Source organism: Sminthopsis crassicaudata, chromosome 3 (genome assembly GCF_048593235.1).
Source record: "Sminthopsis crassicaudata isolate SCR6 chromosome 3, ASM4859323v1, whole genome shotgun sequence".
Classification (NCBI taxonomy): domain Eukaryota; kingdom Metazoa; phylum Chordata; class Mammalia; order Dasyuromorphia; family Dasyuridae; genus Sminthopsis; species Sminthopsis crassicaudata.
This window is the reverse complement of record NC_133619.1, coordinates 47,772,826-47,844,914: the sequence shown is the minus strand read 5'-3', so window position 1 is coordinate 47,844,914 and position 72,089 is coordinate 47,772,826. Positions and strand designations below refer to the sequence as shown.

The 72,089-nt window shown below is 37.6% G+C and overlaps 1 protein-coding gene across 2 annotated transcripts; it reads left to right on the top strand.

Annotated features, from left to right (window-relative positions):
* Nucleotides 1–16,933: 16,933 nt before the first annotated feature.
* Nucleotides 16,934–28,551, top strand: LOC141560377 (uncharacterized). 2 transcript variants are annotated; one of them, XM_074298405.1, is made up of 2 exons: nucleotides 16,934–17,230; nucleotides 26,785–27,805. In XM_074298405.1, the coding sequence occupies exon 2, from the start codon at nucleotides 26,814–26,816 to the stop codon at nucleotides 27,639–27,641; it is 828 nt and encodes a 275-aa protein (XP_074154506.1). In that variant the 5' UTR covers nucleotides 16,934–17,230; nucleotides 26,785–26,813; the 3' UTR covers nucleotides 27,642–27,805. The 2 variants fall into 2 exon arrangements, with proteins under 2 accessions (XP_074154506.1, XP_074154507.1); XM_074298406.1 differs by lacking the exon at nucleotides 16,934–17,230 and adding an exon at nucleotides 19,762–19,928 and having other exon boundaries at nucleotides 26,785–28,551.
* Nucleotides 28,552–72,089: the final 43,538 nt, after the last annotated feature.

Genomic DNA, 72,089 nt, shown 5'->3' with positions numbered 1-72,089 from the left:
TTTTTTGGGGAAAAACTGCCTTTTAAATAGAGACAAAATTCAATTTACTCAATAATTTGCTTCATAAGTTGTTTCATGAGTTGTGTTTTTTGTTTCATGAGTTGTGTTTTCAGAAAGCTGAACATCTTTTTCTGTAAAAATAATATCAGTCAAGATAGTTGGGTTTCACATGATTCAACCCCTCCAAGTTATTTGGTCTATACTATAGTTGAAGAGTTCAAGAGTAAAAAAAATATTTGTAATATGAATCCCATGGGAAAACATGCTCTGAATACCACTTAAGGATTTCAGAAATACATATTTCCTTGCCAAATGACCAGAGGTAAGGACTTTCTTTTTCCTAAATTCAGCTACCTGGAATGGGAAAATATCAGTTGGAGTGGCAAAGGGAATTATGATATAGGAGTTTTGGTAGATAGAGCCATATCCGACCTAATAAAAGCTACAAAAGTCCATGACTCTTACCAAATAGCCTAGAGTCTTACTCCTACAAGCAGAATCATAAGGAATGGAACAAATGTGTGATTTGGAATTAGAAGACCTATCCTCATTTCAGAAGTCTACATTTTTATAACTTGCTGACCTTATTCAATCCAATTAACTAGTCAGGCTCCCAATTTCTGCATCTATAAAGGGATTGAAGTGAAGGTTGCTTAGAGAATCCCCTGGTAAACATCCAACTCTCAGTCTTTTCATTCTATTATTCTCAGTGCCAGAAAGGTACATAGTACCTAAAATGAGGACAAGTGGGATATTGCCCAGGACATAGACATTTCAAGAAACTGGTATAATTTAGAGCCCTTCAGGAGTATGCAATAGAATCGAATTAGTTATAATAATTAATTTTAATATGTAGCTACTAGATGGTATACTTCTTGTATACTTCTTACTATGTCTAACACAGTGCTGATAAATTCTACCCACTCTGATCCTTCCTCCAATGACTTTAGTCACATTAATTGATTCATTTATTCAACAAACTTCTTTCTGAAGGGCTTCATATGGAGAGAGTATTATTTGATTTATTCTACTTTGCCCTGGAGTGTAGAATCAGAATAAATGGGGTAAATAAACTTATTTCATTGGGGTAAATGAAGAGGAGGAGGAATAAGTAAAATAATAACAACAATAATAGCAATAGCAACAATATTTATACATTAATAATAAAAGGAGTTGTCCATTGTTGAATGGGTTTCTTTAGAAAGTGACTTTTTTTGTTAAAAAAGGGTGTTACAAAGACCTTGTCCAAAAGACCTTATATTCTCTTGGGCTATGCGAGAGGTAGGGTAGGGCAGGGGAATACAGGCAGGAACATTTAATTACATAATTTGAAATTTGAAAAGTAGTTCCATCAGTCATTTAGATCCCAAGTCTTAAATTGTGAGTTGCAATCCTATATGGGATTGTAACCAATTATGGGGGTCATGAAATTATACTTCATTATCAGTAAATGTTTTATTTGTATATTTTTATATGCCTATCTATTTCAGGTCTCATAAAAAATGTCTTGGGTAAAAAGGGATCATGAGTGCAAAAAGTTTAAGAAGCCCTGATTTAGGAAAACCCATAATTGAAAAGACAGGACCACTATCATATTCCAACAAGTAATCATTCAGTCATTTCTTTAAGACATTCATTCAGTGAGAGATAATCCACTACTACCCAAAGAAGTCCATTACATATTTGGACAACTGTTATTGTTAAGCATATGTAATTGGTGTTATTGTTGGTATTGTTTCATTTGTTTCTCCTTCTCCCCCCCCCATCCCAATGAAGCAACTTTATTCAACCTATTTCTCCTGGTTGGTCCCTCTGGAGCAAAGCAGAATAATATTCATAAAGCATTCATTATATGGTAATCCTTTAGAAACTCAAAAGTAGCTATATTGTATCCCTGGTCTTCTCTTCTTGTAACTAACTTCTCTGTTCCTGCAACTGTTCCACATGTCATAGTAGACTCAAGGCTATGTATACATGTAAGTAAATGCAAAATATTTACATACATGAATGACAACTAAACATATATGTATAAATGTATGTTTATCAGATGTATATGTTAGACAGATATTTGAACCAAACTAATAAATTAAGAAATAGTGGGGTCGGGTAAGTAAAAAGGAAGTTACATTTAATAGACATCAGAGGTGTTTTTTGGGGAGATAAAAAAGAGGGAAATAAGATTAGGGCAATGGAAATTGGGAGATCAGAGAAAAGGTTCACATAGAGGGTGGTACATGAATAGATCTTAGGATTTTAAAAGGTAGAAGTGAAGAGGGATATTTTTAAGTCAACTTTGAGGAATTGTTTTACTTTTCATAGTTTATCAAGGATCTCAACAAAGCTTGAAGTAACCTTGACTGTGTCTATGTCTAAATTTGCCTTTGTGACTGTTGTTGCTCTGCTTTCTGTATGAATCCAATTATTGCACAGACTAAAACCGTATGTTTAAAGTCTTACTTTCTTTGAGGGGGAAGTAGAGGAGAAGACTAGAAAATAGTCAAGAATGCAGACTGGCTCTTAGGATGGCTGGTTTTCTGAAAGATTCAAGGAAAGCAAAGAAACAGAAGCAAGCCTAGCCAACATATTTTTAAAGGCAGTAATCACCTGTATGACACTCAAGTCAGTTGGTGAAGTGGATGAAGTGTTGAGCCTGCAATCAGGAAGACTTTTCTTCTTGAGTTGAAATATGGCTCCAGATATTAAGTTGCTGTGTGGCTCTGGACAAGTACTTAACTTCATTTGCCTTGGTTTGTTCTGTCAAATGCTCTAGAGAAGGAAACTCCAATATTTGCTAAGAAATCCCAAATGGAGTTGATGAAGTCTTTGGTGATAGGTGTGGTTAACAAGGAATTGACAAAAATTGATTCCTAAGGCAAGCAGAAGGCGGCTCTGATAATGGAAATCAGTTTAGTTCCATGGTCCCATCCTCTAAAGATAATCAGTCAGAAATTCAAGTTATGTCAAGACCATGAAGCTCAATTTTCCTTATAAAACAACTTATGGCCCATATCTTTGATGCTGCCTTCCTTTGGGTCTGTTCACTACTGTGGACACTCTGCCTCTTGGTGTCTTTCTACTTCCCCCTTCCCCCATGCCATGTGGAATCTCCTCTCACTCCACTATGCTTTCCAGCCAACTTCTCCTCCTTAAAGCTAACTAACCCTTTTGGGATGCTAAGTCTCATTCAAGATTTAGTTTCCCAGCTGAGGGCATGTCTCAACTTCATAGGGTGTTCCCTTTGTAATTGTGATTTCCACTGTGGAACTTGTCTTTCATATTCTCTCCTACTCTTTTTACCATTCCCAGTGTCTACTGGATCCTTCATTTAATGTGTAACCTATTTCCCTAAATAAATATACCTTTTGCCAAAGAGAATGGCCATTGTAAATTTTTCATGACAGAACCCCACTTTTGGTCTTTGCCATCATTTGGTTGAGATTGGGAAAGGGAAACCCAAAAGATTGGGGTCCCAGACCAATGTTGCAAAGTGTTTCAAAAAGAATTTGCAGGCTTGAACTCATCTCCTAATCAATGGGCAAAATTTATAGAAAGTGATGGTAATGACATTACAAAGCAGACTGAATTCTAAGGGAATCCAGTAGAAAACAAACAAACAAACAAACAAACAAAAAAAAACAAAGGAGATATTTTTTATTCAGCTTTTACTATAGATAGGCTAATTCTATGGTTCAAGGGAAGGCTAGGGAGTCTGTCCTTAGCATGCTATTTCTTTGGCCCAAGGGTAAGGATAGGGGCTGACCAGATTATTGATCAGCACTGAGTTGAGGGGTGGTCTCTGGAATCAGGCAGATTGGGTGAGGGAGTTTCCTGAGGCCAGAAGATTTAGGACTACTGATTAATTTTTAGAACAAAAGCCCCCCAGAGTCAGGGATCCTAAAACTACCACTGTATTTCCCTAGAAGTTATACCATATCAATTTGGTGCCAAACACACACCATAGATCACATCAGTCTCATGAACACTCAAATATAATGGAAAAATGGCTAAACAACAAAACCATTTACTGTTTGAGCTCTTAAATAGAATTGTCATGCAAAGTCATAAAAGAAATGAGTCTCATCTATTTATTTTAGTGGGAGAATCTCATTTAATATTAATTATTCACATTCATATAGCACTTTATAATGACCTTGTGATGAAAGTAGCACAAATATTATTATCTTCTTTTTAGAGATTAAAAAAAAAGACCCTCCTATTTGAAGCCTAGTGGGAAACTGAGTCACTAACAGAAAAAGTGATTTTCTTCATGGCCACATAGAGGATATTTGAAATATGATTAAAAGTAGAGACAGAGCATGGTATACTGAAAGATCTACTGAATTAGAAATCAAACCCAAGTTTAGCTAGTTGCTAGCTGCTCCACTTGTGATACAGAACATGGCATTTAATCTCCCTAGTCCTCAGTTTCCATGTGAAAAATAACAATTGATCTCAGATCCCCTGGCGTTCTAAATTCTTGATCTAGGTTTCCTAACTACAGTTCCAGTATGCTTTCCAACATAGCATATTTGCTCTAGCCTTGTAGTTGGACAGACCTAAGGGGTTAAAAAGTAGTGGGGTCAGGTAAGTTATATTTAATAAGCTTAAGAGTTGTTTCCCTCTGGCTCTCATAAAGTATTACTTAGAATTGAAATTGAGGCTTTCAAGTTCTTTTTAAAGAAACAATGATTTCTAATTCTCTTTCATCTCCATATTCTGTTGCCTCAAGGCTTCCAGCTGAAAAATCTGCATCACTATGGAATCCACAAGCCCAGGGCAGTAGATATCAAAATGTAGAAAGGCATATGTTATGAAAATGAAGCCCATGTGTGTCATTATATATTTTGGATTAAGACTTTAAATTGATGCGATCATGTTTAAAGCTTTTATCTAGACTAACAGACAGTGTGGTGTAGTGAATTGAATATTGGCATTTAGGGCAGGAAAACCTGGATTCAGGTCTTATCCCTTTGTTTATTGTTGTTTGTCCTTCATTCAAGAAGAGGACCAATGATGCTGGGAGGGTAGTGTTTTGATTTACAAGTTAATTGGATTTAAGTGAGTCAGAGCTTTGCAGAATCATCAGCCTTACTCTTTCCTCCCCAGCCATACGGATCTATTCCCAAGACATAAAACCAGTGATGATGGTCTAGGATGCAATAGGAGACTTTGACCTTTTTAAGTTAAGGTCTTTCCCAGGTCTCAGTTTGTCTGTGACAACACCCATTCAGGGATTAAAGGCTAGGTACAAATTGAGACAACAGGTGGCCTAGTTTATTAAAAAAAAAAAAAAAAAAAAAAAAAAAAAAAAAATCAATCAGAGAGAAAGACTCTCAGAGTTTCTGACCATAATAAAAGTAATTGCCTCACTATGGCCTTATTCTGTGATCATTTCTACCCCACCAGAAACAACTTGTGGTCTCCTGGCTCTGATATTTGAATTTTTAAAGTAATTATTATTATGTCACTTCCCAGATTATATTTTCACATGTTCATGCTGGTAATCTTCCCTTCTTACTCCTTTATTAATGTATCTTTTATTTGTTGTGTGGGATCTTTCCCTTTTAGAATATAAGATTCTACCTTGACTATTTTTATATTTATATGAATCACATAAGGTAATGACTAACACATTGGAAGTGCTTATGAAGAATTTCTCTCTCTCTCTCTCTCTCTCTCTCTCTCTCTCTCTCTCTCTCTCTCTCACTCTGTGTGTGTGTGTGTGTGTGTGTGTGTGTGTGTGTCTGTCTCTCTGTCTCTGTCTGTGCCTGTCTCTCTTTGTCTCTGTCTTTGTCTCTGTCTCTTTCACTCTTTGTCTCTGTCTCTCACTGTGTCTGTCTTTGCCCTCTGTCTCTCTGCCAGTCTCTAGCACTCTGTCTCTCTCTCTCTCTCTCTGTCTTTGTCTATGTGTGTGTGTGTGTGTGTGTGTGTGTGTGTGTGTGTGTGTGTGTGTGTTTCTCTCTCTTCCTCTTTCATTTCTACTTTCATTTCTATTTCTACAAGAGGAGCTCTGGCACAGAGAGATGCTAATAATTGAGCTATCTATGGCATCTATTAGCAAGAAAGATAGAAAATTATATAAACATGGAATGTTGGTGATAGGGTACAGCGTCTAGGAGAAATATAGCAATGATCTTGAGATGCCCTGACCTTAGAGTGCTATTGTTCTAACAAAATATCTTTCAATAATCCTAAAGTCTCCTGTCCTTAGGAATATAATAGTATAGTTATATGTTTCTTCCCCTAGACTTTAGGGACGATATAGCAATAATGAAGAGGTCCCTTGACTTTAGAATCCTATTGTTCTAACAATCTGTCAATGATTCCAAAGTCTCCTATAAATATTGTTGACTATGAGATAGACAATTTGTTGGTCAGTGATAACAAAGTTCCTGAGGCAATAGTGAATAGACCACTCAAATCTACCTGTGAATCACAAAATTAACAAATAAATAACATGAAGCTCTGTTTTCTCTAAGCTTATTCTATAAATTTATCTTACTCCTTGTTCTTTGCTAAATTATTTTGGAACTTAGTCCATTTCAATTGGTATTACAATTATAATAAACTTTGTCCATTGACTTGGAGATGGGTTCAAGCCTGCAAATTCTTTTGAAACACCTTGCAGTCTTTACTTTTGAACCTTAACACTGAGTTAATTGGATGATTTTTGTATTTCTGCTATAAATCAGACTCCTCAAACAACAAAAATTTACCTATATAAAAGAAAGAAAAGAAAGAGATGCAATGCTAGAGAAACTGAGGCAAGATAGAGATTACAGAGTATTTAATGTTTTATTTGAAAGGGAGAGATTTACTAGGACCAAATGGATCCATGGTTTGGTCCCAGGACTGAATGAGACTATGGCCTCCAAGAATACAGCAAATAATGTGAGTTCTCAGTGACATATATACATACACATACATGTGGATCAGACACAGGTGGTAGACCGAGGCAGGAGAGAAATCAGGGTGCTGAAAGCAGGGGAACAGGACTCTGGCAGGGTGCGGTGAGCCATTGGAGATGGGCATGACATAATAGGGGGAAGCACCCAAGAGATGGGGAGAAGCATCTTGATAAGACCTTATCTGATATTCTGATAGCTTGGGATGGGGAGAGGCTTTCTGATGTTCTAAAACATAAGATCTTTTATCTTTATCAAATATTCTGATAATTAAGAGGGAGGGGTGGTTTTGCAGGATTGAGCAGAACAATTAGAAACCTAGGCAGGACAATTGAGGGAGACTGAGTCAGGATAATTAGGGAAACTGAGTCAGGGTAATAAAAGAAAACTATGGCACAACAGGGAGAGAAAGAGAGAGGAGAGAGGAGAGAGAGAGGGGGGGAGGGAGAGGGACAGGGACAGGGACAGGGACAGGGACAGGGACAAGGACAGGGACAGGGAGAAAGGGGGAGGAAGGAATGGAGGGAGGGAGAAATAGAGAGACAGACAGAAAAGAAGAAAGGAAGGAAGTTTTTTTATAAAAGAAGTGTTATAATTCTAATTAAATGAGTTTCACTTTCATTGATGATCAAGAATGTATAGACTGGAATGGGTGAAAGTAGTGTGGAGATGGTAAAAATTCTGAGATGGGGGTAGAAGATAGTTATGTTATTACCAAAGTCTAGGCATTGAAGAAATAGCAGATAAAGGAAGTATCTTCAAAGGGTGCTGAAATTAGCATAAGTTCCTCTTTGCAATTTTGGAGAGCGTAAGCTTCCCAAGTTCAGGCTTGAAGCCTGACACTGACTATCTAGTTCCTGAAGTTGTGCTGTCCAAACTAAATGAAATAATCTCTGAGGAAGAGTCCTTTGAGGAGACCCAACCAATTAGGCCCATAGTAACCAATTAATTCCAATGGATCCTGCAGAATTTCTGGGTTTCCCAAGGGTTTACACTGCATAGAGAAGCATGTTTTATTAAATTGAGGTAATCTTATTCCCCTTCTGTCTGTGATAAAACTGGATTTAGACAATATATGAAGTATCAGATAAATGAAGTACCATTGTACCAGGTGGGAGAGTGGTTCAAGACATGAAAAACTCATGAGACATTTATCTTAGCCACAGAGGATGCCATTTAATATGTGAAACAGTTCACAGGCTAAATTGAGTATGACTATATGAGTATGAGACAGTTTGAGGAAAGAGTGGAAAGGAAAGTTAGGGAGTAATAAGGGAGGAGTTAGGGAGGAATTGGGGAGGAGCCAGAAAGAGACCAATATTCCTTTATTTTATCAGGCATATAATGAGACTAGAAGAAATAAGAGTATGTTTTTTAGATATACTAACAAAACAGTCTAAGGGATTAGCCTAACTTTGAGTGTGACAATGGGAACTGGATGGGGATTAAAACTCTTAACTATGACTGATTAAAGTTCCTGTTCCACATCATTTAGGAGTTGATATGTATCCCAGATTATGGTGACATCCCTGGGAATTAAACAAAAATGGATGGGGGACCTCAAAAGATAGGTCAAAAGGACATGGTGATGAAAGACACTGAAAAAGACTTTCCAGAAACTTCAGCTTTTCATGCTTATGATTCTGGGACAAGGGTATCAAAAAAGGAGAGGGTGGTAAACTAGATGGAAAAATATAATAAATTTAGTTCTGAATCTATCAAGGCTTAAGTTATAATTGAATACCTGTAGACTCTGTATAATGAAAGACCACAATCCATATAAAAAGTGGGAGGTAGAAACTAGATATCTTACCTGATGAAATAAAGGTATTTAAAGCTTCTTAAACAGGTCCTGTAACATATTTATGAAGAAGGAAAAAAAAAAAAACACACACACACACTAATAAACTATGCTTCTTTAGATTTTTCATTTGCAATTTCTTTTCTTTAAGAAGCAGCAGTTTCACATTTTAAGTATATCAACATTTTTTGGACTCTTGTGACCCCATTTAGGGTTTTCTTGCCAAAGATAGTAGAAGAGTTTTCCATTTCTACTTGCAGTTCATCTTAGAGTTGAAGAAACTGAGGCAAACAGGATTAAATGACTTGCCCAGGATCACACAACTAGCAAGAATCTGAGGCCAAACGTGAATTCAAGAAGATGAGTAAGGACTCCAGGTGTGATGCTCTATACATTGTGCTAAAAGAGTGTATTAAAAACTGAGACATTTCCTGTAATGCCTGAGAAATTGAGGCAAGATAGAGATTAGAGAGTTTTTAGTAAGTTATTTGAAATGGAGATGTGCTGGGGGCATGATGCCTTCAGGGCTGATGTTCAAAGCATCCAGCAACCAATGTGAGTTCTCAATGACATATATATATACACACATATGGCTCAGCTACAGGAATAGACCAAGGTCAGAACATTGAGAACATCCGTTTCTGACAGGGTTGGGGGAGGTACAGGACATTCTGAAAAGTTGGGATAAAGAAGAACAATGACAGGATAGGGGGTAGGACCATAAATTCTAACAAACTGGGAGTTAAGGAGGTATCCAGCTTAGAGTTAGGAAGTCTGGACTCCCTCTTATCTTGAGTTACACATTGACAATTTATATTAGTAGCTCTGAGTTGTATCACTCTTAATGAACCAGAGGGGGCGAGGTTTGCAACTAAGGGGATTGAGGCAGAACATTTAAGAAAACTGATGCAGGACAATAAAAGAGAACTGTGGCACACAGCATTACAACATTTTATCTTAGATCATTGCTATAACATTGGCTTTTGAAATGAAACAAATATCAAAACTTGTTTATTTTTACAGAGTTTGATATAATAATAATGTCAGCATATATATTTAAGATGGGAAAAGACATTTTAGGATTCTTAAAGGGCTTTTTAAAATTTGGTTTACTTTATTGTTGTTTTATTTGTTGTGTATGTATGTCCACTTTTATAATTTTATTGGTCTAGGGAATTCCCTTTGAGAAAACTCCCTCTATCAGTACACATTGGCACCTACTGTGAAATCTATAGTTTTAGGGTTGCCCAAGGCACTGAATGATTGTAAAGATTCAGGATCAATAACTGGTATGTTTCAACGTTGGCAATTGAATCTAAATAATCTTGACTTTTAAGTCTCCATTCATTATCAAATAATCTGTCTCTTGTTTAATATTTAGAATTGTAACAGGAAATTTTCTTAAAAAGGTTCATTTTCATTTGGGAATAAAATTTTTGAAAGACTTTATATTTTAATTTTAAAAATCTATGCTCTTAGGGGGGGAAGAGCCAAGATGGTGGAGAAGATACACGCGGATTTCTAAGCTCTCTCTTACCCTCAATACCAACTATTTAATTCAGCCTCAAAATAACTCTGGACTGGTAAAAATCATGAAGATTAGAAACACAACTTATCAGCTGAAGAGAATCTGGAATTTCATCAGAAAAGGTCAGTACTGATGGGTGGAGAAAAAGACCAGAGACAGACAGTGACAGACTAAAGTTTAGCATATTGTGCTGATCAGGCTGGGGAGGCCTCTAGGATTAGAAAAGCTACTGAGACAGAGAACTCTGGCATAGGCTGATAGCTCTACTCTGCTTGCAAAACAGCAGATCAGAAGAGAAATCAAGCCACTTAAAAAAAAAATACCATCAGAAACTGCCTATAGCTATCCCAAACCAGAAGGGACTCAGCACAGATGGCAGCACTGCAGTGCAGTGGTCTTCTGCTGTCAGGGCTTTTTCTTGGGGCAGTTAAGAATCTGTAAGGCAGTGGGGGGACACAGCCCGGGGCAGCCTCTAATTTCACAATGGGGGTTTTGGCCTGAGGCAGTGGAACTTCCACAGCAGGGAAAATTCCACAGCATCGACTGTGCTTCCTGGAGCAGAGACACTTCCAGTCTGTATGCCAGGGCTATTTGCTGGTCAGCTGCTAATATTCATGGCCCCATGGGAGGCTTTGGCTTGGGGTTCTGACACTTGCAGTGTTCAGCCTCTAGCCTCAGGGTAGACAGTAGGCCACACAGCAGGGGTTCTTCACTGGACATTCTCAAAATCCAGCCATGCTAACCAGCTCAGAATCATTTCCGGGGGGAGGGGGGAGACTCTCTCCCAGAGCAACCTCGTATCTTTGCAGCCCGTTCACAAGACAGATGCCTTCCATAATATAACAGAGAAAGCTGGTAACCCCTTACCCTGAAAACCCCATAGGTATTTAAAAATGAGTAAGAAATTGAAAACAATGATTAACAGCTTCTATACAGAAAAAGAGCAGGTCTCCAACTCCAAGGAGGCTAACAGCAGACAGTCTCCACATAATATCCTGAAGGGGAATGTTACCTGGGCCCCATCACATAATGCTCTCCTAGAAGAGACTATTAAAGACCTGAAAAGGGAGTTAGAAGAAAAATGGGCAAAGGAAAGAGAAGCTATGCTAGAGAGTAACAACGTCCTGAAATTTGAATTGGAAAAGATAAAGAATTCACAGGAAGTGCATGGAAACAAAATTTGTGAATTGGAAAAGGTTAAAAAATCACAGGAAAGTAGGATTTCTGAATTGGAAAAGATAAAGAATTCCCAAGAAAGTAGGATTTGTGAATTGGAAAAAGAAAATAACTCACTAAGAAAAAAAAAAAAATTAGTGAAATGGAAAAAAATTCCACAAAGCAAAATAATTCCTTTAAAAACTCAATTGGACATATACCAAAAAAAAAAAAAATGTGAATGAAGAAAATAACTCATTAAAATAGAACAAATAGAAATGAATGATTCATTGAGACACCAAGAATCAGTCAAGCAAATAAAAAAAAAAAAATGAAAAACTGGAGAATGACGTCAAAAATTTACTGAGAAAATTGACAGACCCGGAAAATAGATCTAGGAGAGATAATCTGAGGATCATTGGACATCCCAAAAATTATGATGAAAAAAAGAGCCTAGATTCTATTTTACAGGAAATCATCAAAGAGAACTGTCTAGAGGTAATAGAACCTAGAAGGTAAAATAGGCATTGAAAGAATTCATTGCACACCTTCTGAAAAAGACCCTCCCCCCCAAAAAAATTCAAAAATCAAAGTGCCACAATAAGGGTCACTCAAGATCTGGCTAAACCACGTTAAAGGATCAGAGGGCCTGGAATCTGATATTCTGAAAGGCAAAAGAACTTGGAATGTAGTCAAGATTAAACTACCTAGCTAAGTTTAGCATTTTCTTCCCTGGAAGCAGATGGATATTTAATGAAACAGATGAATTCCATGTGTTTCTAAGAAAAAAAACAGATCTAAACAAAAAATTTGATCTCCAAACACAAGATTCAAGAGAAGCAGAAAAAGGTAAAAGGAACTCTTGAAAACTGTATTTCTGTTGTGGATATACAGAAAGTCCATATGTATAATCTGATCTTACTGATATAAAATTTTTAAAAAAGGGAAGTAGAAATGAAAAGGGGAAAAGGGGAGATAAAAAGAGGGAAACTACAAAAAGGCAAAGAAAACATATCATAGCTGAGGGAAGTTAAAGAGAGGAAGGAACATTGTGTGACTCTTACTCTTATTAGAATTAGCTCAAAGAGAAAATACTTGACATATTTGTTTAACAGAATTCTCTCACCTCATTAACAAGGGGAAGACGAAAAGGGAAAAGGAAAAGAGTAATAAGGGAAGGGTGCAAGGAAGGGAAAGGGATTCAAAGAAAGGAGAGATACTAAACAGGGAGGGCTGCGTGACTCAAGTAGGGCACATAAGTTTAATATTGGAGAAGGGGTTCAGGGGGAAAAAGGGAAAAAGCATAATCTGGGGATAGCAGGAAATACAGAATTAGTAATTTTAACTGTAAATGTGAATGGGATTAACTCTCCCATTAAGTGGAGACAGATAGCAGACTGGATCAAAAGTCAGAATCTTACAATATGTTGATTAAAGAAAACATTTAAATCAGGGGGAATCAGGGGGATACATACAGAGTAAAGGTAAAAGGCTGGAGCAGAATGCATTATACTTCAAGTGAAGTAAAAAAAGGAGGGGTAGCAATCCTTATCTCAGATCAAGCAAAAGCAAAAACTGATCTAATCAAAAGAGATAAGGAAGGAAACTATATCTTGCTAAAGGGTAGCATAGACAATGAAGCAATATCAATACTAAATATATGTGTACCAAGTGGTATAGCATCTAAATTCCTAAAGTAGAAGTTAAGAGAGTTGTGAGAAAAAATAGACAACAAAACTATAATAGTGGGAGATTTCAACCTTGCACACTCAGAATTAGATAAATCAAACCACAAAACAAACAAGAAAGAAATTAAAGAGATAAATAGAATATTAGGACAATTAGGTATGATAGATCTTTGAAGAAAACTGAATGATGAAAGAAAGGAGTATACTTTCTTCTTAGCAGTTCATGGAACCTATAAAAAAAGTTGACCATATATTAGGACATAAGGATCTCAAAATTAAATGTAGGAAATCAGAAATAGTAAATGCTTTCTTTCCAGATCACGATGCAATAACAAAATGCATTCAACAAAAGGTTAGGGGTAAATAGACTAAAAAGGAATTGGTAACTAAATTATCTCATCTTAAAGAATGATTGTGTGAAACAACAAATTATAGACACAACTAATAATTTCACTCAAAATAATGAACAATGAGACATCATACCAAAATTTCAGGGATGCAGTTAATGTGGTAATGAGGGGAACTTTTCTATCTTTAGAGGCTTACTTGAAGAAAATAAAGAAAAGTCAGTGAATTGGGCTTGCAACTTAAAAACTAGAAGAGGACCAATTAAAAACCCCCAATCAAATATTAAACTTGAAATTCTAAAATTATAAAGAGAAATTAATATTGAAAGTAAAAACAAACAAAAAAAACCTACTGAATTAATGAGTAAATCTAAGAGTTGGTTTTATGAAAAAACCAATAAAATACATAAACTTTTGGTTAATCTGATTAGAAAAAGGAGAATGGAAAGTCAAATTGTTCTTAAAAATGAAAAGGGGAACTTTTCACCAATGAAGAGGAAATTAAGAGAAATGATAAGTAGTTACTTTGCTCAACATTATGCCTATAAATTTGATAATGTACATGAAATGGATGACTATGTCCAAAACTATAGACTTCCCAGATTAACAGAAGAGGAAGCAAATTGCTTAAATAGTCCCATTTCAGAAAAAGAAATAGAAAAAGCTATTAATCAACTGCCTAAAAAAAATCTTCAGGACCTGATGGATTTACCAATTCTGCCAAACATTCAAAGAACAATTAGCCCCAATGATATATAAATATTTGAAAAAAATAGGGACTGAAGGAGTCCTACCAAATTCCTTTTATGACATGGACATGGTACTGATACCCAAACCAGGTAGGTTGAAAACAGAGAAAGAATATTATACACAAATTTCCCTAATGAATATTGATGCCAAAAATCTTAAATAAGATATGAACAAAAAGAATCCTGAAAATCATACACATCATGATCAAGTAGGATTTATACCAGGAATGCTGGCCACATTAATAACCAAATTAACAAAACCATATGATCATCTCAACAGATGCAGAAAAAGCATTTGATAAAATCCAATATCCATTCCTATTAAAAACACTTGAGAGAAGAGGAATAAATAGACTTTTCCTTAAAATAATCGGTAGAATCTTTTTAAAATCATCAGTAAGCATCATATGTAATAGGGATAAACTGCAACTATTCCCAATTAAGATCAGGAGTGAAACAAGGTTGCCACTATCACCATTACTATTCAATGTTGTATTAGAAATGCTAGCTTTGGCAATAAGAGTGGAGAAAGATATTAAAAGAATTAAATTAGGTAATGAGGAAACCAAATTATAACTCTTTGCTAATGATATTATGGTATACTTAGAGAATACCAGAGATTCCACTAAAAATCAATTAAAAATAATCCACATCTTTAGCAAAGTTTCAGGATTCAAAAATCCCACATAAATCATCAGCATTCTTAGACTGCAACCTTTTTTCAAATCCTTAATTTTATCCACATCAAAAGGAGTGTATCTTTTTGTTTGAGCAGAAGAGTCATGCTCTTCAATCACAGGGAATGCATCTATAACATATCGTATATTCTGTCCTTCTCCCTTAGCCTTAACCATTGCTTTTTCTAATTTTGTCATAGGCTGCTTCACAGGCAATTCTGTTTGTGTCACTGCCTCTTCCCCTCCTCCTCTTTCCTCTACCCATGAAGGGTTAATTGAGGGAGGAGGAGATGGGAAATGCTCCTGTTGCTCAGCATTGTACTTAACTCCATTGTTACCTGACTCATCCTTTTCACCTAGTTTAGTTGGATGATCCTCCTCCTGTTCTTTCTTCCTTTTCTTTAGTCTAACACTTTGTAAAGCCACTTGAATTAAATTGTATGTATGAAGAATATCTTTCAAAATAGACTTTGGATTGGAATTGCAGTGTTCACCTACTTGCTCTCCTACTAATTCCCATTCATCTAGATCCAATTTTTTTCCATAGAAAAACAAGGGCATATGACCAGCACAGTTTCTAAAAGTTCTGTGATCTCCTCCAAAATTATAACCAATGCTTGGCTTTTCATAACTTGACAATGCTCTCTAAACATTTTCCTTGAACAGAAACAGAAGGCTATTTTCTAAACATCTGCCCCATTGAGTTGAAAATCTACATTAGCTCTTTAGCCAAGTTTCCTTGTTGTACTCACCCTAATTTCTGGGTCAGAGAGACTTTTTCATTGGATCCAGATCAGAAGTTTTTTCCACCGAACTCAGGATCCTGTCTGCCCCAAATTAGGCCCCAACATGTCATTTTCTGTTCTTTAAATGGTAATCGTTCTCTGGGCTCGGATTTGTTGGGGAGGTTCTGGAAGCAGCCTTGCTTTCAGTTAAGTGCCAATAATCACCTCTTGCAGCCAAGAGTTACAATCCGGATCCTTTATTGTACCCTTCCAAATCCTGAATCTTTTTCTCTGTCCACTTCACTTTCTTAGAACCCTATCTCTCTCCTTGATTCCCGAGAGCTCTTGTCCAAATATCTCCAGCCAGCACAAATGTCAAAATGGGAATGAATCAGACTCGGCCTCCAAGAGTATGGGATTGCGGGATTTCTACCTTCTGAATCTCTGGGAACTCAATCCTAGTTCTGAATGTCCTGGAAGTCCATGAGCATGCTGTTTCTTTAGACTTGTGAATCTTCTGGACTTGTGAATCTCCAGGACTTCTGAATCTCCCCACTGAATCCTGGCTCTGAATCTCCTCTCAGAGAGTGGGCCTGTCCTTTCCTATGGTCTCTAAAAGACATGAAGTCTAATTTGTGAACCAATGAGAGAACTCCTTTAAAGGTGTGAACTAAGTACATGAGTACATAAATACTTGGTCTCAAGTTCTGGCTCAAAACATCCCCTTGTAGGATCAGAGTAATCCTACTGAACCATTAGATGATATCCATTCCAATGACTTAGCACCTTGTAAGAATCCTAACCAAAAGGATGTTTGAGAAAAAGGTGTGGATGGAGGTAAGGAGTGTTAAAGCAGTTAAGAAGAAGAGGAGGAAGATGGGAAATTTCTTTGCTCTATCAATAAAAAAGCCATATTATCTCTCCTTGATTGGACATGAACCACAGAGGGGAAAAAAAAACTGAATTGAAAAATTTTACATTCAAACATATTAAATTCCCCTTATCTATCCACGCTGGACACAAATGTATTTTCTTCCTAATTGATACTCAGACTAGAATTTGAAAATTTCAGAGTCGGAGATGTTTTTCATGTTTGGTAAAGATGCATGCTAGGGGGGAAATGGCAAAACTGTTTATTGAGAATTAGTGGGAAATCGTTTGAAAACCAATGAAGGCTCAGGGGCTTGGGTTCAGGAAAGTAAGTCAGGAAGAAGCTTCCTTTCTCTGCATGAAGAATGTTATTTGCAATGAGAGAGCTTATTGGAGGCAAGGAAATGTTATCATAGGAAAATGGTATGTGATGCCATGATGACCTCACAAAGCATTATGGGGATAAAAGACCAGGAGTCCCAAGAGCCGTGCTCTGTGCGGGAGAGAGAGCAGGCGAGATAGAGAGTGTGAGAGTGCGATATTGAGCGGAGATAGAGAGCGCCAGAGCCCAAACAAGAGACAGCGATAGATAGAGAAAAGAGAGGCGGAGGAGAGGAGAGAGGCGGAGGAGAGGAGAGAGGCGGAGGAGAGGAGAGAGCGATAGAGAGGAGAGAGGCGAAGGAGAGGAGAGAGCGATAGATAGAGAGGAGAGAGGGACAGAGAGGTATCACCTCATACTTCACCACCTAAGGGACTGCCTTGGCATCTCAGAGAAGCTCTTTCAGGTAAGAGACTCCATCATACTCACTATTCTGGAGGGGGGACAGCCGAATATGTCTAGGAGAAGGAATGAGGGAGTTTGTATTTGGGGCGGGGGGAAATATGTATGTTTGTGGGAAGTCACTGGATCTATTCTCTCCATACTGACCTTCACTTGCTAGTTGGTCAAAAGTCAATTGTGTGTTAACTCCTGTTTCCCTATTGCACTGACTTGAATCCTACATAATTCATGATACTCCAAAAGCCACAACAAGTTTGTCTAAGTTCTAAACATGTCCTAGCTATGGATTTCCAATCATTAGGGGTTAGGATTTCATAAGAAAAATTATCTAGTAACATCTTAACATAAGATGATGTGGCCCCATAAAGAGTGCTACCTTTTTTCAAATCCTTAATTTTATCCACATCGGAAGGAGTGTATCTTTTTGTTTGAGCAGAAGAGTCATGCTCTTCAATCACAGGGAATGCATCTATAACATATTGTATATTCTGTCCTTCTCCCTTAGCCTTAACCATTGCTTTTTCTAATTTTGTCATAGGCTGCTTCACAGGCAATTCTGTTTGTGTCACTGCCTCTTCCCCTCCTCCTTCTTCCTCCACCCATGAAGGGTTAATTGAGGGAGGAGAAGATGGGAAATGCTCCTGTTGCTCATCATTGTACTTAACTCCATTGTTACCTGACTCATCCTTTTCACCTAGTTTAGTTGTATGATCCTCCTCCTGTTTTTCTTCCTTTTCTTTAGTCTAACACTTTGTAAAGCCACTTGAATTAAATTGTATGTATGAAGTGTATCTTTAGTTATTGACTTTGGATTGGAATAGCAGTGTTCAGCTAGTTGCTCTCCTAATTCCCACTTGTCTGGATCCAATTCTTTTTCCATAGAAAAACAAGGACATATGACCAGCACAGTTTTTAAAAGTTCTGTGATCTCCTCCAAAATTATAACCAATGCTTGGCTTTTCATAACTTGACAATGCTCTCTAAACATTTTCCTTGAACAGAAACAGAAGGCTATTTTCTAAACATCTGCCCCATTGAGTTGAAATTCTACATTAGCTCTTTAGCCAAGTTTCCTTGTTATACTCACCCTAATTTCTGTGTCAGAGAGACTTTTCCATTGGATCAAGATCAGAGGTTTTTCCACAGAAATCAGGATCCTGTCTGCCCCAAATTAGACCCCAACATGTCATTTTCTGTTCTTTAAATGGTAATCATTCTCTGGGCTCGGATTTGTTGGGGAGGTTCTGGAGGCATCCTTGCTTTCAGTTAAGTGCCAATAATCACCTCTTGCAGCCAAGAGTTACAGTCCTGATCCTTTATTGTACCCTTCAAAATCCTGAATCCTTTTCTGTGTCCACTTCACTTTCTCAGAGCCCTATCTCTCTCCTTGATTCCCGAGAGCTCTTGTCCATATTCTCCAGCCAGCACAAATGTCAAAATGGGAATGAATCAGACTCGGCTTCCAAGAGTATGGGATTGTGGGGCTTCTACCTTCTGAATCTCCAGAAACTCAATCCTAGTTCTGAATGTCCTGGAAGTCCATGAGCAGGCTGTTCCTTTAGACTTGTGCATCTCCTGGATTTGTGAATCTCCAGGACTTGTGAATCTCCCCACTGAATATTGGCTCTGAATCTTCTCTCAGAGAGTGGGCCTGTCCTTTTCTATGGTCTCTAAAGACATGAAGTCTAATGTGTGAACCAATGAGAGAACTCCTTTAAAGGTGTGAACTAAGGACATGAGTACATAAATACTTGGTCTCAAGTTCTGGCTCATAACATCTCCTTATAGGATCAGAGCAATCCTACTGAACCATTGGATGATATCCATTCCAATGACTTAGCACCTTGTAAGAATCCTAACAAAAGGATGTTTGAGAAAAAGGTGTGGATGGAGGTAAGGAGTGTTAAAGAAGTTAAGAAGAAGAGGAGGAAGATGGGAAATTTCTTTGCCCTATCAATAAAAAAGCCACATTATCTCTCCTTGATTGGACATGAACCATAGAGGGGGGAAAAAAAAAAAAAAAGCTGAATTGAAAAGTTTTACATTCAAACATATTAAATTCCCCTTATCTATCCACGCTGGACACAAATGTATTTTCTTCCTAATGGATACTCAAACTAAAATTTTAAAATTTCAGAGTCGGCAATGTTTTTCATGTTTGGTAAAGATGCATGCTAGGGGGAAAATGGCAAAACTGTTTATTGTGAATCAGTGGGAAATCATTTGAAACCCAATGAAGGCTCAGGGCCTTAGGTTCAGGAAAGTAAGTCAGGAATAAGCTTCCTGTCTCTGCATGAAGAATCCTATCTGCAATGAGAGAGCTGATTGGAGGGAAGGAAATGATATCATAGAAAAATGGAATGTGATGTCATGATGACCTCACAAAGCATTATGGGGATAAAAGACCAGGAGTCCCAAGAGCCGTGCTCTGTGCGGGAGAGAGAGCAGGCGAGATAGAGAGTGTGAGAGTGCGATATTGAGCGGAGATAGAGAGCGCCAGAGCCGAAACAAGAGACAGCGATAGATAGAGAAAAGAGAGGCGGAGGAGAGGAGAGAGGCGGAGGAGAGGAGAGAGCGATAGAGAGGAGAGAGGCGGAGGAGAGGAGAGAGCGATAGATAGAGAGGAGAGAGGGACAGAGAGGTATCACCTCATACTTCACCACCTAAGGGACTGCCTTGGCATCTCTGAGAAGCTCTTTCAGGTAAGAGACTCCGTCATACTCACTATTCTGGAGGGGGGACAGCCGAATATGTCTAGGAGAAGGAATGAGGGAGTTTGTATTGGGGGGGGAGATATGTATGTTTGTGGGAAGTCACTGGATCTATTCTCTCCATACTGACCTTCACTTGCTAGTTGGTCAAAAGTCAATTGTGTATTAACTCCTGTTTCCCTATTGCACTGACTTGAATCCTACATAATTCATGATACTCCAAAAGCCACAACAAGTTTGTCTAAGTTCTAAACATGTCCTAGCTATGGATTTCCAATCATTAGGGGTTAGGATTTCATAAGAAAAATTATCTAGTAACATCTTAACATATGATGTGGCCCCATAAAGAGTGCTAACTTTTTTTCAAATCCTTAATTTTATCCGCATCAGAAGGAGTGTATCTTTTTGTTTGAGCAGAAGAGTCATGCTCTTCAATCACAGGGAATGCATCTATAACATATCGTATATTCTGTCCTTCTCCCTTAGCCTTAACCATTGCTTTTTCTAATTTTGTCATAGGCTGCTTCACAGCTGTTTGTGTCACTGCCTCTTCCCCTCCTCCTCTTTCCTCTACCCATGAAGGGTTAATTGAGGGAGGAGGAGATGGGAAATGCTCCTGTTGCTCAGCATTGTACTTAACTCCATTGTTACCTGACTCATCCTTTTCACCTAGTTTAGTTGGATGATCCTCCTCCTGTTCTTTCTTCCTTTTCTTTAGTCTAACACTTTGTAAAGCCACTTGAATTAAATTGTATGTATGAAGTGTATCTTTAGTTATTGACTTTGGATTGGAATAGCAGTGTTCAGCTAGTTGCTCTCCTAATTCCCACTTGTCTGGATCCAATTCTTTTTCCATAGAAAAACAAGGACATATGACCAGCACAGTTTTTAAAAGTTCAGTGATCTCCTCCAAAATTATACCCAGTGCTTGGCTTTTCATAACTTGACAATGCTCTTTAAACATTTTCCTTGAACAGAAACAGAAGGCTATTTTCTAAACATCTGCCCCATTTAGCTGAAATTCTACATTAGCTCTTTAGCCAAGTTTCCTTGTTGTACTCACCCTAATTTCGGGGTCAGAGAGACTTTTCCATTGGATCCAGATCAGAGGTTTTTCCACAGAAATCAGGATCCTGTCTGCCCCAAATTAGACCCCAATATGTCATTTTCTGTTCTTTAAATGGTAATCGTTCTCTGGGCTCAGATTTGTTGGGGAGGTTCTGGAGGCAGCCTTGCTTTCAGTTAAGTGCCAATAATCACCTCTTGCAGCCAAGAGTTACAGTCCAGATCCTTTATTGTACCCTTCAAAATCCTGAATCTTTTTCTGTGTCCACTTCACTTTCTCAGAGCCCTATCTCTCTCCTTGATTCCCGAGAGCTCTTGTCCAAATATCTCCAGCCAGCACAAATGTCAAAATGGGAATGAATCAGACTCGGCCTCCAAGAGTATGGGATTGTGGGCTTCTACCTTCTGAATCTCTGGGAACTCAATCCTAGTTCTGAATGTCCTGGAAGTCCATGAGCAGGCTGTTTCTTTAGACTTGTGCATCTCCTGGACTTGTGAATCTCCAGGACTTGTGAATCTCCCCACTGAATCTTGGCTCTGAATCTTCTCTCACAGAGTGGGCCTGTCCTTTTCTATGGTCTCTAAAGACATGAAGTCTAATGTGTGAACCAATGAGAGAACTCCTTTAAAGGTGTGAACTAAGGACATGGGTACATAAATACTTGGTCTCAAGTTCTGGCTCATAACATCTCCTTGTAGGATCAGAGCAATCCTACTGAACCATTGGATGATATCCATTCCAATGACTTAGCACCTTGTAAGAATCCTAACAAAAGGATGTTTGAGAAAAAGGTGTGGATGGAGGTAAGGAGTGTTAAAGAAGTTAAGATGAAGAGGAGGAAGATGGGAAATTTCTTTGCCCTATCAATAAAAAAGCCATATTATCTCTCCTTGATTGGACATGAACCATAGAGGGGAAAAAAAAAAAAAAAGCTGAATTGAAAAGTTTTACATTCAAACATATTAAATTCCCCTTATTGATCAACGCTGGACACAAATGTATTTTCTTCCTAATGGATACTCAAACTAAAATTTTAAAATTTCAGAGTCAGTGATGTTTTTCATGTTTGGTAAAGATGCATGCTAGGGGGAAAATGGCAAAACTGTTTATTGAGAATCAGTGGGAAATCATTTGAAACCCAATGAAGGCTCAGGGGCTTGGGTTCAGGAAAGTAAGTCAGGAACAAGCTTCCTGTCTCTGCATGAAGAATCCTATCTGCAATGAGAGAGCTGATTGGAGGGAAGGAAATGATATCATAGAAAAATGGTATGTGATGTCATGATGACCTCACAAAGCATTATGGGGATAAAAGACCAGGAGTCCCAAGAGCCGTGCTCTGTGCGGGAGAGAGAGCAGGCGAGAAAGAGAGTGTGAGAGTGAGAGATTGAGCGGAGAGAGAGAGCACCAGAGCCCAGACAGGAGACAGGGATAGATGGAGAAGAGAGAGGCGGAGGAGAGGGAGAGAGTGATAGATAGAGAGGAGAGAGGCGGAGGAGAGGAGAGAGAGATAGATAGAGAGGAGAGAGTGTGGTGTAGAAAATAGAGGTAAGAGAGAGAGGAGAGAGATAGTAAAGGAAAGAGAGAGTGAGGGAGAGAGAAAGAATGAATAAAAAGTGTGAGAGAAAAAGTTAGGTTGCGAGAGAGTGTGGAAAAAGGGAGAGAGAGGGAGAGGGAAAGAGAGAGAGAGGGAGAGAAAGAGTGAGAGAGGAGAGAGGGAGGGAAAGAGGAGAGAGAGAAAGAGAGTGGGAAAGAGAGAGAAAGGGAGAGACAGACACAGACAGAGGGACAGAGAGGTATCACCTCAAACTTCACCACCTAAGGGGCTGCCTTGGGTTTTGCATCTCGGAGAAGCTCTTTCAGGTAAGAGACTCCATGATACTCACTATTCTGGAGTGGGGACAGCCGAATATGTCTAGGAAGAAGAGTGAGGGAGTTTGTATTGGGGGGAAGTATGTATGTTTGTGGGAAGCCACTGGGAGTAGAAATGAATGAGAGAGACATTGCTTGTGACAGCAATAGGAGCTGGACAAGATGCTTGTGGTCTGTCCTCATTGGGGGAGCAGCTGGGATACATGGGAGAACTTAAGGGAGACAACTCTTCTATAAACTCTGAGGAGATTACTCAAACCATCAGAGACTCACCACAAAGAAAATGGCTTTTTGTTTGTTGTTAATCTGAAGAAGCTCCTCGGTTCTTAAGAAAGATGTGGGCCTGGGAGTCTGGATGACTGCTTTTCAAACTCAGTGTCCCTGAGGCAAACCATTTCCCATTTGCCTCTGTTTCCTCACAGGGTTGATGTAAGGATCAAAGGAGATGTCTAGGGGGAAAGGCTATGGAGTGCAGTGCAGGTGGCAGAAGGGAGAGGTTTGCTCTCTCTCTCCCTGATGTGACCCTGAGACTGCCTCCAGGTCTTCATTTAGAGCAATAGCCCCCCATTGGGGGGATTCAAGCTTATCATACATTTGAGCAACCTGTGTTCATTAAAGCCTAAATGAGAAAGGAAGGAATCGAACCCCCAAAGAATTGATTTCAAGTCAACCCCATAACCTTTATGACTTTCTTTAAAAGATGTGAGTAACAATCATTACATAAATCACAGATTTAAGCCCCTTATATCTTATCATGCCATGAGAGATGTGGGGATCCCTTAGCTGGAGACGAGATGAGGCAGAGCAGTATCAAAGATTTTAACTTTTTTTCTGACAATTAACCTTCAGACAAGTACTGGAGCCTACCTATCCCACAAAACTCCAAACCATATTTTAAATTCATAGAAAAAGTTCTCTGCAAATCTCAAAAGGAATATATATTCCATTGCTTGTTTTAATTGGAAGGGGGGGTGGAAAAGATTGTTTATGCTACTTGTAGATATCCCAGGTAGGTATGGAAAATCCTTTTCTCCCTGTGCTTGGGTAGCCAATCTGTCATTTCTTCTTAGAGCTGGTATGTTTCAAGGCACTGAAAGGGTTCAGAAAGGCTATTCCAGGGTAGAAGCTTTCAAGGTTAGGGCTTTCAAGTTGCTCAATCTTGCCCTTCAGGCCCACATTGTAGTTACTACTTTGTCCCCTTAGATCTTGTGGATTTGAGTAAAAGACTATGAGTAAATGTTAAGGGGAAAGAAGAAGCAGGGATGGGAGCCGGTGGACTGTAGGCCTGACTAGTATGTAGGATATTGTCAATTCAAAGAATATTAGAATTTTCAGAAATTTTGTGCCCTTGTTTTTGAGCTTTAAAGCTTTCTTCTTTATTTTTCGAACTTTAAAAATTCTTCTTTATACTGACAATTTGCCTACAAAGTTTCAACTTCTATTTCTTCCATAGTTGTTAAAAGGAATTTCTCAGTTGCTGACTTTGGATTACTTTTAATGGGGAGGAGAGGGGAGAGATGGAATGGGAAAAGGAGGAAACAGGGAAAGGGACCTCTAGAAATGGATCATTTTTTATCAAAACGTATTGGACAATGAAAAGCAATAGCTGACTTGTGTCCAATGAGAGATTAAGTCTTTTTTGGGCTGCTTGATACTCCTTTAGCTGGGAAGATGGGATGTTGGAAGCAGAGTCCTCAGTACTTATTTGATGACAGTATTTTTCCTCAGGAAATTCCTAGAATTCATCATGGTGCAAAGAAACCAAATTATTTCCTCAGGCTGAGGATCAATCACTAAATAAATAGCAATGATTATTCTTATGTCAGTCACTGTATTCAATAAGACACCTCCCCCCAAATTCATCTTAAGAGAGAGGGCCAGAAGTACACAAACTAGAATATGCCAAGTAAATACAGAGTATATAAAAAATGTCAGAAGGCATAATCCTAATGGAACAATGAGGCTATCAGAAGAGTTTAGGACAGAGGTGTACACGGTCACCAGGCTGATATCTATGGGAGAAAAGAAGGGAAAAAACAAAAACAAAAAACAAACCAAAAAACTCCTATAGTAAAAATGTCCCTAGTAAGGAATTAAAAGATGACTAAGTCGTTGGAAGACATGTGGGCTGAGCTAAGGGAAGAGTAGTGGATGACTGAGCCTGCAAACCTGGGTGACAAAAAAGGGAATTTCAGAAGAGAACAGAGGGTAGGAGAAAAAGAACAGATTCTGTTTTGGACATCTTGAGGATCCAGTGCAATTGGCCATCTGGTTCAAAATGTCCATTAGATATTACATGGGAATTGGGGGAAAGAGCTCAAGAGAGATTGAGGCAGGATGAATATCCCTGGCCGTGGTTTAACCTGTATATGTTTGTATCCCGACATAGAAGAATGATACTTGTAACTCCTTGGGACATTCCCAATATTCTGGCTGTTAGACGGAATATACATGGCCAGGGGATAACGAATGTGCGTGAAGTATGAAGGAATAATATCTTTTTTTAAAAAATGATGACAGGGAGTGAGACAGGAATGTACTGGGAAAAGGGAAAGGAAAAAGTGGAGTGCTGCAAATTATGTGCCATAAGAAAAAGAAAAAAAAAAAGGCTTTTTCATTGAAGAAGGAGAGGAGAGATTGAGAGAACATTACTCTCATCAGAAGTGGCTCAAATAAGAGACATCATAAATACTCAATAGGTGTATGGAAATCTATCTTAGCCTGCAGGAAAATGGGAGGGCAATAGAATATGGGAGATGGGTGATAAAAGAAGAGAGTCAGTGGTCAATAGCAAAACATGTTTGAAGAGAGAGTGAAAGGAGAGAGAGAATAAATGAGGGGAAAGCAATAGTAATAGTAAAAGCAATTTTTTGAAGTGTTTATCTATTGGAATATCATTGTTCTCTGGGAAATGATGAGCTGAATGTTCCCATGGGGGGGAAAAAACCTGAAAAGTACTCCATGAACAAAGCAAAATATGCTGTATATGAAATGATAGCAAGGTTCTAGGGAGATCAGGAGTAAAGGATTTTAATGGTTCTCACTCACAAAATCTTGTACAACTACTCTAAAGGACTTATGATAAAAAATCTTATTCATTCACAGAGAAGGACTGATTATGTGTGAATACAGATTGAAGCATTCTCATTTTTTTCTTAATCTCTCTATTTTTAAAATAATTTCTCTTCAGTGTTCTATTTTCATTAAGGTGGGAGGTCTATGTTTTTTCACAAATTTATGAAAATGTTTTGGATAATTTCATATGTGGTTTCTTAATTTGTGGATGGGGAAAGAACCTACAAAGCAAACATCTTTAAAAAATCTTTACATTAAGAAATGTATAAGAAAAAATTTTAAATGTAATGGGCTCAATATTAAATTTATTGAAATTATATTCAAAAAGGGATCATTCACTTTTGTCCTTTGGAGGTTATCATAGTAACTTTGCATTTCACTTAGTAAAACTCAATCCAATGAGAATGTGAGAAATCAGAGTACAGAGAGTTTAGGAGAGAGAAAGGGGAAAGAATAAGTAGAGGCCACAGTCAATAAACATTTCTTATCTAGAGTGGGTCAAGCTCCATAGTAAGCAGTGGGGGGATACAAGAATTGCCCAAGCCGGGCCCTGGTTTGAAGGAGTTTCCAGTATAAGGGGGTGATTCCATACAAACAACTCTGTACAAATAAGTGGTTTACCAGAAAAAATTGGAAGTAATGAAGTTGTCTCTTGGGGTTCCTCCAAGTGTGTGATAAGGGAGAGCATAGGCAAGAGCACATTGATAAAGGTCCAGTTGCCCACCAAAGGCCAGGAATCACTCCTTGGCCAATCATAATCTCAGAGCTGCTGCTCTTTGCTACCCACAATTCCTGATTCCTTCACCTTTGCTCATATGGTCCCTTCTTCATTCACAGACTTGGTCGAGGAGCAACAGGCAAAAGCAATGAGACGCTCAGGTCCCCGTCACCGTATTTTTGCCTTGTATTTGGAAAATATTCAGCAACCCTCCGACCTCAGGAGCCAGGGGCACAATATTCCTGTGAGCTCACCAAGGAAGGAGAGGAACGCTGGGGGCCCTTGGTGGATGAGACATTTAGGCTTTGACATTCCTCCTAAGGCCCTGGCTCTTCTTTTGATTTTGATTAATCCACCCCCTCGTTCTGCATCCCGTGCTGAAACAACACACAGAGCTCCAAACAGGAACAGCAAAGTCCATCCTATTTTCACAAATGATTCAGAAACTTCACCCAAGGCTGTCCCCAAGGCCCTCACCTCCACCATCAGGCCTCAGGAATTATGCTCTGAAAAAGCCGGTCCCAACCACCCTGAAAAATTCAGTGCATTTAAGAAACTAAGATCTAAAGAGGAAACTGCCCTTAGCCCTCTCTCCAACAGTACCCCACTGGACCCTGTCTTTCGCCTTCGGGACACCAGTACACCAAAATGTGTTCGGAAACTTGCTGCAGAAATGCTCCAAGAAGAATGGTCTTGTCCAGAAAATGCTAATCCCCCCAGCCCTATCAGAACCAGTGCCATTAATATAAGACCTAAAGTACAGCCTATCTCCAACCCTGTCTCCAGCACTATTCCAGAGTGTAGCTACAAAGATGACTCAGAAATGATACTAGGAGAATGCTCCAAACAACAAAAATCCACCCTATCCCGCCTTGCCAAACTCATTACAACTCAAAAGAGGAGGGGTAAAGTGAACCCTGCCTTTGTCATCCACTCCCATTCCTCCCAAACAACCCAGGGAGGCCATTCTGGCTAATAATGCCCCTTTTGGGGTTTCTTTAAAAAGTTTCTTTCTTTAAATGGAGGAGTCTAGAAGTATCATCAAAAATATGCTAACTTCCAGCACTGCCTATTTTGCCTACAGGCTTGACAACATTATGCTGCCGATCAAATTTAGACATTAAAATAAAAAAAAAAAAATTGGGGTAGAATGGAGGTCCTTTAGACACAGCCCCAAAGATGGGAAGAAAGCCATTGGACTGAGGATGGACCTGTCTGAACTATCATCACTGGGCTAAATCCACTGAAACAAGAAGTGGGGACCCTTGGCCTGGCTAGGTATTGGCTGGAGCTTCAGCAAAAACCACAGACACTTTTATCTCACAGTCAAATCAAGTTGAAGTTGTGAGCCTCCTGGAGAATAAGTGAAGCTGGGCTGTTTAGGATGGCAACAGCTGGGCCACTGAGGACCTGAGGAAGTGGCCCTGACAAGAAGGAACCACACCCTGGTGGGAGCAGAGGCAGGGGCTGGGATGCTATTGGCTGCTAGTACAGAGTGCTGGTACACCCAAGAGGGGATGCTCTTGGTTTGTGCTTCTGGGTCAGAGAGTTTGGGGTTTCTGGACAGAGGGCACATCTGAAGAGGAAGCATGAGGAACCATCCCTTTACAACACAAGTAGAGGTCCTTAAAATAGTATTAAATCTTTTTTAAAAAATGCACCAGCTAAGAAGAATCCCACCATAGGAACATTATGGCAACAGGGAAGCCGAGAGTTCATTTTAAGAGGAGGACGATTAAGTAAAAGAGCTTTTATCTCAAAGAGTAACCTGAAATGGCCCCAAACCCAAAGAGAATGTATACAACTCAAACAAGAATTTAAAGGTCAAATCAGAGACACTAAGGAAAAACTAACCAAAAAAAAAAAAAAAAAAAAAAAAAAAAAAAAATCCGTGCAAGGAAAACCAAAAGCTTATGAAACAAAAAAGGAAACCAACTTGGAAAGGAGAAATAGTCTCAAGATGAAAATAATTCTTTGATAATGAGGATGGAGCAAGTACAAGACAATAAAGTTAAGACAAACCAGGAAATAACAGAAAGGATAGATTTTAGAGATTCAAAACAAAGAGAACCAAATGAGAAATAAAAGTTAAAAAACAGATCTGGAGAACAGATTTAAGAAGAGAAAATTGGACTGCCTGACAATTGTGACCTAAAAAAGAACCTTGAAACAAAAATGCAAGAAGTAATTTAGGAAAATTGTCCTGGGGGTGGAAGAGCCAAGATGGCAAGAGAGGAGACATGACTTTATCAGAGCTCTCTCACATATCCCTCAAATTAACAGCAAATCGAGCCTTTGATCTGGTTTTGAAGTGACAGAACCCACAAGTATTTGCAGTGTGACATATTTCCGCCAGAAGATAATTTTAAAGATCTCCAGAAAAGGTCTGCTTCAATTGACCACTGTGGGAAGTAGGCCAAGCACTGGTAATGCAGACCTCTCCCCCTCCAGGGTGGTGTGGGGTTCAGGCACCAAGGAATGTAGCAGGAGGAATCTACAGCAGTGCTGGCTCCTCTGTCCTTGTTACAAGCCAATAAATCAGCATATTAGCTGGAAAACATCCAACACAAATGCAAAAGGCAAATCAGCCGCTCAACCCCAGAATATCTTGGGCCCTGGCCATGCCCAACTAGCACCAGAAGTTAGTCAGCACTGACCCAACTTAGCCTAATAGAGGAAGCTTGGACAATCCCCCCTTTATCTAAAACAGACCTCAATCTTAAAAAACAATAAGCAAAAAGAACTCTCAGCATAGTTTTTTATGGAGAAAGAGAACAAGAGATTTCAAACTCTGAGGACACTAAAAGCAGGTCATCTGCAGATGAGATCCCAAAGGATGATAGGAATTCGTCCCCATCTCACAAGCCTCTCTTGGAAGAATTCAAAAAGGAACTTGAAACAAGAAGAAAGATAAGGAAAGGAAATGAAAATTTTGCAAGAGGGTTTCAAAAAGAAACATTATCTAAAGAAAACTATTTAACAAATAGATTTAATGAAATGGTAAAAGCCTATAATACCTTACAAAATAGATTTGACAAAATAGGAAAAGAAAATAACTCCTTGAAAAATAGTTTCTGGGGGGCGGAGCCAAGATGGCGGAGAAGAAACACACGACTCTGTGAACGTCCTCACTCCCTCACAACCAATTAGATAATCAGCCTCACAAATAGCCCTGGACTGATAGATACCACAAGGACTGGAAGCACGACTTACCAGCTGAAGAGAATCTGGAGTTTCAACAGAAAAGGTCAGTTCCCAGGGGAGGAAGAAGAGAGGCCAGCACAGACGGCTGGGTACTAGCATACTGCTCTGATCGAGCTGGGAAGGGCTCTGGGATCAGAGAAGCTACTGAGATAAAGGAATCTAGCACAGGCCGTTAGCTCTTCTCTGCTTATCATATAGCAGTTCAGAAGAGAAAGCTAAAATACTTTAAAAAAACTCAGAGAGATTAGATTTTCCCCGGACCCTGGGGGTGACTCAGGAGATCTTGGCACCAGGGGGTGTGGCCTCAGCTACCACCTGAGAATAGTTAAGAGATTGACAAGTGGGTGGATACGGCCCAAGGCAACACACATTGCCTAGCTTAGCTGGAGGGAGTGGAACTCAGATCCGGAAGTACCAGAGGAGTGGAACCTTTGAACTAGGGACCTCGGTTTCTGGCAGACACTTCCAGTTTGAGCACAGGGACTTTTCACGTCACCTGCTGCAGACATCCACTCCCCACCTGGACTCATATGCTAGGCTTTGTGCCATATTTACTGTTCAATCTCAACCTCAGGGAAGCCACTAAAACACAGCGCCCTCGGGGCATAGCAGTGCTAGTCACCTCTGAGGCACTTCCAGGGAGGGGGTGGGGAACTCTCTCCCAGAGCTCTCTCTTAGCTCAGGCACAAGAGCCACTGCATCCATCCGGTCTGGGAGGAAGCTGGTAAAGAAGTAAATAAATAATTTCCTAACCCAGGGACAGACCCCAAAAGATTTTTTAAATATGAACAAAAAAGCCAGAAAAACCATAGATTCCTACTACACAGAGAAATAGCGGGTATCCAACCCCAAGGAAGTTAACAGCAGAGAGACAGCAGATAACAACCTAAAGGGGAACGGTTCCTGCCCCCCATCACATAACTCTCTCCTAGATGAGACTATTAAAAAGTTAAGAAAGCTTGAAGAAAAATGGGGAAAGGAAAGGGAAGCTATGATAGAGAATAACTACGTCCTGAAATTGGAGTTGGAAAAAATAAAGAATTCACAGGAGATGCAGGGAAACAAAATTTGTGAATTAGAAAAGGTTAAAAAATCACAGGAAAGTAGGATTTCTGAATTGGAGAAGATAAAAAAGTCTCAAGAAAATAGAATTTCTGAATTGGAAAAAGAAAATAATTCTCAAAAAACAAAAATTAGGGAAATGGAAAAAAAATCAATAGAGCAAAATAATTCATTTAAAAACGAAATTGGGCATTTACAAAAAGAACTAAAAACTGTGAAAGAAGGAAATAACTCCTTAAAAGTCAGGATGGAACAAATAGAAATGAATGATTCACAGAGAACCCAAGAATCAGCCAAACAAAACAAAAAAAATGAGAAGCTGGAGAACAACGTCAAATACTTACTGGGAAAATCTATAGACCTGGAAAATAGATCTAGGAGAGATAATGTGCAGATCATTGGACTTCCAGAAAACTATGACCAAAAAAAGAGCCTAGATTCTATTTTACAGGCAATTATCAAAGAGAACTGTCCAGAGATAATAGAAACAGAAGGGAAAGTAGATGTGGAAAGAATTCATCAAACTCCTTCTGAAATAGACCCTAAAAAAAGAACACCACGGAATATTGTGGCTAAGCTGCAGAATTACCACACAAAGGAGAAAATCCTGCAAGCAGCTAGAAAAAAACAATTTAAATACCAAGGTGCCACAATAAGGGTCACTCAAGATCTGGCTGCCTCCACATTAAAAGATAGAAGGTCCTGGAACCTGATAATCCGTAAGGCAAAAGATCAAGGACTGCAACCAAGAATGAACTACCCAGCTAAGTTTAGCATCTTTTTCCATGGAAGAAGATGGTCATTCAATGAAATAGAGGAATTCTATATGTTTCTAAGAAAAAAAGCAGACTTAAACAAAAAATTTGATCTACATCCACAAGACTGAAGAGACACAGAAAAAGGTACGCAGAACCCTTGAGAAATGTAACTCTGTTGTGGGTATATAAAAAGTACTCAAGGATAATTTGATTTTACTGATATAAAAGAAAAAAAGGGGGCTGTAGTAAAGAGGAGGTCATTTCACAAAAAGGGGAAGGAATGATAAAAAGAGGGAAACTACATCCCATGAAGAGGCATAGAAAATACACCATATCTGAGGGAATTTATTAAGGGGGAGAATCATTGTGTGAATCTTACTCTCATCAGGAGAGGCTCATAGAGTAAATAATTAACATTTTTGTTTTTCAGAGAATTTTCTCTCACCTCATTAAAATGGGGGAGAGAAAAAGGGAAAAGGAAAAGGAGAATAAGAGAAGGGACTTGGAGGGAGGGGGGGAGGGATACTTAAAAAAAGGGAGGGTTGTGCGTCACAAGGGGGGTCTGTAAATTAAATATTGGGGAGGGGGATCAGGGGGGTCAGGGGAAAAAGCATGATCTGGGCATAATATGATGGCAGGAAATACAGAATTAGTAATTTTAACTGTAAATGTGAATGGGATGAACGATCCCATCAAATGGAGACGGATAGCAGATTGGATCAAAAATCAGAACGCTACAATATGTTGTCTGTAGGAAACACACTTAAAGCAGGGAGATACATACAGAGTAAAGGTAAAAGGTTGGAACAGAGCCTATTATGATTCAGGTAAAGCCAAAAAAGCAGGGGTAGCTATCCTTATCTCAGATCAAGCAAAAGCAGAAGTAGATCTCGTTAAAAAAGATAAGGAAGGAAACTATATCCTGCTGAAAGGTAGCATAAATAATGAAGCCATATCAATACTAAACATATATGCACCAAGTGGTATAGCATCTAACTTTCTAAAGGAAAATTTAAGAGAATTGCAAGAAGAAATAGACAGTAAAACTATAATAGTGGGAGATCTGAACCTTGCACCCTCAGATTTAGACAAATCAAACCACAAAACAAACAAGAAAGAAATTAAAAAAGTAAATAGAACATTAGAAAAACTAGGTATGATAGACCTTTGGAGAAAACTGAATGGCAATAGAAAGGAATATACTTTCTTCTCAGCAGTTCATGGATCCTATACAAAAATAGACCATATATTAGGACATAAAGATCTCAAAATTAAATGTAGGAAGGCAGAAATAATAAATGCCTTCTTCTCAGATCACAATGCAATAAAAGCTACATTCAGTAAAAAGTTAGGGGTAAATAGACCAAAAAGTATTTGGAAACTGAATAATCTCATCTTAAAGAATGACTGGGTGAAAGAGCAAATTATAGAAACAATAATTTCACCCCAGATAATGACAATGATGAGACATCGTACCAAAATCTTTGGGATGCAGCTAAAGCAGTAATAAGGGGAAATTTTATATCTTTAGAGGCTTATTTGAAGAAAATAGAGAAAGAGAAGATTAACGAATTGGGCTTACAACTTAAAAGGCTAGAAAAATAAACCCCCAACCAAATATTAAACTTGAAATACAAAAATTAAAAGGAGAAATCAATAATATTGAAAGTAAAAAAAAAAACTATTGAATTAATAAATAAAACCAAGAGTTGGTTTTATGAAAAAGCCAATAAAATAGATAAACCTTTGGTAAATCTGATCAGAAAAAAGAAAGAGGAAAATCAAATTGTTAGTCTTACAAATGAAAAGGGGGATCTTTCCACCAATGAAGAGGAAATTAGAGAAATAAGGAGTTATTTTGCCCAACTTTATACCAATAAATTTGATAACTTAAGTGAAATGGATGACTTCCTCCAAAAATATAGGCTCCCTAGATTAACAGAGGAGGAAATAAATTGCTTAAATAGTCCCATTTCAGAAAAAGAAATAGAACAAGCTATTAATCAACTCCCCAGGAAAAAATCTCCAGGACCAGATGGATTCACATGTGAATTCTACCCAACATTTAAAGAACAATTAGCCCCAATGTTATATAAATTATTTGAAAAAATAGGGGATGAAGGAGTCCTACCAAACTCCTTTTATGACACAGACATGGTACTGATACCTAAACCAGGTAGATCGAAAACTGAGAAAGAAAACTATAGACCAATCTCCTTAATGAATATTGATGCTAAAATCTTAAATAAGATATTAGCAAAAAGACTTCAGAAAATCATCTCCAGGATAATACACTATGATCAAGTAGGATTTATTCCAGGAATGCAGGGCTGGTTTAATATTAGGAACTATTAATATAATTGACCATATTAATAATCAAATTAATAAGAACCATATGATCATCTCAATAGATGCAGAAAAAGCATTTGACAAAATCCAACATCCATTCCTACTAAAAACTCTTGAGAGTATAGGAATAAATGGACTATTCCTTAGAATAATCAGGAGCATATATTTAAGACCGTCAGTAAGCATAATATGCAATAGAAATAAAGTACAACCTTTCCCAGTAAGATCAGGAGTGAAACAAGTTTGCCTACTATCACCATTACTATTCAATATAGTACTAGAAACGCTAGCCTCGGCAATAAGAGCCGAGAAAGAGATTCAAGGAATTAGAGTAGGATATGAGGAAATCAAACTATCACTTTTTGCAGATGACATGATGGTATACTTAGAGAACCCCAAAGACTCTGCTAAAAAGCTACTAGAAATAATTCAAAATTTCAGCAAAGTGGCAGGATACAAAATAAATCCACATAAATCCTCAGCATTTTTATATATCACTAACAAAATGCAACAGCAAGAGATACAAAGAGAAATTCCATTCCAAACAAATGTTGAGAGTATAAAGTATTTGGGAATCCATCTACCAAAGAAAAGTCAGGAATTATATGAGAAAAATTACAAAACACTTGCCACAAAATATAAAGTCAGATTTAAATAATTGGAAAGACATTCAGTGCTCTTGGATAGGCCGAGTGAATATAATAAAGATGACAATACTCCCCAAACTAATCCATTTATTTAGTGCTATACCAATCAGACTCCCAAGAAACTATTTCAATGACCTAGAAAAAATAACAAAATTCATATGGAAGAATAAAAGGTAGAGAATTGCAAGGGAACTAATGATAAAAAACTCAGAGGAAGGTGGTCTAAGTGTACCTGATCTAAAGCTATATTATATAGCAGCAGTCACCAAAACCATTTGGTATTGGCTAAGAAATAGACCGGTAGATCAGTGGAACAGATTAGATACAAAGGACAAAAAAGGGTACATCTATAGCAATCTAATCTTTGACAAACCCAAAGATACCAACATTAGGGATAAAAATTCATTATTTGGAAAAAACTGTTGGGAAAACTGGAAATTAGTATGGCAGAAATTAGATAGGGATCCACACTTAACACCATATACCAAGATAAGATCAAAATGGGTCCATGATTTAGGCATAAAGAGGGAGATAATAAATAGATTAGAGGAACAGAAGATAATCTACCTATCAGAACTGTGGAGGAGGAAGGAATTTATGACCAGAGGAGAACTAGAGATCATTATTGATCACAAAATAGAAGATTTCGATTACATCAAACTTAAAAGTTTCTGTACAAATAATACTAATGCAAACAAGATTAGAAGGGAAGTAACAAGTTGGGAAAATATTTTTAAAAGCAAAAGTTGACAAAGGTCTCATTTCCAAAATATATAGAGAACTGACCCTAATTTATAAGAAACCGAACCATTCTCCAATTGATAAATGGTCAAAGGATATGAACAGACAATTCTCAGATGAAGAAATTGAAACTATATCCACTCACATGAAAGAGTGTTCCAAATCACTACTGATCAGAGAAATGCAAATTAAGACCACTCTGAGATACCACTACACACCTGTCAGATTGGCTAAGATGACAGGAACAAATAATGATAAATGTTGGAGGGGATGTGGGGAAATTGGGACACTAATACATTGCTGGTGGAGTTGTGAAAGAATCCAGCCATTCTGGAGAGCAATCTGGAATTATGCCCAAAAAGTTATCAAACTGTGCATACCCTTTGACCCAGCAGCGCTACTACTGGGATTATATCCCAAAGAAATAATGAAGAGCGGAAAGAGACATATATGTGCCAAAATGTTTGTGGCAGCTCTTTTTGTTGTGGCTAGAAACTGGAAGATGAATGGATGTCCATCAGTTGGAGAATTGTTGGGTAAATTGTGGTATATGAAGGTTATGGAATATTATTGCTCTGTAAGAAATGACCAGCAGGAGGAATACAGAGAGGCCTGGAGAGACTTAAATCAACTGATGCTGAGTGAAATGAGCAGAACCAGAAGACCACTGTACACTTCAACAACAATACTGTATGAGGATGTATTCTGATGGAAGTGGAAATCTTCAACATAAAGAAGATCCAACTCACTTCCAGTTGATCAATGATGGACAGAGGTAGCTACACCCAGAGAAGAAACACTGGGAAGTGAATGTAAATTGTTAGCACTAATATCTGTCTGCCCAGGTTGCATGTACCTTCTGATTCTAATGTTTATTGTGCAACAAGAAAATGGTATTCACACACATGTATTGTACCTAGACTATATTGTAACACATGTAAAATGTATGGGATTGCCTGTCATCGGGGGGAGGGAGGAGGGGTAATTTGGAAAAATGAATACAAAAATAAAAAAAAATAAAATAAAAAAAAATAATTTTTTAAAAAGTATCTTGTTGCTAAGGTATTGTTTTTGTTTTAATACATGCCTTTCAGCAGGACATTATAGCAGGATATAATATGCTTTCCCCATATGACAAAATGGCTGGAGGAGAAACATGTTTAGGTGAATGAAATAATTAAGTCTGTTAGAACGACAACTCCAACAACTTCACCAAGTATCACCATGGAGTTACAATTTGTATAGGGCAAAATATTTCATAGGCATTTCAGTATTTGTGCCCCTCAAAAATCCTATCTGTTGAAATTATCTGATCCAACAATTCTGGAGAGCAGTTTGGAACTATGCCTAAAGGAGAATCAAACTGTACATACTTTTTGACCTAGCAATACCACTATTATGACTATATCCAAAGATCATGAAAAGAGGAAAAGGACCTAATTATAGAAAAAAGAATGTATAGCAGTTTTATTTGTAGTTGCAAAGAATTGGGAATTGACGCGATGCTCATCAATTGAGAAATTACTGAACAAATTGTGGTATACGAATGTAATGGAATACTACTGTCCTCTAAGAAATGATGAGCTGGCAGATTTCAGAAAGACATGAACTGACACAAAGTGAACTGCTCAGGAGAACATTGTACATGGTAAGATCAACATTCTTTGATGAACAACTGTGATTGACTTAGCTTTCCTCAGCAATACAATGAATGACCAAGGTAATTCCAAAGGACTCAGAAAAATTTTGCATATGTAGATAAAGTGAAAATATATTTCTATCTGCATTTTTTTATATTTCCCCTTTTGATATGTTTATTTTTTTTCACATGACTAATATGAAAATACATTTTATGTAAATTGCTTATCATCTTAGGGACTAGGGAAAGAAGGAAATGAGAAAATGTGAAACTCAAAATTATAAAAACAAAAGAATGTTTAAAATTATCCTTAAGTCTAATTGTAAAATGTAAAATACTATCTAAAATGCTCTCTCTATTATATTCAAATCTCTATCAGGCCAAAGTCACTGCAGTTGCCGTACTTGAGCTCACAGGCAATTGCTTAAAGAGCTACAATCTCTGCAACTGATTTAGAAAAGTAGCCCTTTGAAATGTCAAAGGCAATAAAGAATAAGAATGCCTTAGGTTTGTTTGTACAGGATTGGTCCCATCAAAATGACACAACCAGGTGAGACAGAACATGATCAGTCCAGGGATTTGGGGGCACCATTCCTGATACCTGAATTAATCAGGTTAATCAATTAATCATCCAATTAATAAGATCAGTCATGCTACAAACTCAATCAGTTCTCAGATTGCTAAATACATTGGATAGACTAGTCTAATTTGCGTTTTCTTCCTCTACTTTTTTTAATCATCCTTGCTCAGCTACACACATATATTCTCATAATATGACATTGAATGGAGAATTCATTGCTGTAGAAATCAATGAGGAATACAAAACAAAAAGGGAATTTTAACGCCAAGAAACTTTTAAAAGTCACATTATAATAGCAAAAAATGGCAAAAACAAACCTGAATGTCATATGCTTTCAAGCTTACACATTTCAAAAAAGCATAAAGCACAAAGCATTTAATTATGTAAAACTCATCCCTTTAATTCCATTTATTTTATCCTTTAGGTTATTGCCCATCATTTTCCATTTGACATTCATTTTTTGAAAAAATAATACTATTTTAAATTGTGATCTTTGAATATATACAAACCAGTTAAATGGATGTTATTCCATCAAATTGTTCTTCTATTCTAAATACATATTCATAGGTAATGACAAATATTTATGTAAATTTATGTTCATCATTTGCCATTTGACTGCTATCTTTACCTAATAGAAATTCTAGGTACTGCCATCACACTAGAGAGCCTGAGAATAATTACATAGCACTCTTCATCTTTGTTACATTTCTGGAAAATTAACCAATTACTCATAGGACTTCCATGTTTTTCCATAGACGAGGGCATTGTAAGAGATTGATTATCTAAATAGCCCGAGAACCCAGAGATAACAAGTGTCAGAGTCCAAATTAGTATTCAGCTACTGAGTTTTCTTTCCCCTTTTACCTTCATATATTTCACATATATCTTATTCAAGGCCGATAAAGGATTCATGATCAGGAAGGTAAATAGGAAAGCCGAAGGGTAGGAGTACAAAAGATGGGTATGTAAGGGCTTAATTCTTTCTTTCAGACTATCTGAATTCACGTTTTTCATATATTGTCACTATTAAAAAGCAGTAAACATACTTACCACCTAATTTTAAAATCTCATTATCTAAAACAGTTTGCATTTTAAGAAGACTAATCAAATGTCAAGTTATCAATGAAAATCAGTGGGTGGAAATTGTCTAGATGATTGAATTCTCAATTTGTTTTAAGGTACCTCTCATTCACTTTTGAGAACTAAGAAATTCCAAATTATTATCTTTCAAAGAATTATGATTGTTCCAAGAATAAGAAATTTTATGACTCATAGATCTTAAAATTTTCAGTGTTTTAAAGTTATCCTTTTAATTTCAATTAAAAATATTCTCAATAATTCTCAAAAAATTAATAGCATTGTATCATTTAAATCCACTAACAATTCAAACCATCAAATTTCAGGGGTCAGGGTATTAATCATCTTCAGAAATCCATATGAGGAAGAAGCAGGGAGGTATTATGAACATAAAAGCCTTACCTTGGAAACAGGAAGGCCCCAGTTGAAGTCCCAGCTCCAAAATATCCTGGCTATATGACTCTAATCCAGACAATTTTCCAAGACTAAGTTCAAATTAATTAACAATTGTATTTCTGGGGAGAGTTCCCTTACAGAAAGAATTTTCCACTGATAGGTAACCTTCCAAGTTCTTCTCTCTCTGCCTTGTCTGTCTACATACATATAAATAATCACACACACACACACACACACACACACACACACACACACACACCATGTTTAGGACATCTGGACATCTACTCCCACATAATTCTGCAATTTACCTGAGAGTTTGGACTATTTGGTGATTTTTCTAGAGCTCTTCCAAAAAACCTGCTAAATAGGATGTGAACATTTTTTTAAATTTTCTAAACCACCAATTATATTTGTCATTATTTATTTTTTCATGCTCTTAGTTAAAATAACCAGATTTTTTTACTATTGTTAGAAATTTCATATTTTATTATAATTTGATATGGGGTTGATCAGACTGAAAAAAGGTCAGAAATATTCCTCAATTCCTCAGGAAAAATACTGCTAAAAATACTTAGATTCTCTGTTTTTCATATATATATATATATGTTTATGTCAATTTAAGAGTATTGCAATTGAATCACTGTGAGAAAGCAAATAACTGTCATTCAAGACAAGTGATAGAACAACAGGAATAACTGATTCAAATGGATTGCTTGAAAGAAGCAAAGACCAACTGTGGTACAGAAAGTCTTCATTTGGTTCCACAGATTGACAAGAAATAAACAGAAATCATTTGAATAATTGAGTGAAATGAAAAAGAGTTATTAATGTGTGTTTTTATAATTCAAAGAATTAATTCTCCATGTTGGAATGTAAATAGAGAAGACATGAAAAGTAGTTTAGTCAAGTGAATGTAAAAGTAAAGCAAGGATGATAGCTTGCTGGTCAAAAGGTAACTCAAAAAAATATCTTTGAAGGTTAGAATATCAGGGATCACTGAAGAAAATAGAATTCAAAGGGGATAAATTGTGTTTTGCACTTGGGTACCAAAAGTAAAAATAAAATTAACCCAACAGATATAATAAGGAAGAAACATGATATCTGCAAAATGAAAAAGTTAAATCAAATGACTTTTGAGTGTTTTTAATATTGAAAATCTATGATCTCATGGTGGTGGCTTTGAGTGTGAAGATATGATGGGGTGACACAAACAAGATCGGCAGCTGATTAGATATGTAAGGTAAGAGAGACAGGAATGAAGAATAACACCAAGAATGAACCTGAATAATTTGGAAGATTGTATTAACCTTAGAAGCAATGGGAGAATTAAGAAAAAGGGTGGATTTGGGAGAAAAGACAAAGGCTTCTGCATTTGAGATGCTTATAGGATTTCCAGTTTGAAAAAACCAATAAGCAATTAATGATGAAAGATTGTAGCTCCAGAATATTGCAGGACTGGATATATGGATCTGGAAGCTATCTGCAAGAAATGGCTATTGAACCCATAGGTTCATGTATGTAGAACTGGGTGAGAGAATACTTAAGAAAAGAAAATGGACCAGGCTTGAAACTTAGGATGTTCCAGATGAAAATCCATGAACAAAAGATTAATAAGGAGAGGTGAGATGAGTAAGAGAAAAATACACACACACACACACACACACACACACACACACACACACACACACGAGATAATATCCAGAAAGGAAAGATAGATGTTCAAGAAAGAAATTTTATTTTTAGATTAAGAAGGATGATAATTGAAAAAGGCCTTCAGATTTGACAATGACTTTTGGTATCCTTGAAACCAATAGTTTCAGTTAAATGATGAGTTCTAGAATCAAACTGCAGAAAACTTAGAAAAGATTGAGATGAAAGGAAGGGTCAGAGCTAAGAGGACAGTTAAGGAATTCTGATTCTAAAATTAGCATTCTTTCTACTTCTTTTAACATCCCCAAATCCTTCCCAGAATTACCAAAAATCCCTAATTAATGTTTGGAAATTTTATTTTAAAGGTTGTAAATTTTAGTACTCTGATACCTCCTCTTGTCATAAAAGGGATTGTAGGATTTTGAAGGTGAGTCCAGCAGATCGCAAAAAATCTGACAAGTTCTTCTAACAGAGGAGGGCTTTAATGGATTATAGACTTTAACTGGTTTCTAAGTCTTACTAAATTCAGAGAAAGTTAACACAAAATATTGGAGGCTATTCATAAACACCGTAGGCTAAGGCATGGGAATGTTATGAACTGCTTGTGACCTGAAAGAACTTTTATTAATGAAATCATATTAGCTCACTTTTATTAATTCATTTATCTGTTTATTTTTCTATAAAGTCATTTACTCATTTTAATATGTACAAATCTCACTAAAACTGGAAATACAGCAGCCATTAACTTTCTAATAGCCATTGAAACTCTCACCTATTTCATTATTTTTTCCGACCCAAGCAGTTTCAGTCTTCTTTAGGCATTCTGGTGATCCTTTGCTCACCAGAGCTCACTGGATTGATAACATATTTAGTATGGAGGGGCGGAGCCAAGATGGCGGAGAAGAAACACACGACTCAGTGAACGTCCTCACTCCCTCACAACCAATTAGATAAATTAAGTCTCAGAATTAGCTCAGGACTGATAGATACCACAAGGACTGGAAGCACGAGTTACCAGCTGAAGAGAATCTGGAGTTTCAACAGACCAGGTCAGTCCCCAGGGGAGGAAGAAGAGAGGCCAGCACAGACGGCTGGGTGCTCGCATACTGCGCCCATTGCACTGGGAAGGGCTCTGGGGTCAGAGAAGCCACTGAGGTAAAGGAATCTGGCACAGGCCGTTAGCTCTTCTCTGCTTATCATATAGCAGTTCAGAAGAGAAAGCCAAAATATTTTAAAACTCAGATTAGATTTTCCTCGGACCTTGGAGGTGACTCAGCAGATCTCGGCGCCAGGGGGTGTGGCCTCAGCTACCACCTGAGAATAGTTAAGAGATTGACAAGTGGGTGGATACGGCCCAAGGCAACACACACTGCCTAGCTTAGCTGGAGGGAGTGGAACTCAGATCCGGAAGTCCCAGAGAAGCAGAACCTTTGAACTAGGGACCGCGGTTTCTGGCAGACACTTCCAGTTTGAGCGCAGGGGCTTTTCACGTCACCTGCTGCAGACATCCACGCCCCACCCGGACACATAGGCTGGGCTTTGTGCTGTCTTTACTATTCAACGCCCTCGGGCACAGCAGTGCTAACCACCTCTGAGGCACCTCCAGGGAGGGGGTGGGGAACTCTCTCCCAGAGCTCTCTCTTAGCTCAGGCGCAGGAGCCGCTGCATCCATCCAGTCTGGGAGGAAGCTGGTAAAGAAGTAAATAAATAATTTCCTACCCCAGGGACAGACCCCAAAAGTTTTTTTAAATATGAGCAAAAAAGCCAGAAAAACCATATATTCCTTCTCCACAGAGAAAGAGCGGGTATCCAACCTCGAGGAAGTTAACAGCAGAGAGACAGCTGATAACAACCTAAAGGGGAACGATTCCTGCCCCCCATCACATAACTCTCTCCTAGAAGAAACTCTTAAAAAATTAAGGGAGATTGAAGAAAAATGGGGAAAGGAAAGGGAAGCTATGATAGAGAATAACAACGTCCTGAAATTGGAGTTGGAAAAAATAAAGAATTCACAGGAGATGCAGGGAAACAAAATTTATGAATTAGAAAAGGTTAAAAAAACACAGGAAAGTAGGATTTCTGAATTGGAAAAGATAAAAAAGTCTCAAGAAAATAGAATTTCTGAATTGGAAAAAGAAAATAATTCTCAAAAAAAAAATTAGGGAAATGGAAAAAAATTCAATAGAGCAAAATAATTCATTTAAAAACGAAATTGGGCATTTACAAAAAGAACTAAAAACTGTGAAAGAAGAAAATAACTCCTTAAAAGTCAGGATGGAACAAATAGAAATGAATGATTCACAGAGAACTTAAGAATCAGTCAAACAAAACAAAAAAAATGAGAAGCTGGAGAACAACGTCAAATACTTACTGGGAAAATCTATAGACCTGGAAAATAGATCTAGGAGAGATAATCTGCGGATCATTGGACTTCCAGAAAACTATGACCAAAAAAAGAGCCTAGATTCTATTTTACAGGAAATTTTCAAAGACAACTGTCCAGAGATAATAGAAACAGAAGGGAAAGTAGATGTGGAAAGAATTCATCAAACTCCTTCTGAAATAGACGCTAAAAAAAGAACACCACGGAATATAGTGTCTAAGCTGCAGAATTACCACACAAAGGAGAAAATCCTGCAAGCAGCTAGAAAAAAACAATTTAAATACCAAGGTGCCACAATAAGGGTCACCCAAGATCTGGCTGCCTCCACATTAAAAGATAGAAGGGCCTGGAACCTGATATTCCGTAAGGCAAAAGATCAAGGACTGCAACCAAGAATGAACTACCCAGCTAAGTTTAGCATCTTTTTCCATGGAAGAAGATGGTCATTCAATGAAACAGAGGAATGCTATATGTTTCTAAGAAAAAAACCAGACTTAAACAAAAAATTTGATCTACATCCACAAGACTGAAGAGAAACAGAAAAAGGTACACAGAACCCTTGAGAACTGTAACTCTGTTGTGGGTATATAAAAAGTACTCAAGGATAATTTGATTTTACTGATATAAAAGAAAAAAAGGGGGGTGTAGTAAAGGGAAGGAGGTCGGTTCAGAAAAAGGGGAAGGAATGATAAAAAGAGGGAAACTACATCCCAGGAAGAGGCATAGAAAATACACCATATCTGAGGGAACTTAGTGAGGGGGAGAATCATTGTGTGAATCTTACTCTCATCAGGAGAGGCTCAAAGAGTAAATAATTAACATATTTGTTTTTCAGAGAATTTTCTCTCATCTCATTAAAAGGGGGGAGAGGAAAAGGGAAAAGGAAAAGGAGAATAAGTGAAGGGACTTGGAGGGAGGGGAGAGGGATCCAAAAAAAAAAAAAAAAAAAAGAGGGAGGGTTGCGCATCACAAGGGGGGTCTGTAAATTAAATATCGGGGAGGGGGATCACGGGGGTGAAGGGAAAAAAGCATAATCTGGGGATAATACAATGGCAGGAAATACAGAATTTGTAATTTTAACTGTAAATGTAAATGGGATGAACGATCCCATCAAGCGGAGATGGATAGCAGATTGGATCAAAAAGCAGAACCCTACAATATGTTGTCTACAGGAAACACACTTAAAGCAGGGAGATACATACAGAGTAAAGGTAAAAGGTTGGAACAGAGCCTATTATGCTTCAGGTAAAGCCAAAAAAGCAGGGGTAGCTATCCTTATCTCAGATCAAGCAAAAGCAGAAGTAGATCTAGTTAAAAAAGATAAGGAAGGAAACTATATCCTGCTGAAAGGTAGCATAAATAATGAAGCCATATCAATACTAAACATATATGCACCAAGTGGTATAGCATCTAACTTTCTAAAGGAAAAGTTAAGAGAGTTGCAAGAAGAAATAGACATTGCAAGAAGAAATAGACAGTAAAACTATAATAGTGGGAGATCTCAACCTTGCACTCTCAGATTTAGACAAATCAAACCACAAAACAAACAAGAAAGAAATTTAAAAAGTAAATAGAACATTAGAAAAACTAGGTATGATAGACAATTGGAGAAAACTGAATGGCAATAGAAAGGAATATACTTTCTTCTCAGCAGTTCATGGATCCTGTATAAAAATAGACCATATATTAGGACATAAAGATCTCAAAATTAAATGTAGGAAGGCAGAAATAATAAATGCCTTCTTCTCAGATCACAATGCAATAAAAGCTACATTCAGTAAAAAGTTAGGGGTAAATAGACCAAAAAGTAATTGGATACTGAATAATCTCATCTTAAAGAATGACTGGGTGAAAGAGCAAATTATAGAAACAATAATTTCACCCCAGATAATGACAATGATGAGACATCGTACCAAAATCTTTGGGATGCAGCTAAAGCAGTAATAAGGGGAAATTTTATATCTTTAGAGGCTTATTTGAAGAAAATAGAGAAAGAGAAGATTAACGAATTGGGCTTACAACTTAAAAGGCTAGAAAAAGACCAAATTATAAACCCCCAACCAAAAATTAAACTTGAAATACAAAAATTAAAAGGAGAAATCAATAATATTGAAAGTAAAAAAAAAAAAAAAAACTATTGAATTAATAAATAAAACCAAGAGTTGGTTTTATGAAAAAGCCAATAAAATAGATAAACCTTTGGTAAATTTGATCAAAAAAAAGAAAGAGGAAAATCAAATTGATAGTCTTACAAATGAAAAGGGGGATCTTTCCACCAACGAAGAGGAAATTAGAGAAATAATAAGGAGTTACTTTGCCCAACTTTATGCCAATAAATTTGATAACTTAAGTGAAATGGATGACTTCGTCCAAAAATATAGGCTCCCGAGATTAACAGAGGAGGAGATAAATTGCTTAAATAGTCCCATTTCAGAAAAAGAAATAGAACAAGCTATTAATCAACTCCCCAGGAAAAAATCCCCAGGACTAGATGGATTCACATGTGAATTCTACCCAACATTTAAAGAACAATTAGCCCCAATGCTATATAAACTATTTGAAAAAATAGGGGATGAAGGAGTCCTACCAAACTCCTTTTATGACACAGACATGGTACTGATACCTAAACCAGGTAGATCGAAAACTGAGAAAGAAAATTATAGACCAATCTCCTTAATGAATATTGATGCTAAAATCTTAAATAAGATATTAGCAAAAAGACTTCAGAAAATCATCTCCAGGATAATACACTATGATCAAGTAGGATTTATTCCAGGAATGCAGGGCTGGTTTAATATTAGGAAAACTATTAATATAATTGACCATATTAATAATCAAATTAATAAGAACCATATGATCATCTCAATAGATGCAGAAAAAGCATTTGACAAAATGCAACATCCATTCCTACTAAAAACTCTTAAGAGTATAGGAATAAATGGACTATTCCTTAGAATAATCAGGAGCATATATTTAAGACCGTCAGTAAGCATAATATGCAATAGAAATAAACTACAACCTTTCCCAGTAAGATCAGGAGTGAAACAAGGTTGCCCACTATCACCATTACTATTCAATATAGTACTAGAAACGCTAGCCTCGGCAATAAAAGCCAAGAAAGAGATTCAAGGAATTAGAGTAGGAAATGAGGAAATCAAACTATCACTTTTTGCAGATGACATGATGGTATACTTAGAGAACCCCAAAGACTCTGCTAAAAAGCTACTAGAAATAATTCAAAATTTCAGCAAAGTGGCAGGATACAAAATAAATCCACATAAATCCTCAGCATTTTTATATATCACTAACAAAATGCAACAGCAAGAGATACAAAGAGAAATTCCATTCCAAACAAATGTTGAGAGTATAAAGTATTTGGGAATCCATCTACCAAAGAAAAGTCAGGAATTATAAGAGAAAAATTACAAAACACTTGCCACAAAAATAAAATCAGATTTAAATAATTGGAAAGACATTCAGTGCTCTTGGATAGGCCGAGCGAATATAATAAAGATGACAATACTACCCAAACTAATCTATTTATTTAGTGCTATACCAATCAGACTCCCAAGAAACTATTTTAATGACCTAGAAAAAATAACAACAAAATTCATATGGAAGAATAAAAGGTCGAGAATTGCAAGGGAACTAATGAAAAAAAACTCAGAGGAAGGTGGTCTAAGTGTACCTGATCTAAAGCTATATTATATAGCAGCAGTCACCAAAACCATTTGGTATTGGCTAAGAAATAGACTGGTAGATCAATGGAACAGATTAGATACAAAGGACAAAAAAGGGTACATCTATAGCAATCTAATCTTTGACAAACCCAAAGATACCAACATTAGGGATAAAAATTCATTATTTGGAAAAAACTGTTGGGAAAACTGGAAATTAATATGGCAGAAATTAGATATGGATCCACACTTAACACCATATACCAAGATAAGATCAAAATGGGTCCCTGATTTAGGCATAAAGAGGGAGATAATAAATAGATTAGAGGAACAGAGGATAGTCTACCTCTCAGACTTGTGGAGGAGGAAGGAATTTATGACTAGAGAAATAGAGATCATTATTGATCACAAAATAGAAGATTTTGATTACATCAAACGTAAAAGTTTCTGTACAAATAATACTAATGCAAACAAGATTAGAAGGGAAGTAACAAATTGGGAAAATATTTTTAAAAACAAAGGTTCTGACAAAGGTCTCATTTCCAAAATATAGAGAGAACTGACCCTAATTTATAAGAAACCGAACCATTCTCCAATTGATAAATGGTCAAAGGATATGAACAGACACTTCTCAGATGAAGAAATTGAAACTATATTCACTCACATGAGTGTTCCAAATCACTACTGATCAGAGAAATGCAAATTAAGACAACTCTGAGATACCACTACACACCTGTCCGATTGGCTAAGATGACAGGAACAAATAATGATGAATGTTGGAGGGGATGTGGGGAAACTGGGACACTAATGCATTGTTGGTGGAGTTGTGAAAGAATCCAGCCATTCTGGAGAGCAATTTGGAACTATGCCCAAAAAGTTATCAAACTGTGCATACCCTTTGACCTAGCAGTGCTACTACTGGGTTTATATCCCAAAGAAATACTAAAGAGCAGAAAGAGACATATATGTGCCAAAATGTTTGTGGCAGCTCTTTTTGTTGTAGCTAGAAACTGGAAGATGAATGGATGTCCATCAGTTGGAGAATGGTTGGGTAAATTATGGTATATGAAGGTTATGGAATATTATTGCTCTGTAAGAAATGAGCAGCAGGAGGAATACAGAAAGGCCTGGAGAGACTTACATCAATTGATGCTGAGTGAAATGAGCAGAACCAGAAGACCACTGTACACTTCAACCACAATACTGTATGAGGATGTATTCTGATGGAAGTGGAAATCTTCAACATAAAGAAAAGCCAACTCACTTCCAGTTGATCAATGATGGACAGAGGTAGCTCCACCCAGAGAAGAAACACTGGGAAGTGAATGTAAATTGTTAGCACTAATATCTGTCTGCCCAGGTTACATGTATCTTCGGAATCTATTGCTTATTGTGCAACAAGATAATGATATTCACACACATGTATTGTATCTAGGTTATATTGTAACACATGTAAAATGTATGGGATTGCCTGTCATCGGGAGGAGGGAATAGGGGGGGGGGGGGATAATTTGGGAAAATGAATACAAGGGATAATATCATATATATATATATATATATATATATATATATATATATATATATATATATATATATATAATAAAAAAAAAAAAAAAGAAAAGAAAAATAGTTTCTGACATGGAAAAATTGCATTGAACAAAACAACTCAACAATTGAATTGCCCAAGTACAAAAGGAGCTAAAAAAGGTAACTGAAGAAAACTATTTATTAAATGTTAAAATTGAACAAATTGAAATGAATGACTTAATGAGACATCAAGAATTAGTTATACAAAAAAAATGAAAAAATAAAAGAAAAATGTAAAATACCTCATTGGAAAAACAACTTAATATAAATCAACACGGTTTTGTAAAAGATTTCCAGAAGTCCTAGAAGGAGGGTATGTAAACATCAGTCACACATACACCACCTTCACAACTCAACTGGAAAATAGACTTGAGAGACAATCGAAGGATTTCTGGACTCCCTCAAAACTATGATCAAAAAAGCCTAGATATCATCTTTCAGGAAGTCACCAAGGAAAACTGCCCTGGTATCTTAGAACCAAAAGGTAAAATAGCCATTGAAATAATTCACCAATCAACTCATGAAAGAGTCCCCAAAATGAAATCACCAAGGAATATCATAGCTAAACTTCAAAATTATCAGATTAAGGAAAAATATTGCAAATAGCCCAAAAGAGACAATTCAAACTCCCTTTCCTCCATCTTCTCCTGCCTAAACCCCCCCCCCCAAGAAAAAAAAAGATTAGCAAAAAAACAATAAAAAGACTCTCGCCATAAAAGGTTATCACAGAGAAGGGACACCAAGACACAAAATCAGAAGAATAAGACAGTGTCAAAATACCTATGGACAACCCCTCCCCCCCAATAAAGAGGCAGGTATTATTAGGCTCAGAAATAAAACATGGAAGAGCTCAAAAAAGATGTTAAAAGATCTTATAGAAAAGGCAGTTGAAAAATCTGGGGAAAAAAGAAAGGTGATATAAGAAAATTTTGAAAAAAAAAACAGGCAACAGCATGGAAAATTATTTAAAAAGTAGAATTGGACAAATGGAAAAGGAGTTTCAAGAATATACTAAAGAAAACAACTTTTTGAAGAATGTATATGGCTAAATGGAAAAGGAAATAAAAAATAAATAAATAAATAAATAACACAAATGTCCAGAAAGAAACAAATCAAAATATTAGTGAGTTATAATAAGGATTCCACAGAACTTGGCAGTTGCAATGCAGATCTGAAATCATGGAACATGAAATTCTGGAAGGCAAAGTCTCTAGGACAGGGGTCCTGAAACTATGGCCTGCGGGTCAGATGCGGCCTGCTGAGGACGTTTATGTGGCCCCTGGGTTATGGCAAAATCAGAACAGAAGTAATGTTCACCCTAAACTCACATTAGCAACGTACACTTCCAGCACTGGACTGAAGCAATGGAGATAGAGTGTGAGGCAATACTGGGGTGAGGTGAGTTCCCAGGTCGGGGTGTGTGGTGTGGGGAAGGGAGAGAGTTGCAGAAGAGGTAGAACTGATGGCCTGTGGCCTTGTAAAGTAGCATAAGCCACCACAACAGATAGCTGTGAGGGATGTACAGTGTATGCTGCACATGTCACAGCCACTGCAGGGGGAATATATGGGCTGTGTCTGGTGTGCTGGAATAGTAACAGTTAGTACTACAAGTCCCAGCTTGACTTTATTATTGTCATTATGCTGTAATGACAACGTAACAGCTTCCTCTCTAGTGCATGTTGCAGTACTGACTGCTATTGTTGCCCAGAGTGAGGCTCCAGGTACTAGGCCATGGCCCTGTATCCATAGTGACCTCATGTCTGGCTGTTGTGGTCATCAGTTTTATCATTGTGTGTTTGTTCTGTAGTTTCATGAAGAGATTGAATATTGCTAACATATGTCATCACCTTATAATCACTGGGGTCTGACTTTAGTGCCCCCCCCACTTATCCTGAGTATGAGGGGGTGCAGAGCTGGTGTACTGCTTCATCCCCCTCCAGATTCTTAAGGTCCTCATACACTTGTGCAGCTTCAAGTCACATGATGACCTCCTCTGGAAGCCCCAATGCACAATTTGTCACCAAAGCTTATTCTGCACATACAATATATCACACAGTTATATACATATATCCACAGTCTTGCCTGCGATTATGATAAATTACAAGTGCAGCACATACAATCATGCAGCTCTGGATCATGAGAATTGATCCCAGGATTGAGAGGAAGCCAGGGCATTTAGGAGGGCCGCCTGAGCAGTGACTTGTGTGTAGGAAAGGTCTGAAGCAGGAGAGAGAATGTGGGAAACGGAGGCATCACAGCTCAGAGGCAGCTTGGAGGAAGTTGGGCATTGCAGTCTGTATGTCTCTTTGTGGGCAAAGTTATTGTTTTTGTAGTGATATATATATGCGTGTGTGTGTGTGTGTGTGTGTGTGTGTGTGTGTGTGTGTGTATTTTACTAAAAGAAATTTGGAATCCCTTAGAAATAATGATGTCAAGAAAAAGAAAAATTGACTTGGAGTGTAGGTTATTCAAAGAACAGTGGACTTATGATTACTTTTTCATGAAGTACAAGGAAAGAGCTGTATGTCTTATATGCCAGAATATAGTGTCTGTGTTCAAAGAATATAATTTGCGTCGACACTATGAAACTCCACATAAAGATAAATATGATTGGTTAGAGAAGTGAGAAAAGATAAAATATTAAAACTGAAAAATACATCGACAACTCAGCAAAGTATTTTTGTGAAGCAGAAGCAGCTGAATATTTCATCACGGAGAGCAAGTTTTCAAGTTGCCAAGCTAATAGCACACACTGGCAGACCATTCATAGAAGGAGAATTTGTTAAAGAATGCCTTCTTTCTGTTGCCAAAGAGATGTGTCCAGAGGAGGCCGATTTATTTAGTACACTGAGACTTTCAGGACCTACAGTTACATGGAGGATTGAAGAAATGGGAGACAATCTGCATCAGCATTTGCAAAACTCCACAAAAAATAATTTCATATTTTTCCTTGGCACTCAATGAAAGCAATGATGTTCGTGATTTTGCACAACTTCTCATTTTTATTCATAGGACAAATGATTATTTTGAAGTCATAAAAGAGCTTGCTGCACTGCAAAGCATCAAAGGAACAACTACAGGAGAGGATATCTATGAAAAGGTTTGCCAAACTATGGATGGTTTGGAGCTGGACTGGGCTAAACTAGCCAGTGTGATAACTGATGGTGCCCCTAGCATGGTGGGGTCTAAGAAAGGAGTAATTGCTCACATTAATCAAGAGATGGGCAAGCTTAACCATTCTCATCCAACAGCCATACCCTGCCTCATCTACCAACAATCGCTGTGTTGTAAATCACTGAAGTGAGAGGGACTCTGTTAAGAAAATTGTGGAATCTTGTATTAACTTCATTACAGACAATTTCAGGAATTTCTGTCTGAGCTAAATGTTGAGTATGAAGATGTTCTATATCACACAGAAGTCTGTTGGCTGAGGCAAGGGAGAGTTTTGAAACGTTTCTATGATTTACTTCCACAGATTATAACATTTCTGCTTTCAAAAAACAAAGAAGTACCAGAGCTCAATGATGCAGAATGGAAATGGCACCTTGCCTTTCTGACAGATGTAACAGAACTACTCAACAATTTCAATATGCAACTTCAAGGAAAGGGGAAGCTCATCTGCGATATGCAATCATCACATGTCAAAGCATTTGAAGTAAAATTAGGCCTCCTCATCAAACAAGTGAAGTAGGAAAACTTCTGCCATCTCTCCACAACTCAAAATCTGTTAGCAGCAAAACCGCTGATTGCATTCCCAAACAAAACATGTGTGGATTCATTGGAAAAATTGCAAAAGGAGTCCCAATTTAGATTTAAAGAGCTTCATCTCCATGAACAGGACATACAGCTTTTCCGTAACCCATTTTCTGTTGACATTGAAAATGTGGATACAATTTACCAAATGGAACTTGCTGAACTGCAGAATTGTGACTCTCTGAAAGATGCATTCAAGTCAAGCAGCCTTCATATATTTCTGTGCATCTCTCCCCTCTGAGACATATCCTCATCTCAGGAACCATGCACTCAAAATGGCAACCATCTTTGGCAGCACTTATGTTTGTGAACAGAGTTTTTATAGAATGAAACATTTGAAATCTCCAACCAGATCAAGACTAATGGATGCACATTTGCATCACTTGTTACAACTAGCAGTGACAAATATGGAACCAGACATTGGCCATCTCATTAGCCAAAAGCAGGCCCATAGTTCCCATTGAAATACTGGTAAGTTTGTTGATTTAACTTCACTTCATTTTACATCTTGTATTTGTTCCCACTTTTTTTTCTTCACTTCAAAATAAAACATTTGCAGCGTGCATAGGAATTTGTTCATAGTTTTTGTTTTTTCATAGTCCGGCCCTCCAATAGTCTGAGGGACAGTGAACTGGCCCCCTATTTTAAAAGTTTGAGGACCACTGATATAACCATTCTGGAAAGCAATTTGGAACTATGCCCAAAGGGCTATCAAACTGTGCATATCCTTTGACCCACAAGTGCCATTATTGCTTCTATATGCCAAGGAAATCATAAAAGAGGGAAAAGGACTCACATGTGCAAAAATGTTTGTAGCAGCTTTTTTTGTGATAGCAAAGAACTTGATAATAAGTAGGTGCCCATCATTTGGAGAATGGCTAAACAAGTTGTGGTACATGAAGCTAATGTAATGTTATTGTTTTATAAAAAATGATGAACAAGGTGATTTTAGAAAGATGTCAAAAGATTTACATGAACTGATGCTGAGCAAAACAAGCAGAACCAGGAATACATTGTATACAATAATAGCAAGAATGTATGATGATCAACTATGAAATTTTCTGTGGTTCACCAATCTAAAGCAATCCCAATACACTTTGGACAGAAAATGCCATCTGCATCCAGAAAAATAACTAGGGATACTGAATGTAAATCATCACATGCTTTGTTCACTTCTTTTTTCTTTCTTCTTTTCAAATCTCTTCCATGGTTTTCTCTTTTTGCTCAGATTTTTCTCTCCAAAAGTGATTCATAAAGCAGTGTTAAAAAAAAAGAATTTTAAAAAGATGATATATATGTATATGTGTACAATTCACATGCAAAAAATAAGAAAATTTCAGATGGAGAAATAAGTTTTTGGATGATCTTAAATGGCATCATTTGAAAATTTGAAGAAATTTGAAGAAATATCTTGCAGTCATGGGGGACATTGAAGATAAAGGTATAGAAACAATAGATGAAATGTTGCATGTAGAAATATAGTATATTGTATATATACTTTTCTATACTATATTTGAATATAGTAATATTGTATGTAGTAAGAATGCAAATTTAGCTGAAATGCAGAGTTTGTGAATAGAACTCATGCATAAAACATCTGGAAAGAGTCAGTAGCCTGGAACCAGACTGTGGAGTGTTTTTCCTGGCAAATAGGGAATTTTCTGTTTGGCAAAGAGTTTGGTATATAATAAGTGAAAATGGACATTTGTTGAATAACTAACTATATTTGATATTAAGGATCATAAGGAGGCATTCAAGTTTACTGAATCAGGGAATAAAATTCTCAAACTTTAGTTTTAGGAATATTACTTGAATAGCTGTGCAAAAGATGTATTGAATAGGGGAAAATTGAACCAAGAAAGACAAGTATAAAATTATGGCAAAGTGAAAATTGGTGAGCATCTAATATCTGTGTTTGTTGCTGTTAAGTCCTGTTCAGTCATGTACAAGTCTTTGTTACCCCATTTGAAGTTTTCTTGGCAGCAACCATGAATTGATCATTTCCTTTTCAGCTTATATTATAGAAGAGGAAATTGAGAAAAACAGAGTTCCGTGATTTGCCCAGTCACATAACTAGTAAAGTATCTGAGCCCAGATTTGAACTCATGAATATGGGTCCTCCTGTTGCAAGGACAGACAATTTCCCCTGTTCCACCTAGCTGCCTTAATATCTGTGGTAGCTACTAAATATAGTTCTGACAATGTTGCTGACTCACTCCAAAATGTTCAGCTTGCCTTTAGGGTAAATCATGGCATCTTTATCCTGACATTAAATTCTTTTCATAATCTGGCTTCTGAGCATTTTATTTTTTTGTTTTATTCACATTATATTTCAACCTGTGCTACATATGGTCTACTGGCATAAGAATACTAGATGTTCCCCAAAACTTTTTTAGGCTATTTTCTGTCTCCATAAGTTTCTACTTCATTGAGCTATGTGGAACAATAGGATGAACACTTGACTTGGAGTCAGGAAGCCCTGAGTATAAAAACCAATCTCAAATATTTAATAACTGTGTGAACCTGGGCATATTGAGTAACTTCTGTTTTCTTATTTCTTCATATATAAAAAAGAGATAATAAGAGTATCTATTGTTGTTGAGGGGATCCAAAGAGATAATATTTCTGAAGAACTTGGCATAGTACCTGGCACTCAGTATGGGCAATATAAATATATATTTTTATTTTACTATTTCTAAATTTTTTTTTTTATCATCCCTTCCTTTCCTCACTCTAATCCTTTTTTCCTCATGCACCCAGCTAAAAAGTATTTTCTCTTATTTCAAACATTGTCTGCCTCTCTTTCTTTTAGTTCCATCACTTATATTTAAATTAGCCTTGAACATTCCATAGCCTATTGAACTCCCTAATGGATGCCAATGTATGGACATGGGTTGATGAAATCCAATATTGGTGGGGCAGTGGCTAAAGGTACTGAAAGTGACATATATTCAGGCATGGCCAATCTCTTTTTTAATGGTCCTCTGTGTTCACTCTCCTAGAAGAGTCTATATACTTCTTTCCTAAGTAACAGGGAATCTCTGAAAAGATGAGTTAATTTTTCTTTAATGCCATTAGCTGGAATATATATTACAATCATTTCTCCCAAATATTAATGAGAGTTTAAATCCTTGATTAAATTTAACCAATTAACATTCACTTTTACAAAGAGATTTTATTTCAAAGATATGACACAAATAGCAGAATAAATAATTCTTCCCAATAACTGGGAGCCAATTTTATTCAATATCATCTTAGTCCTTAGGAAAGGTGAACATAAGCCCAAAGTGAGTTCTATATAACATTAGTCCCACCAAGTTCATTTGTAAATTGAGTAAAGCTACTGGATGGGATCACCGCTCATCTGGGTTAGCTCTGTAACTCTGCCCTAAACAATTCACTTGATATTTGACTTCTCAGTATATGGTTTCCACGTACTCCACCATCAACTGTGGCTCTTAAATTGTTGACCTTTTGAATCTTACAAGGTAATAGAAGTCTCTAGTGTTCCTAAACACAAAAAAGACAAAAGTAATGTTGTCATAGTGTAGCAGTCTCAATAGTGAAATAAAAGTCTGAGCTTTCATTTCTTACTAAAGGCTTTCATTGGTTCTCAACATTTCACCAGAACTTACTATGGGAGTAATGAAGATGTTTTACTTTGGCTCCTTAGTGCCTTTAATCTACCCCAGTCCTAATCATGCAATTAATGAAGAGTTTTGTCAGTCAATAAACATATATTAAGTACTTATTATGCACCAAGGACAGTCAGGTGGGACAGTGAGTACTGAGCCTGTAGTCAGGAAGTTCAAATCTGGCCTCAGGTACTTCTGAGATGTGACTTTGGGCAAGTCACTTAATCCTGTTGCCTCAGTTCTTCATCTGTAAAATAGGGTGGAGAAGGAAATGTCAATTTCCCCAGTATCTTTGCCAAGAAAATTCCAATTGGGGTCATTGAGAGTCAAACTGAACAACTAAATAAAAACAACAAATGTGTACTCAGTGGTGGAGATACAAAGAAAGACAAAGGCAGTCCCTGTTGCCAAGAAATTCATAGTGTAATGGGGAAGACAACATGCAACTTATCTCTTTCCATAAGTCTAAGGATTCTTTGTGAGTAGAGAAATCTTGTGCCTTCACTCATACCTATCACTTTGGGTAATTAGCAAGTTGGTCACTTCCCAATAGAGCATCATTAGGAAATGGATATCTCAAAAGAAAACTGCAAGGGTTAGAAGCAGCAATTAAAACAAAATTCTCTGATTCCAAATTGAGTATTATTTGTAGAACAAGCTGTTGCCTCGCATTTGAGAGAAATAATAGCACAGATCCATGGTTCAGTTGTTACAGTTGCAAATTGATGATTAAGTCATATCTCTGATATTTGTTTAGACAATAATAAGGGAATGAAACTTTAAAATTCATGGTGGCAGTGCACTGTTAATGTAGTGTTCTTTTCATTCTTGTCATACAAAGAAAGCTGAATTTGGAATCAGAAGACTCTCTATTCAAATTCTTCCCTTTCCTTTGGATATCCTCAGTTCCTTATTGTGCTCCACTATAAAGCAGATATAAATGGAAGCTGCCAACTTAAATGACCTTCTTGGAAGAGACCTGAACTGAGAAATATGGCTAAAAGATATTGACAAATTTCTTCAACCACAAAGAGGCACCACACCTACAGAAGAGATAAAACACAGAGAACAATTATCTCTCTAGATGGAGGACATTTTGCCTAAAGGATTTAAGATTAGAGAATACAGAGGAACTATCAGATCAAAGTAATTATATGGATAATAAAATGATAATATCAGAGAAAAATGTCTTGCTTCTCCGGAGAAGAATCTAAAAAAAAAAAAAAATAGCAACAGCATAGGTACTGATGTCCAAGCTAGGTCTCAGGAATTATAGGATATCCGTGGCAGCTGGTACAGTGGAATGTTAAAACTTGGAATTAAAAAGACATAAATTCAAATCCTGTCTCAGATACTAACTTTGTGGTACTGAAAGGAAGTTAACCTCTCGGTGTATCAGTTTTTTCATTTGTAAAATGAGGATAATAGTATCATTTATTATACCAGGTTGTTATGAGGATCAAATGAGCCCTTTGAAAACATTAAAATGCTACATAAATACTAGCTTTATTAGTTCTATGACTTTTATCATCTTTATCATTAGCCCAGACACCAGTCCCAAGCTATTGATAGGAATGAGCAAGATAAAGATTACAATAATAAATCACAAAGTTCACGAATCATAATTAGGTGGTATTTATACCAGGAATACAAGACTGGTTCAATATTAGGAAAGCTATTAGCATATAATTGGTCATATTAATAGCAAAATCAGCAAAAGATACAATTTTCTCAATAGATGCAAAAAAAAAAGCCTTTGACAACATTCAGCCCACATTCCTATTTTAAAAACACCAGAGAGCATAGGAATATAGAGTGCTCCTAATAATGATAAGAAGTAGCTATTTAAAACCAACAGCAAGTGTTATTAGTAATAGGGATAAGCTACCTTTTCATTAAGAACAAGTATGAAACAAGGATGCATGGAGGAGCCAAGATGGTAGAGAAGGCACAAGTAAGATTCTGAGCTCCTCTCATACACTCATTACCAATTAAAAAAAAAAATCAGCCTCAAAAATAGTGCTAGACTGAGAAGGTTCACGAAGATCAGAAGTACAACAAGTCACCAGCTGAGGACAATCTGAAATATCACCAGAAAAGGTTTGTCCTGAGTGTTGGGAGCAGACCAACAAAAATAATAATTCATTTGAAAACTCAATTGGACATATACAAAAAGAAGTAAAAAAAGCTCATTTAGAAAATACCTCATTAAAAATCAGAACTGAACAAATAGAAATGAATGATTCAGTGAGATACTAAGAATCAGTCAAGCAAAACCAAAAAAAATGAAAAACTGGAGAAAAATATCAAAGATCTACTTGGAAAAATGACAGATTTGGAAAACAGATCTAGGAGAGATAATCTGAGGATTGTTGGACTTCCTAAAAATTATGATGAAAAAAAAGAACCTAGATGTTATTTTATAGGAAATCATCAGAGAGAACTGCGCAGATGTAATAGAATCAGAAAGTAAAATAGGCATTGAAAGAATTCATCAAACACCTTCTGAAAAAAGATCCTAAAAAACAAAAATAAAAAACAAAAAACTCCCTGGAATATTGTGACCAAATTTCAGAACTATCAAAATAAGGAAAAAATATTGCAAGCAGCCAGGAAAAAACAATTCAAATACATAGGTGCCACAATAAGGGCCACTCAAGATTTCGCTGTCTCTACATTAAAGGATCGATAGGCCTGGAATCTGATATTCCAAAATGCAAAAGAACTTGGAATACATCCAAGAATAAACTACCCAGCTAAGGTTAGCATTTTTTTTTTTTGCATAAATTTTGGAATAAAATTTTTGGAAGAAGATGGACATTTAATGAAACAGATGAATTCCATTTGTTTCTAAGGAAAAAAAAAAACAACAGATCTAAATAAACAATTTAATCTCCAACCAGAGGACTCAAGAGAAGTAGAAAAAGGTAAAAGAAATTCTTGAGAACTGCATTTCTGTGGTGGATATACATTAAGACTACATTTATAATTTGATTTTACTGACATAACAAAAAAAGGGAAGTAGAAATAGAAAGGGTATAGTGTCAGAAAAATGGAAATGGGGAGATAAAAAGAGGGAAACTACAAAAAGGCAAAGAAAACATATCATAGCTGAGGGAAGTTAAAGAGGGGAAGGAACATTGTGTGACTCTTACTCTTATTAGAATTAGCTCAAAGAGAAAATACTTGACATATTTGTTTAACAGAATTCTCTCTCACCTCATTAACAAGGGGAAGACGCAAAGGGAAAAGGAAAAGAGTAATAAGGGAAGGGTGCAAGGAAGGAAAAGGGATTCAAAGAAAGGAGAGAGAGATACTAAACAGGGAGGGCTGCGTGACTCAAGTAGGGCACATAAGTTTAATATTGGAGAAGGGGTTCAGGGGGAAAAAGGGAAAAAGCATAATCTGGGGATAGCAGGAAATACAGAATTAGTAATTTTAACTGTAAATGTGAATGGGATTAACTCTCCCATTAAGTGGAGACAGATAGCAGACTGGATCAAAAGTCAGAATCCTACAATATGTTGATTAAAGAAAACATTTAAATCAGGGGGAATCAGGGGGATACATACAGAGTAAAGGTAAAAGGCTGGAGCAGAATGCATTATACTTCAAGTGAAGTAAAAAAAGGAGGGGTAGCAATCCTTATCTCAGATCAAGCAAAAGCAAAAACTGATCTAATCAAAAGAGATAAGGAAGGAAACTATATCTTGCTAAAGGGTAGCATAGACAATGAAGCAATATCAATACTAAATATATGTGTACCAAGTGGTATAGCATCTAAATTCCTAAAGTAGAAGTTAAGAGAGTTGTGAGAAAAAATAGACAACAAAACTATAATAGTGGGAGATTTCAACCTTGCACACTCAGAATTAGATAAATCAAGCCACAAAACAAACAAGAAAGAAATTAAAGAGATAAATAGAATATTAGGACAATTAGGTATGATAGATCTTTGAAGAAAACTGAATGATGACAGAAAGGAGTATACTTACTTCTTAGCAGTTCATGGAACCTATAAAAAAAGTTGACCATATATTAGGACATGAGGATCTCAAAATTAAATGTAGGAAATCAGAAATAGTAAATGCTTTCTTTCCAGATCACGAAGCAATAACAAAATGCATTCAACAAAAGGTTAGGGGTAAAAAGACTAAAAAGGAATTGGTAACTAAATTATCTCATCTTAAAGAATGATTGTGTGAAACAACAAATTATAGACACAACTAATAATTTCACTCAAAATAATGACAACAATGAGACATCATACCAAAATTTCAGGGATGCAGTTAATGTGGTAATGAGGGGAACTTTTCTATCTTTAGAGGCTTACTTGAAGAAAATAAAGAAAAGTCAGTGAATTGGGCTTGCAACTTAAAAACTAGAAGAGGACCAATTAAAAACCCCCAATCAAATATTAAACTTGAAATTCTAAAGTTATAAAGAGAAATTAATACTGAAAGTAAAAACAAACAAAAAAAACCTACTGAATTAATGAATAAATCTAAGAGTTGGTTTTATGAAAAAACCAATAAAATACATAAACTTTTGGTTAATCTGATTAGAAAAAGGAGAATGGAAAGTCAAATTGTTCTTAAAAATGAAAAGGGGGAACTTTTCACCAATGAAGAGGAAATTAAGAGAAATGATAAGTAGTTACTTTGCTCAACATTATGCCTATAAATTTGATAATGTACATGAAATGGATGACTATGTCCAAAACTATAGACTTCCCAGATTAACAGAAGAGGAAGCAAATTGCTTAAATAGTCCCATTTCAGAAAAAGAAATAGAAAAAGCTATTAATCAACTGCCTAAAAAAAAATCTTCAGGACCTGATGGTTTTACCAATTCTGCCAAACATTCAAAGAACAATTAGCCCCAATGATATATAAATATTTGAAAAAAATAGGGACTGAAGGAGTCCTACCAAATTCCTTTTATGACATAGACATGGTACTGATACCCAAACCAGGTAGGTTGAAAACAGAGAAAGAATATTATACACAAATTTCCCTAATGAATATTGATGCCAAAAATCTTAAATAAGATATGAACAAAAAGAATCCTGAAAATCATACCCAGGATAACACATCATGATCAAGTAGGATTTATACCAGGAATGCTGGCCACATTAATAACCAAATTAACAAAACCATATGATCATCTCAACAGATGCAGAAAAAGCATTTGATAAAATCCAATATCCATTCCTATTAAAAACACTTGAGAGAAGAGGAATAAATAGACTTTTCCTTAAAATAATTGGTAGAATCTTTTTAAAATCATCAGTAAGCATCATATGTAATAGGGATAAACTGCAACTATTCCCAATTAAGATCAGGAGTGAAACAAGGTTGCCACTATCACCATTACTATTCAATGTTGTATTAGAAATGCTAGCTTTGGCAATAAGAGTGGAGAAAGATATTAAAAGAATTAAATTAGGTAATGAGGAAACCAAATTATAACTCTTTGCTAATGATATTATGGTATACTTAGAGAATACCAGAGATTCCACTAAAAATCAATTAAAAATAATCCACATCTTTAGCAAAGTTTCAGGATTCAAAAATCCCACATAAATCATCAGCATTCTTAGACTGCAACCTTTTTTCAAATCCTTAATTTTATCCACATCAAAAGGAGTGTATCTTTTTGTTTGAGCAGAAGAGTCATGCTCTTCAATCACAGGGAATGCATCTATAACATATCGTATATTCTGTCCTTCTCCCTTAGCCTTAACCATTGCTTTTTCTAATTTTGTCATAGGCTGCTTCACAGGCAATTCTGTTTGTGTCACTGCCTCTTCCCCTCCTCCTCTTTCCTCTACCCATGAAGGGTTAATTGAGGGAGGAGGAGATGGGAAATGCTCCTGTTGCTCAGCATTGTACTTAACTCCATTGTTACCTGACTCATCCTTTTCACCTAGTTTAGTTGGATGATCCTCCTCCTGTTCTTTCTTCCTTTTCTTTAGTCTAACACTTTGTAAAGCCACTTGAATTAAATTGTATGTATGAAGAATATCTTTCGAAATAGACTTTGGATTGGAATTGCAGTGTTCACCTACTTGCTCTCCTACTAATTCCCATTCATCTAGATCCAATTTTTTTCCATAGAAAAACAAGGGCATATGACCAGCACAGTTTCTAAAAGTTCTGTGATCTCCTCCAAAATTATAACCAATGCTTGGCTTTTCATAACTTGACAATCTTCTCTAAACATTTTCCTTGAACAGAAACAGAAGGCTATTTTCTAAACATCTGCCCCATTGAGTTGAAAATCTACATTAGCTCTTTAGCCAAGTTTCCTTGTTGTACTCACCCTAATTTCTGGGTCAGAGAGACTTTTTCATTGGATCCAGATCAGAAGTTTTTTCCACCGAACTCAGGATCCTGTCTGCCCCAAATTAGGCCCCAACATGTCATTTTCTGTTCTTTAAATGGTAATCGTTCTCTAGGCTCGGATTTGTTGGGGAGGTTCTGGAAGCAGCCTTGCTTTCAGTTAAGTGCCAATAATCACCTCTTGCAGCCAAGAGTTACAATCCGGATCCTTTATTGTACCCTTCCAAATCCTGAATCTTTTTCTGTGTCCACTTCACTTTCTTAGAACCCTATCTCTCTCCTTGATTCCCGAGAGCTCTTGTCCAAATATCTCCAGCCAGCACAAATGTCAAAATGGGAATGAATCAGACTCGGCCTCCAAGAGTATGGGATTGTGGGATTTCTACCTTCTGAATCTCTGGGAACTCAATCCTAGTTCTGAATGTCCTGGAAGTCCATGAGCATGCTGTTTCTTTAGACTTGTGCATCTCCTGGACTTGTGAATCTCCAGGACTTGTGAATCTCCCCACTGAATCCTGGCTCTGAATCTCCTCTCAGAGAGTGGGCCTGTCCTTTCCTATGGTCTCTAAAAGACATGAAGTCTAATTTGTGAACCAATGAGAGAACTCCTTTAAAGGTGTGAACTAAGTACATGAGTACATAAATACTTGGTCTCAAGTTCTGGCTCAAAACATCTCCTTGTAGGATCAGAGCAATCCTACTGAACCATTAGATGATATCCATTCCAATGACTTAGCACCTTGTAAGAATCCTAATAAAAGGATGTTTGAGAAAAAGGTGTGGATGGAGGTAAGGAGTGTTAAAGCAGTTAAGAAGAAGAGGAGGAAGATGGGAAATTTCTTTGCTCTATCAATAAAAAAGCCATATTATCTCTCCTTGATTGGACATGAACCACAGAGGGGAAAAAAAAAACTGAATTGAAAAATTTTACATTCAAACATATTAAATTCCCCTTATCTATCCACGCTGGACACAAATGTATTTTCTTCCTAATGGATACTCAGACTAGAATTTTACAATTTCAGAGTCGGCAATGTTTTTCATGTTTGTTAAAGATGCATGCTAGGCAGAAAATGGCAAAACTGTTTATTGAGAATTAGTGGGAAATGGTTTGAAACCCAATGAAGGCTCAGGGGCTTGGGTTCAGTTAAGTAAGTCAGGAACAAGCTTCCTGTCTCTGCATGAAGAATGCTATCTGCAATGAGAGAGCTGATTGGAGGCAAGGAAATGTTATCATAGGAAAATGGTATGTGATGTCATGATGACCTCACAAAGCATTATGGGGATAAAAGACCAGGAGTCCCAAGAGCCGTGCTCTGTGCGGGAGAGAGAGCAGGCGAGATAGAGAGTGTGAGAGTGTGATATTGAGCGGAGATAGAGAGCGCCAGAGCCCAAACAAGAGACAGCGATAGATAGAGAAGAGAGAGGCGGAGGAGAGGAGAGAGGCGGAGGAGAGGAGAGAGGCGGAGGAGAGGAGAGAGCGATAGAGAGGAGAGAGGCGGAGGAGAGGAGAGAGCGATAGATAGAGAGGAGAGAGCGACAGAGAGGTATCACCTCATACTTCACCACCTAAGGGACTGCCTTGGGTTTTGCATCTCAGGAGAAGCTCTTTCAGGTAAGAGACTCCATCATACTCACTATTCTGGAGTGGGGACAGCCGAATATGTCTAGGAAGAAGTGTGAGGGAGTTTGTATTTGGGGCGGGGGGGAGATATGTATGTTTGTGGGAAGTCACTGGATCTATTCTCTCCATACTGACCTTCACTTGCTAGTTGGTCAAAAGTCAATTGTGTGTTAACTCCTGTTTCCCTATTGCACTGACTTGAATCCTACATAATTCATGATACTCCAAAAGCCACAACAAGTTTGTCTAAGTTCTAAACCTGTCCTAGCTATGGATTTCCAATCATTAGGGGTTAGGATTTCATAAGAAAAATTATCTAGTAACATCTTAACATAAGATGATGTGGCCCCATAAAGAGTGCTACCTTTTTTCAAATCCTTAATTTTATCCACATCAGAAGGAGTGTATGTTTTTGTTTGAGCAGAAGAGTCATGCTCTTCAATCACAGGGAATGCATCTATAACATATCGTATATTCTGTCCTTCTCCCTTAGCCTTAACCATTGCTTTTTCTAATTTTGTCATAGGCTGCTTCACAGGCAATTCTGTTTGTGTCACTGCCTCTTCCCCTCCTCCTCTTTCCTCTACCCATGAAGGGTTAATTGAGGGAGGAGGAGATGGGAAATGCTCCTGTTGCTCAGCATTGTACTTAACTCCATTGTTACCTGACTCATCCTTTTCACCTAGTTTCGTTGGATGAACCTCCTCCTGTTCTTTCTTCCTTTTCTTTAGTCTAACACTTTGTAAAGCCACTTGAATTAAATTGTATGTATGAAGAATATCTTTCGAAATAGACTTTGGATTGGAATTGCAGTGTTCACCTACTTGCTCTCCTACTAATTCCCATTCATCTAGATCCAATTTTTTTCCATAGAAAAACAAGGGCATATGACCAGCACAGTTTCTAAAAGTTCTGTGATCTCCTCCAAAATTATAACCAATGCTTGGCTTTTCATAACTTGACAATGCTCTCTAAACATTTTCCTTGAACAGAAACAGAAGGCTATTTTCTAAACATCTGCCCCATTGAGTTGAAATTCTACATTAGCTCTTTAGCCAAGTTTCCTTGTTGTACTCACCCTAATTTCTGGGTCAGAGAGACTTTTCCATTGGATCCAGATCAGAGGTTTTTTCCACAGAAATCAGGATCCTGTCTGCCCCAAATTAGGCCCCAATATGTCATTTTCTGTTCTTTAAATGGTAATCGTTCTCTGGGCTCGGATTTGTTGGGGAGGTTCTGGAGGCAGCCTTGCTTTCAGTTAAGTGCCAATAATCACCTCTTGCAGCCAAGAGTTACAGTCCGGATCCTTTATTGTACCCTTCCAAATCCTGAATCTTTTTCTGTGTCCACTTCACTTTCTTAGAGGCCTATCTCTCTCCTTGATTCCCGAGAGCTCTTGTCCAAATATCTCCAGCCTGCACAAATGTCAAAATGGGAATGAATCAGACTCGGCCTCCAAGAGTATGGAATTGTGGGCTTCTACCTTCTGAATCTCTGGGAACTCAATGCTACTTCTGAATGTCCTGGAAGTCCATGAGCAGGCTGTTTCTTTAGACTTGTGAATCTCCTGGACTTGTAAATCTCCAGGACTTGTGAATCTCCCCACTGAATCCAGGCTCTGAATCTTCTCTCAGAGAGTGGGCCTGTCCTTTTCTATGGTCTCTAAAGACATGAAGTCTAATGTGTGAACCAATGAGAGAACTCCTTTAAAGGTGTGAACTAATTACATGAGTACATAAATACTTGGTCTCAAGTTCTGGCTCATAACATCTCCTTGTAGGATCAGAGTAATCCTACTGAACCATTAGATGATATCCATTCCAATGACTTAGCACCTTGTAAGAATCCTAATAAAAGGATGTTTGAGAAAAAGGTGTGGATGGAGGTAAGGAGTGTTAAAGCAGTTAAGAAGAGGAGGAAGATGGGAAATTTCTTTGCTCTATCAATAAAAAAGCCATATTATCTCTCCTGGATTGGCCATGAACCATAGAGGGGAAAAAAAAAAAAAAAAAAACTGAATTGAAAAATTTTACATTCAAACATATTAAATTCCCCTTATCTATCTATCTATCTATTAGGAAGAAATGTATTTTCTTCCTAATGGATACTCAGACTAGAATTTTACAATTTCAGAGTCGGTGATATTTTTCATGTTTGGTAAACATGCATGCTAGGGGGGAAATGGCAAAACTGTTTATTGAGAATCAGTGGGAAATCATTTGAAACCCAATGAAGGCTCAGGGCCTTGGGTTCAGGAAAGTAAGTCAGGAATAAGCTTCCTGTCTCTGCATGAAGAATCCTATCTGCATTGAGAGAGCTGATTGGAGGGAGCGAAATGATATCATAGGAAAATGGTATGTGATGTCATGATGACCTCACAAAGCATTATGGGGATAAAAGACCAGGAGTCCCAAGAGCCGTGCTCTGTGTGGGAGAGAGAGCAGGTGAGATAGAGAGTGTGAGAGTGAGAGATTGAGCGGAGAGAGACAGCGCCAGAGCCCAGACAGGAGACAGGGATAGATAGAGAGGAGAGAGGCGGAGGAGAGGGAGAGAGTGAGGAGGAGGAAAGGGAGAGGAGAGGGAAAGGAGAGGGAGAGGAGAGAGTGCGGTGTAGAAAATAGAGTTAAGAGAGGAGAGAGAGTGAGGGAAAGAGAGGGTGAGGGAAAGAGAGAGTGGGGAGAATGAAACAGTGAATAAAAAGTGTGAGAGAAAACTGAGAAAGGTTGTGAGAGAGTGTGGAAAAAGGGAGAGAGAGTAAGAGGGAAAGAGAGAGAGAGAGGGAGAGAAAGAGCAAGAGAGGAGAGAGGGAGGGAAAGAGGAGAGAGAGAAAGAGTGGGAAAGAGAGAGAAAGGGAGAGACAGAGACAGACAGAGGGACAGAGAGGTATCACTTCTTACTTCACCACCTAAGGGGCTGCCTTGGGTTTTGCATCTCGGAGAAGCTCTTTCAGGTAAGAGACTCCATGATACTCACTATTCTGGAGTGGGGACAGCCGAATATGTCTAGGAAGAAGAGTGAGGGAGTTTGTATTGGGGGGAAGTATGTATGTTTGTGGGAAGCCACTGGGAGTAGAGATGAATGAGAGAGACATTGCTTGTGACAGCAATAGGAGCTGGACAAGATGCTTGTGGTCTGTCCTCATTGGGGGAGCAGCTGGGATACATGGGAGAACTTAAGGGAGACAACTCTTCTATAGACTCTGAGGAGATTACTCAAACCATCTGAGACTCACCACAAAGAAAATGGCTTTTTGTTTGTTGTTAATCTGAAGAAGCTCCTCGGTTCTTAAGAATGATGTGGGCCTGGGAGTCTGGATGACTGCGTTTCAAACTCAGTGTCCCTGAGGCAAACCATTTCCCATTTGCCTCTGTTTCCTCACAGGGTTGATGTAAGGATCAAAGGAGATGTATAGGGGGAAAGGCTATGGAGTGCAGTGCAGGTGGCAGAAGGGAGAGGTTTGCTCTCTCTCTCCCTGATGTGACCCTGAGACTACCTCCAGGTCTTCATTTAGAGCAATAGCCCCCCATTGGGGGGATTCAAGCTTATCATACATTTGAGCAACCTGTGTTCATTAAAGCCTAAATGAGAAAGGAAGGAATCGAACCCCCAAAGAATTGATTTCAAGTCAACCCCATAACCTTTATGACTTTCTTTAAAAGATGTGAGTAACAATCATTACATAAATCACAGATTTAAGCCCCTTATATCTTCTCATGCCAGGAGAGATGTGGGGATCCCCTTAGCTGGAGACGAGATGAAGCAGAGCAGTATCAAAGATTTTAACTTTTTTTCTGACAATTAACCTTCAGACAAGTACTGGAGCCTACCTATCCCACAAAACTCCAAACCATATTTTAAATTCATAGAAAAAGTTCTCTGCAAATCTCAAAAGGAATATATATTCCCTTGCTTGTTTTAATTGGAAGGGGGGGTGGAAAAGATTGTTTATGCTACTTGTAGATATCCCAGGTAGGTATGGAAAATCCTTTTCTCCCTGTGCTTGGGTAGCCAATCTGTCATTTCTTCTTAGAGCTGGTATATTTCAAGGCACTGAAAGGGTTAAGAAAGGCTATTCCAGGGTAGAAGCTTTCAAGGTTAAGGCTTTCAAGTTGCTCAATCTTGCCCTTCAGGCCCACATTGTAGTTACTTTGTCCCCTTAGATCTTGTGGATTTGAGTAAAAGACTATGAGTAAATGTTAAGGGGAAAGAAGAAGCAGGGATGGGAGCCGGTGGACTGTAGGCCTGACCAGTATGTAGGATATTGTCAATTCAAAGAATATTAGAATTTTCAGAAATTTTGTGCCCTTGTTTTTGAGCTTTAAAGCTTTCTTCTTTATTTTTCGAACTTTAAAAATTCTTCTTTATACTGACAATTTGCCTACAAAGTTTCAACCTCTATTTCTTCCATAGTTGTTAAAAGGAATTTCTCAGTTGCTGACTTTGGATTACTTTTAATGGGGAGGAGAGGGGAGAGATGGAATGGGAAAAGGAGGAAACAGGGAAAGGGACCTCTAGAAATGGATCATTTTTTATCAAAACGTATTGGACAATGAAAAGCAATAACTGACTTGTGTCCAATGAGAGATTAAGTCTTTTTTGGGCTGCTTGATACTCCTTTAGCTGGGAAGACGGGATGTTGGAAGCAGAGTCCTCAATACTTATTTGATGACAGTATTTTTCCTCAGGAAATTCCTGGAATTCATCATGGTGCAAAGAAACCAAATTATTTCCTCAGGCTGAGGATCAATCACTAAATAAATAGCAATGATTATTCTTATGTCAGTCACTGTATTCAATAAGACACCACCCCCAAATTCATCTTAAGAGAGAGGGCCAGAAGTACACAAACTAGAATATGCCAAGTAAATACAGAGTATATAAAAAATGTCAGAAGGCATAATCCTAATGGAACAATGAGGCTATCAGAAGAGTTTAGGACAGAGGTGTACACGGTCACCAGGCTGATATCTATGGGAGAAAAGAAGGGAAAAAACAAAACCAAAAAACAAACAAAAAAACTCCTATAGTAAAAATGTCCCTAGTAAGGAATTAAAAGCTGACTAAGTCATTGGAAGACATGTGGGCTGAGCTAAGGGAAGAGTAGTGGATGACTGAGCCTGCAAACCTGGCTGACAAAAAAGGGAATTTCAGAAGAGAACAGAGGGTAGGAGAAAAAGAACAGATTCTGTTTTGGATATCTTGAGGATCCAGTGCAATTGGCCATCTGGTTCAAAATGTCCATTAGATATTACATGGGAATTGGGGGAAAGAGCTCAAGAGAGATTGAGGCAGGATGAATATCCCTGGCCGTGGTTTAACCTGTATATGTTTGTATCCCGACATAGAAGAATGATACTTGTAACTCCTTAGGACATTCCCAATATTCTGGCTGTTAGAAGGAATATACATGGCCAGGGGATAACGAATGTGTGTGAAGTATGAAGGAATAATATCTTTTTTAAAAAAATGATGACAGGGAGTGAGACAGGAATGTACTGGGAAAAGGGAAAGGAAAAAGTGGAGTGCTGCAAATTATGTGCCATAAGAAAAAGAAAAAAAAAAAAAGGCTTTTTCATTGAAGGAGAGGAGAGATTGAGAGAACATTACTCTCATCAGAAGTGGCTCAAATAAGAGACATCATAAATACTCAATAGGTGTATGGAAATCTATCTTAGCCTGCAGGAAATTGGGAGGGCAATAGAATATGGGAGAGGGGTGATAAAAGAAGAGAGTCAGTGGTCAATAGCAAAACATGTTTGAAGAGAGAGTAAAAGGAGAGAGAGAATAAATGAGGGGAAAGCAATAGTAATAGTAAAAGCAATTTTTGAAATGTTTATCTATTGGAATATCATTGTTCTCTGGGAAATGATGAGCTGAATGTTCCCATGGGGGGGAAAAAACCTGAAAAGTACTCCACGAACAAAGCAAAATATGCTGTATATGAAATGATAGCAAGGTTCTAGGGAGATCAGGAGTAAAGGATTTTAATGGTTCTCACTCACAAAATCTTGTACAACTACTCTAAAGGACTTATGATAAAAAATCTTATTCATTCACAGAGAAGGACTGATTATGTGTGAATACAGATTGAAGCATTCTCATTTTTTTTCTTAATCTCTCTATTTTTAAAATAATTTCTCTTCAGGGTTCTATTTTCATTAAGGTGGGAGGTCTATGTTTTTTCACAAATTTATGAAAATGTTTTGGATAATTTCATATGTGGTTTCTTAATTTGTGGATGGGGAAAGAACCTACAAAGCAAACATCTTTAAAAAATCTTTACATTAAAAAAATGTAAAAGAAAAATTTTAAAATGTAACTTGGGCTCAATATTAAATTAATTGAAATTATATTCAAAAAGGGATCATTCACTTTTGTCCTTTGGAGGTTATCATAGTAACTTTGCATTTCACTTAGTAAAACTCAATCCAATGAGAATGTGAGAAATCAGAGTGCAGAGAGTTTAGGAGAGAGAAAGGGGAAAGAATAAGTAGAGGCCACAGTCAATAAACATTTCTTATCTAGAGTGGGTCAAGCTCCATAGTAAGCAGTGGGGGGATACAAGAATTGCCCAAGCCGGGCCCTGGTTTGAAGGAGTTTCCAGTATAAGGGGGTGATTCCATACAAACAACTCTGTACAAATAAGTGGTTTACCAGAAAAAATTGGAAGTAATGAAGTTGTCTCTTGGGGTTCCTCCAAGTGTGTGATAAGGGAGAGCATAGGCAAGAGCACATTGATAAAGGTCCAGTTGCCCACCAAAGGCCAGGAATCACTCCTTGGCCAATCATAATCTCAGAGCTGCTGCTCTTTGCTACCCACAATTCCTGATTCCTTCACCTTTGCTCATATGGTCCCTTCTTCATTCACAGACTTGGTCGAGGAGCAACTGGCAAAAGCAATGAGACGCGGAGGTCCCCGCCGTCATGTTGCTGCCTTGTATTTGGAAAATATTCAGCAACCCTCCGACCTCAGGAGCCAGGGGGACAATATTCGTGTGAGCTCACCAAGGAAGGAGAGGAACGCTGGGGGCCCTTGGTGGATGAGACATTTAGGCTTTGACATTCCTCCTAAGGCCCTGGCTCTTCTTTTGATTTTGATTAATCCACCCCCTCGTTCTGCATCCCGTGCTGAAACAACACACAGAGCTCCAAACAGGAACAGCAAAGTCCATCCTATTTTCACAAATGAATCAGAAACTTCACCCAAGGCTGTCCCCAAGGCCCTCACCTCCACCATCAGGCCTCAGGAATTATGCTCTGAAAAAGCCGGTCCCAACCACCCTGAAAAATTCAGTGCATTTAAGAAACTAAGATCTAAAGTGGAAACTACCCTTAGCCCTCTCTCCAACAGTACCCCACTGGACCCTGTCTTTCGCCCTCGGGACACCAGTACACCAAAATGTATCAGGAAACATGCTGCAGAAATGCTGCAAGAAGAATGGTCTTGTCCAGAAAATGCTAATCCCCCCCGCCCTGTCAGAATCAGTGCCATTAATATAAGATCTAAAGTACAGCCTATCTCCAACCCTGTCTTCAGCACTATTCCAGAGTGTAGCTACAAAGATGACTCAGAAATGATACTGGGAGAATGCTCCAAACAAGAAAAATCCACCCTATCCCGCCTTGCCAAAGTCATTACAACTCAAAAGAGGAGGGGTAAAGTGAACCCTGCCTTTGTCATCCACTCCCATTGTTCCCCAAGGTGTGTTCCCCCAAATTCCTCCCAAACAACCCAGGGAGGCCATTCTGGCTAACAATGCCCCTTTTGGGGTTTCTTTAAAAAGTTTCTTTTCTTTAAATGGAGGAATCTAGAAGTATCATCAAAAATATGCTAACTTTCAGCACTGCCTATTTTGCCCACAGGCTTGACAAAATTATGCTGCCAATCAAATTTAGACATTAAAATAAAAAAAAAAATTGGGGTAGAATGGAGGTCCTTCAGACACAGCCCCAAAGATGGGAAGAAAGCCATTGGACTGAGGATGGCCCTGTCTGAACTATCATCACTGGGCTAAATCCACTGAAACAAGAAGTGGGGACCCTTGGCCTGGCTAGGTATTGGCTGGAGCTTCAGCAAAAACCACAGAAACTTTTATCTCACAGTCAAATCAAGTTGAAATCATGAACCTCCTGGAGACTAAGTGAAGCTGGGCTGATTAGGATGGCAACAGCTGGGCCACTGAGGACCTGAGGAAGTGGCCCTGACAAGAAGGAACCACACCCTGGTGGGAGCAGACGCAGGGGCTGGGATGCTATTGGCTGCCAGTACAGAGTGCTGGTACACCCAAGAGGGGATGCTCTTGGTTTGTGCTTCTGGG

What these genes read in the sequence shown, in the direction of transcription:
- LOC141560377 (XM_074298406.1), top strand. Translation starts at nt 26,814, where the DNA reads ATGAGACGCTCAGGTCCCCGTCACCGTATTTTTGCCTTGTATTTGGAA.